Source organism: Coregonus clupeaformis, chromosome 31 (genome assembly GCF_020615455.1).
Source record: "Coregonus clupeaformis isolate EN_2021a chromosome 31, ASM2061545v1, whole genome shotgun sequence".
Classification (NCBI taxonomy): Eukaryota; Metazoa; Chordata; class Actinopteri; order Salmoniformes; family Salmonidae; genus Coregonus; species Coregonus clupeaformis.
In genome coordinates this window covers 20,125,919-20,198,007 of record NC_059222.1, presented here as the reverse complement: position 1 = coordinate 20,198,007, position 72,089 = coordinate 20,125,919, and the positions used below count along the sequence as shown (strand labels likewise).

The 72,089-nt window shown below is 43.4% G+C and overlaps 1 protein-coding gene across 1 annotated transcript; it reads left to right on the top strand.

Moving 5' to 3' along the window:
* The first annotated feature begins 19,002 nt into the window (after positions 1–19,002).
* LOC121547947 (ATP-sensitive inward rectifier potassium channel 12) lies at positions 19,003–67,820 on the top strand. The gene is made up of 2 exons (XM_041859349.1): positions 19,003–19,604; positions 65,193–67,820. Exon 2 carries the CDS (start codon positions 65,366–65,368, stop codon positions 66,698–66,700), a length of 1,335 nt encoding a protein of 444 aa, XP_041715283.1. The 5' UTR covers positions 19,003–19,604; positions 65,193–65,365; the 3' UTR covers positions 66,701–67,820.
* Positions 67,821–72,089: the final 4,269 nt, after the last annotated feature.

Below are 72,089 nucleotides of genomic sequence, written 5' to 3'. Positions count from 1 at the left end.
CAAAAGTGGAAGAGGAAAGTGGAAGGGGGAGAAAGTAAGGAACTTGTCTGTCGGCCTTGCATTAAAGAACAAAATTGGTTAAGGAAAACTGTGATAAATAAAAAAGTATATCAGTTTCACTTAAGGACCAAAGGATTGACAGCCGTCCCATATAGATTGCAAAATAGTTGGGAAGAGATTTTTGACGTACCGATCCCATGGCATAGTGTTTATGAACTGACACGCAAAACGACACCGGATTCAAAACTTAGAATCTTTCAATTTAAATTATTATATAAAATTCTTGCTACCAATATAATGTTATTTATATGGGGGATACAATCTTTCCAGCTCTGTAGATTTTGCTGTGAAGAGACAGAATCATTAGATCATTTGTTTTGGTTCTGTCCATTTGTAGCTTGTTTTTGGACACAGGTCCAGGAATGGCTAAAGGATTGCAATATTTACCTGGAGCTAACCTTGCAGATAGCATTACTGGGTGATCTGAAAAGTCATAGTCAATCAATCAATAATGTAATAATACTTTTAGCAAAAATGTTAATTTTTAATTCACAATCTGTAGAAGCAATGAGAATAGAAAGGTTCAGAACTTTTGTAAAACATCACAGTACGGTTGAAATATATATGGCAAATAAAAATCCTATATGGATGGAGTTAAGAGATAGATGGGAGGTATTGAATGGAGTTGAAGGATGGGACTAATAACAAATAACAACAAATAATAACAAGATAACTAATAATGTAAGCATACTGTGTCCATAATAAGTATATAGGTTGTATGTTGGGAGCTTTTGGGAAAGAGCACAGTTATAAAGATATGGCATATAGAAGCAAACTGGATGGACATCATGAAAATGATCGGAGATGTTGAGAGTAGAAGTTCAGGAGCAAAAACAAAAAAAAACAAATAAAATATAATTATTGTAAAATTGACTGTGTCCATAAGGTGTAGATAGTAAGTATAGGCTGGAAGTAGAGGCCTGGGCATTGTTGTTCACTAATTTACCCCAAGTAGGGAAAGGATGGCGGGGTTGAAAAGTAATAAAGGGGAGTATATATATAAAAAACATGGGGGATTGGAAGTGATGCAGACAATTACATTGATAGAAGTTACAATCTATCTGCAATATTAAGCTGTTCTACCCCCCAAAAAAAAATAATTATATATATGTGTGACAGGTTAAAGGACATATTCATAGCCTGTTATACACTAAAAAGTATTAGTAAGTTCATGGTATGTAAGGATCTTAAAATATCTAAGGTTAAAAAGATAATGCATCCAGTACTAGTTCATAGAGATTGATAAAATGCATAAATGTGTTTAAAATCCGTCAAGAGTCAAAGGGTTAATATTGTAAGAGGAATGTGTAAATGTTATATTGACTACTTTAGTTTGTGGTGCCTAATTTAAGGGTAAAAGTGTTCATCTGTGATCTACTTAATGCTCTTAATCTATGAGCCTGAGATCGATTGCTCTGGTCTCCACCCAACTTCCTGGGGAATCGCGGTCTTTTTCTCATTACACTAAATTTGTCAGTGAGGAAACATAACTGCGTCACGTTCGTGATTATTTCTCCCCTTTTTTCAGGTACGTTATTGATATGAAACGAGTTAATTTGAATGTAATAACTTGCTAACCTGTGAAGAGAGTTTAAGGTATGTGTTAGTAACATCTTGAGGAAGTTAGAGTTAAGTTGAAGAGAGTTATTAGGTGCGTGTGTGACTGTAATCTGCTTGGTTGCAGCGATAGCTTCCGTACTGAGAGTAGCTGCCATTTTATGCTAATTGTGAATGAATATGTGCGTTGTTAATATAATATTTGGGGTTATTTGTATAATGTGTTTCGAATACTTTGTTGACATGGTTGATAAATGTAGTTATGGGTTACTGAGCTAAAATTACTTTGTGTTTGACAGTTATATTGAAACATTTGTATATGTTTTAGTGAATTACAGTTTATGCTGTTGTGACTTGAATAAGCTTTGTACCCTACAAATCTCTGGTTCCTGTAGATCTGTTGTTCTGTAAAATGTGGTATTTTTGTAAAATAATTACACTAAATTTGTCAGTGAGGAAACATAACTGCGTCACGTTCGTGATTATTTCTCCCCTTTTTCAGGGGTGTAACATATGCTCTCTGGTGTAGTATTTTCAATGATTTCATTTATTTCTATAGAGACAGGAGTAATTAGATAAATGTATTTCAATTTATCTGCAGCACTTCCAGCACACCTTCCTGCGGCACTATGTTTTCTTGTGCTGTACTCTCCCCAAGGCCAAATAATCAACACTTCTTACATTTTAGTCATTTTAGCAGACGCTCTTATCCAGAGCGACTTACAGTTAGTGAGTGCATACATTATTTAATTTGTTTTCATACTGGCCCCCCGTGGGAATCGAACCCACAACCCTGGCGTTGCAAACACCATGCTCAACCAACTGAGCTACATCCCTGCCGGCCATTCCCTCCCCTACCCTGGACGACGCTGGGCCAATTGTGCGCAGCCCCATGGGTCTTATTCTTATTATTAATTCAATGGATGATGGTCTGTAACCCCATATGAGGTAATTGTGTATGAGGTAGGCCTACTGTTACAAGAAAATAAATTCAGTAAGTCACTGAAGCCAATAGGCTAGTGGTTTCAGCTATATTGTTATTGAAACGATGTAGGCCTTATGACCTTTGTAACCAATTAGAAAATATATCAAATGTCTTGAATAGCCTATGGGAAAAGTGTAAAAATGTGTATTTGCATCAGTAGGCTAAGTGACTGAAATGCATCAGAAAGGTATTGGAAAGTTCAAGAAAAGATCAGTGAAGCTCATCAGGTAGGCTATAGGCCTAATGTGTGTGTGTACAGAAGATCTGCTTTGCTTTTAATTGCTAGACAAATGATCATGACCACTCACCTCAACATAGCTAACATTTCCAAGCCTAATTGTAACCAAATATCCAAATGTCAAAACAAATATCTGACATTGATTGATTTATCAAGACGAGTTCCCAAGCTTGTCTCAAAGCGGCACAATGATGCTGTCCCAATCGTATGGTGCTGGAATTATCAGTAGACCACACATTTCAATTGCTTTACATTTATTATAACCAGTGGTGTAGTGCTATTTTTTAATTTATTATTACGTCATCATTTCTGAATGAAAGTTGCTACCGACATGTAGCCTATTGTATAAAGTCATTTTAGATTATAAACTGGGCGGTTCGAGCCCTGAATGCTGATTGTCTGAAAGCCATGGTACAGTGAGGGAAAAAAGTATTTGATCCCCTGCTGATTTTGTACGTTTGCCCACTGACAAAGAAATTATCAGTCTATAATTTTAATGGTAGGTTTATTTGAACAGTGAGAGACAGAATAACAACAAAGAAATCCAGAAAAACGCATGTCAAAAATGTTATAAATTGATTTGCATTTTAATGAGGGAAATAAGTATTTGACCTCTCTGCAAAATATGACTTAGTACTTGGTGGCAAAACCCTTGTTGGCAATCACAGAGGTCAGATACTTTCTTGTAGTTGGCCACCAGGTTTGCACACATCTCAGGAGGGATTTTGTCCCACTCCTCTTTGCAGATCTTCTCCAAGTCATTAAGGTTTCGAGGCTGACGTTTGGCAACTCGAACCTTCAGCTCCCTCCACAGATTTTCTATGGGATTAAGGTCTGGAGACTGGCTAGGCCACTCCAGGACCTTAATGTGCTTCTTCTTGAGCCACTCCTTTGTTGCCTTGGCCGTGTGTTTTGGTCATTGTCATGCTGGAATACCCATCCACGACCCATTTTCAATGCCCTGGCTGAAGGAAGGACGTTCTCACCCAAGATTTGACGGTACATGGCCCCGTCCATCGTCCCTTTGATGCAGTGAAGTTGTCCTGTCCCCTTAGCAGAAAAACACCCCCAAAGCATAATGTTTCCACCTCCATGTTTGACGGTGGAGATGGTGTTCTTGAGGTCATAGGCAGCATTCCTCCTCCTCCAAACACGGCGAGTTGAGTTGATGCAAAAGAGCTCAATTTTGGTCTCATCTGACCACAACACTTTCACCCAGTTCTCCTCTGAATCATTCAGATGTTCATTGGCAAACTTCAGACGGGCATGTATATGTGCTTTCTTGAGCAGGGGGACCTAGCGGGTGCTGCAGGATTTCAGTCCTTCATGGCGTAGTGTGTTACCAATTGTTTTCTTTGTGACTATGGTCCCAGCTGCCTTGAGATCATTGACAAGATCCTCATGTGTAGTTCTGGGCTGATTCCTCACCGTTCTCATGATCATTGCAACTCCACGAGGTGAGATCTTGCATGGAGCCCCAGGCCAAGGGAGATTGACAGGTCAACTGTTGTCACCTTCTCACCAAGCTGCTTGGCGATGGTCTTGTAGCCCATTCCAGCCTTGTGTAGGTCTACAATCTTGTCCCTGACATCCTTGGAGAGCTCTTTGGTCTTGGCCATGGTGGAGAGTTTGGAATCTGATTGATTGATTGCTTCTGTGGACAGGTGTCTTTTATACAGGTAACAAGCTGAGATTAGGAGCACTCCCTTTAAGAGTGTGCTCCTAATCTCAGCTCGTTACCTGTATAAAAGACACCTGGGAACCAGAAATCTTTCTGATTGAGAGGGGGTCAAATACTTATTTCCCTCATTCAAAATGCAAATCAATTTATAACATTTTTGACATGCGTTTTTCTGGATTTATTTGTTGTTATTCTGTCTCTCACTGTTCAAATAAACCTACCATTAAAATTATAGACTGATAATTTCTTTGTCAGTGGGCAAACGTACAAAATCAGCAGGGGATCAAATACTTTTTTCCCTCACTGTATATCAGACCGTATACCACGGGTATGAAAAAACACGTATTTTTACTGTTCTAATTACGTTGGTAACCAGTTTATAATAACAATAAGGCACCTTGGGGGTTTGTGGTATATGGCCAATGTACCACAGCTAAGGGCTGTATCCAGGCACTTCGCGTTGTGTCGTGCTTATGAACAGCCCTTAGCCTTGGTATATTGGCCATATTCATGGATTGCATGTTTCGTCACAATATTGTTTTGAACGTTCATACTCAATGGATCGTCAATGAGTGCTGATGAAGTTTAATCAAAAGTGCATTACAGTGGCTTGGAAATACAATGACATTCAAAAGGAGGCAAATAATTAGTAGGAAAACTTTTAGTCATCATTTTGATGTCGCCAGATTGATTTTAGATTTAGCAGTTTAAAGTTAGCTAGCTAGCTAAGATTAAGGGGAGGCTACCAGATTTTAGCTAGCTAATGTTAGAATTGCTAGCTTTTTTTCTTCTTCTAACTTTGCTAGCTAATGACAACATTGCCATCTGTCTAAAGTAAATTTGACGACATGATAATGCTAGCAAAGTTATTTTCTACTAAATATTTGACTACTTTAGCAACGTCATCGTATTTCCAGGCACTATAGTGTAATTTAGACGAAACAGTAGTTAGCCTCCGTCCAGAATGACTGGGCTTATCACCACTTTAGGACACCACTATGGCGCCGCCGGTAGAGGGCGGCTTGAGAACACTCATAAAAATGGCATGACGGGACCAAGTGATGGAGGTGCAACCTATGAATACTCCACTTTGTGCCTTATAGCTTAATTATACAATGGGTGGGTCTAATCCTGAATGCTGATTGGTTAAAACCGCATTCCAGCCGGTGTAAATTTGGCTGCCGTTTTATGGGCTCCTAACCAACTGTAGAACTGTGCTATTTTGTTTGTTTTTTTCACGTTGTTTGTAACTTATTTTAAAACGTATTTTGTACATAATGTTGCTGCTACCGTCTCTTATGACCGAAAAGAGCTTCTGGACATCAGAACAGCGATTACTCACCTCGAACTGGACAAATATGTTTTATTTAACAAGTCCGACGCAAACCATATACTGCTTTCTTGAGAACAGGCCCAAATCCCCGTCATTTGCGTGAAGAAAAGACAGAGAAAAAGTGGGTGGAAGTCGGGCTGCCTTCTGAAAATTCGTAGGCGAGTGAGTAAACCTCCACCACCATCCGTTCTACTGGCCAACATGTAATCATTGGAAAACAAAATGGATGATCTACGATTAAGACTATCCTACCACCGGGACATTAAAAACTGTAATATATTGGCTGAACAACGACACAGATAATATAGAGCTGGCTGGGTTTTCTGTGCTTCGGCAGGACAGAGAAGCTACTTCTGGTAAGACGAGGGGCAGGGGTGTGTGTCTAATTGTCAATAACAGCTGGTGCGCGATGTCAAATATTAATTAAGTCTCGAGGTATTGCTCGCCTGAGCTAGAGTACCTCATGATAAGCTGTAGACCACACTATCTACCAAGAGAATTCTCATCTATATTATTCGTAGCCATCTATTTACCACCACAAACCGATGCTCGCACTAAGAACGAACTCAACGAGCTGTATAAGGCCATAAGCAAACAAGAAAATGCTCCTCCAGAAGCGGCGATCCTAGTGGCCGGGGACTTTAATGCAGGCAAACTTAAATCCGTTTTACCTCATTTCTATCAGCATGTCACATGTGCAACCAGAGGGAAAAAACTCTAGACCACCTTTACTCCACACACAGAGACGCATACAAAGCTCTCCCTCACCCTCCATTTGGCAAATCTGACCATAATTCTATCCTCCTGATTCCTGCTTACAAGCAAAAACTAAAGCAGGAAGTACTAGTGACTCGCTCAATACGGAAGTGGTCAAATGACATGGATGCTACGCTAGAGGACTGTTTTGCTAGCACAGACTGGAATATGTTCTGGGATTCATCCAATGGCATTGAGGAGTATACCACCTCAGTCACCAGCTTCATCAATAAGTGCATCGATGACGTCGTCCCCACAGTGACCGTACGTACATATCCCAACCAGAAGCCATGGATTACAGGCAACATCCGCATCGAGCTAAAGGCTAGAGCTATCGCTTTCAAGGAGCGGGACACTAATCTGGACACTTATAAGAAATCCCGCTATGCCCTCAAACGAACCATCAAACAGGCATAGCGTCAATACAGGATTAAGATTGAATCCTACTACACCGGCTCTGATGCCCGTCGGATGTGGCAGGGCTTGAAAACTATTACGGACTACAAAGGGAAACCCAGCCGTGAGCTGCCCAGTGATGCGAGCCTACCAGATGAGCTAAATGCCTTTCATGCTCGCTTCGAGGCAAGCAACACTGAAACATGCATGAGAGCACCAGCTGTTCCGGACGACTGTGTGATCACGCTCTCGGTAGCCGATGTTAGCAAGAACTTTAAACAGGTCAACATTCACAAAGGACTGACGGTTTTGTTAGCTAAACTAGCAAGTCTGTTTGTTTGGTTACCAAGGCAACTACTGTCGCTATTTAGTAAACTTGCTAGCTACTTCAGTGGATGTTGAACACATTTCTAGCTGCAAATTAACACATTTCTAGTGGCAAATGTGTTAAATTATAGCCATGGTATAAAAGGGATAATCAACTCGTGGCTCTATGCGTTCTCTGGATGTCACGCCCTGACTCTGGGGACTCCTATTTGTGGAGTCAGGGTGTGTATATTCTATGTTGTGTAGTTCTATGTTTATATTCTAGTATGTGTATTTCTGTGTTGGCCGGTGTGGTTCCCAATCAGAGGCAGCTGTCGCTCGTTGTCTCTGATTGGGGACCATACTTAGGCAGCCTATTGGCACTAGTGGGTTGTGGGATCTTGTTCTGCTGAGGTATGTCGTTTGTTGTTTTGTAGTTGTTTATTCGGTTCAATAAACATGTATGCATATCACGCTGCGCCTTGGTTCGACCAGTCCTTAAACGAACGTGACACTGGAAAATAATGCGACTCCACTAGCGTGTTGTAACATAGCCTCTTGTTGATTATCCCTTACATACAATGCATCATCCAAATCGCACAATTGCCTATGCCTACACATAAGTGGCTTAATGAAAATGTTCTATTTTTAAAATCTTAAAACATCAAATTAGGCCTACCATATTATTAATTAGGCCATCATTACTGTCAATCGTGAATGATAATTCTTCAAGTTTTACAGGTGAAACGTCCATGCTGAATGCTTGCCAACCATTTGATCCCAATCAGTTTCATGGAAATATGCACTTTGATCTTCTTGGATGATGTAGGTTAAGTAGCCTAACTACTGTTTTAATCTAATTTTAGAGCAGATGGAGTTAAACATTATTTTGTTTCAATCAAAGCATATTTTAGCCAATAGCGGGTGTTGTTGACTTCTGTCCGCATGAGAAAAAAATTCAACATTTCAGCACAATTATCCAACATTTTCAAAAGAAATTACAGTGGGGAAAAAAAGTATTTAGTCAGCCACCAATTGTGCAAGTTCTCCCACTTAAAAAGATGAGAGAGGCCTGTAATTTTCATCATAGGTACACGTCAACTATGACAGACAAAATGAGAATTTCTTTTCCAGAAAATCACATTGTAGGATTTTTTATGAATTTATTTGCAAATTATGGTGGAAAATAAGTATTTGGTCAATAACAAAAGTTTCTCAATACTTTGTTATATACCTATATACTTTGTTGGCAATGACACAGGTCAAACGTTTTCTGTAAGTCTTCACAAGGTTTTCACACACTGTTGCTGGTATTTTGGCCCATTCCTCCATGCAGATATCCTCTAGAGCAGTGATGTTTTGGGGCTGTCGCTGGGCAACACGGACTTTCAACTCCCTCCAAAGATTTTCTATGGGGTTGAGATCTGGAGACTGGCTAGGCCACTCCAGGACCTTGAAATGCTTCTTACGAAGCCACTCCTTCGTTGCCCGGCCCGTGTGGCGCAGTGGTCTAAGGCACTGCATCGCAGTGCTAACTGTGCCACTAGAGATCCTGGTTCGAATCCAGGCTCTGTCGCAGCCGGCCGCGACAGGGAGACTCATGGGCGGCACACAATTGGCCCAGGGTAGGGGAGGGAATAGCCGGCAGGGATGTAGCTCAGTTGATAGAGCATGGCGTTTGCAACGCCAGGGTTGTGGGTTCGATTCCCACGGGGGGCCAGTAAAAAAAAATAATTATGTATTCACTAACTGTAAGTCGCTCTGGATAAGAGCGTCTGCTAAATGACTAAAATGTAAATGTAAAATGTGTGGTTCTGGGATGTGATCATTTTGACCCCACGGGGTGAGATCTTGCATGGAGCCCCAGATCGAGGGAGATTATCAGTGGTCTTGTATGTCTTCCATTTCCTAATAATTGCTCCCACTGTTGATTTCTTCAAACCAAGCTGCTTACCTATTGCAGATTCAGTCTTCCCAGCCTGGTGCAGGTCTACAATTTTGTTTCTGGTGTCCTTTGACAGCTCTTTGGTCTTGGCCATAGTGGAGTTTGGAGTGTGACTGTTTGAGGTTGTGGACAGGTGTCTTTTATACTGATAACAAATTCAAACAGGTGCCATTAATACAGGTAACGAGTGGAGGACAGAAGAGCCTCTTAAAGAAGAAGTTACAGGTCTGTGAGAGCCAGAAATCTTGCTTGTTTGTAGGTGACCAAATACTTATTTTCTACCATAATTTGCAAATAAATTCATAAAAAATCCTACAATGTGATTTTCTGGATTTTTTTCCCTCAATTTGTCTGTCATAGTTGACGTGTACCTATGATGAAAATTACAGGCCTCTCTCATCTTTTTAAGTCGGAGAACTTGCACAATTGGTGGCTGACTAAATACTTTTTTCCCCACTGTACGTGGTGTTTGTTATGTAGAATACTAATTAATCATTAAGTGATCTTGCGAGACATGGCAACATTTTGAGAAGTAGCCGAGCGTCGATCCGCTGTGCACCAGCAGCACTACACCCGATTATAACGGTTGGATGACTTCTGGAGTTTCACGTAACCACATCTCTATGAACTAAGTGGCGCATTTAATCAACACATTTTTTTTTACACAATCGCAGCAGTGCAAAAGATTCGGGGCTGACCCGAAATCATTCGCCAGTTCCTGGTAACGTCCCTGCTGTATGTGGGGCAAAATATTTTAACTGTGATTGATATAATCCTGTTCCATACATACAGCACAACTCATCTACTGTTGTTCAACTGAGACTTTTAAGGCATCAGTTCCATCAGGAGGATTTAAGAGCAGGAGGAGGAAAGTGCATCCTTCAGCCTGCCAGGGTCAGAGGTCAGGGTCAGGAGAGTAGGAAAGGCGCCAGGGTGGAAGGGTGCTAGAGGGGACACAGGATCCTGAGACGATTATTTTTCACACCCCTGGGGGTGGCTGGCTGTGGACAGACAGTATCGGGTCCCTGGGGGCCAGAGTGAACCCATAGACCCAGCCTATCATATCACAGCCCATTAGATAATTAGGAAGCTCTGAATACATGTGGAGGTAAAGGACACAGGGTTAGATGGAACATTGTCAGAATGCTGTTGTAATGTTACCTGTACATTATCACTATAAGGGATGATATTGGGGCGGCAGGTAGCGTAGTGGTTAAGAGTGTTGGGCTAGGAACCGAAAGGTCGCTGGTTTGAATCCCTGAGCCGGCAAGGTGGAAAAATCTGCCGTTCTGCCCTTGAGCAAGGCAGTTAACCCCCGACAACAACTGCTCCCCGGGCACCGTGGACGTCGATTAAGGCAGCCCCCCGCACCTCTCTGATTCAGAGGGGTTGGGCTAAATGTGGAAGAAACATTTCGGTTTGAATGCATTCAGTTGTGCAACTGACTAGCAAAGTTGGTAGAATCTTATTCAAAATGATTCACAGCTGTAATTGCTGACAAAGGTGCTTCCACCGAACTCTGGGGTGTGAAGATATACGCACTCAAGACATATTTTTGTGTGTGTATTTTTTATTTTATTTTATTGTTTATTAATTTGGAAAATGTTCTATAATGTTTATTTCACTTAGAAAATGTGGAGTAGGTTGTGTAGATTGATAGGAGAAAAAAAACGAAAGTATTCTCTTTTGAGATTTTATTTTAAGGCAAAATTGTGCAAGGGGTGTGTAGACTTTCACTAGCGACTGGAACTGCGTATTACAATAGGGTTGCCTTTCTGCCCCAACGGACAATACATTATTACAATTCCCCATCCCTGGTCCCTCATAGACTGGCCAGAACACAGGAACGCGTGGGAGTTGGGAGCCGCACCACGCTTCTCATCATGAGAGCACTCTAGGCTTTATCCCACCACAGCAACTTCCTAAATAACATCTCCCCCTCTCGCCTCGCTAGCTCAGTTGCCATATAATTAACATTAGCGTTAGCAATAGATACGTAGTGAATAGAAGTGACATTGTTTATATCACAGGCTCGTAGAGGTCAGAAAGAGCCAAGAACTATACCAATGCTAAAGTAACAAAACTTTCAGGATGTTTATGCTAGGAACTATGCTAATGCTAAATGCTACGATAACAACACTTTGAGTTGGTTGTTTACAGTATGCTAGGTAGACCTAATTGTGTGCAGAACAGGTGAACCTTAGGCTGTATCCTGTCTAATCGAGCATTTCAGTCACAATGTTCAGCTTGATGAGGCTAGTTTCTCTTGCGAAAAATGTCTTGAGGTCCTTTTATGAAAAGTGGCTAATCCATCACCAAGGGAGTGTTTCCTTCACCATCTTCCCACATTGATCTTCTGAAAATACCATCATTATAGGGCTCATAATGGTCCCATGCTGGTCTAATTCTCAATTGAAGCTCAATTCTACTAAGTCAATGATATGGCTTCCAATAAGTTTAATAATATGATATTTTGTTAACTAATTCTGTCCTTCAGACTTTAGTATTTTCATATCACTAAAGACAGCTTTAGTGTCTTTTCGTCTAATAAACCAATTTTTGTCCTTTTTTCATTAACAAGCTTTAGTCAATTCATCAAGTTTACACATTCACAGATGTGAGGAATTCACAATCTCAAAGCTAGGAAACTGCTTAGAAATAGTGCATAAATTGTTGACAGAGACTTTTTCAATGAACATTCAGAAACTGTGGTACATTAAGAGCTGTCATATAAATTCAAATGCCATACCAAAGAGACATAATTAGTTGGATGGAAGATTCTATCGTGGCTGCAGTATTAGTCCTGGGCAGGACTCAGATCAGTGTTTATGGAGTTGACGAAGCAAGATAATATCTTTTAGACATAATTTAGAGTTGAATGGGAAGAGGTTGCATAAGAGGTCAGTGAAAATCCAATGGCCGTGCCAGTGAAGGACGGGCGATGTGCGAGGGTTAGCTATAGCAGATAAATGACTATCGGATCAAACCTTGATCATTTTCCTCTTTTTAGAAACAAAGTAGAGCAAACAGAGAGAGAGAGGGAGGTGGGGAGGAGGAGGCTTGATGTCATTATGCAAAAGCTTTAACCGTCTCTTGCCTCACATGCATGGCTCATTTGACTTTAATAATGCAGAGTACAAACTACAAAGTTTGGTAAATAGATTCTCTCAGCAGTACGTCCCAGATGTATCCTGGCAGTACCATGAATGATAACAACGGTGATATCACATCACTAATCATGTTTAATTCACACAGCCATAATACAATAACGGCTGAAATGAAATGAAGGGAGCAGAAATGAAATACCCCCCCCAAGCCTGAAATAGCACTGTCAGATGGGAGGAACAGAGAGTAATGTAATTAAATGGGGTGCTTAGTGACATTCAGAGCATGCGAGGATTGAGAAGGAGGGGACAGTTCAGCACTCTCCTGGGCTTTTACACAATAGAGCTATACCCAGGTGTGGGAAAAGGAGATGATCAGTTTTTTTTACTTTCCTTTCGTCATTTGTAGCAGGCTACTCAGCTCAGATGAAAGGTAAAGGGGGCAGTGTTAGGTGTTGTAAGAGTTCAGCAGTGTAGCTGTCGAGGAGTGGAAGAGGAAGAGAAGGAGAGATAGAGAAAGGACGATACAGTATTAGTGTCTAGTCATCCACAATTCCAAACTGAGGATACCCCTTAGTGGTTAAAGAGTTCTGATGGCTACACACACCTCCACGGCTTCCACTGTGGTCACTTTTGTTCCTTTGTTTACTTAGAAATTTGAAATAATTTGTAACGCTTCCCACTGGACACAGATGTCATTTCAACGTCTATTTTTGAATTACATTTGTTTGAGTTGTCAGCTAACGTGAATTCAATTTGAAATCAACCATACAATGAATTTAGGTTAAAAGTTGGTTGGAATTTTTGTGAAATTCACTTACATTGAGGACTTTTTGCAAACCAATCCGTTTTGGACGTTGATTCAATTGATGAATGATGTGGAAACAACATTGATTCAACCAGGTTTTGTCCAGTGAGTTGTGTAAAAGATGTATAGTTTCATTTACAAGGAGGACTTCTGAATATTTGTTCTAGTTTTTATTTTAAGGAGGACTGACCTCTACTTCCCTGTAGGAGCTCCCTGTACTGCATAAAGCAGTTATCACAATTACACCTACACCTGGATGGACAAATACATCTTGATTACATTTTGAATTAAAGGGCTAACTTGTCCACCTTTCCGTGTCTGTGTCATAGGCCCTAAATGAGATTCCCTGACTATGATGGAGTGGAATAGATCCATCAGCCACAATAAATGAATAGCCCTTAGTAGAATGACAGACAGAGAATGCGTCCCAAATGGCATCCTATTATATAATGCACTACTTTGACAAGAGCCCTGTGGGCGCTGGTCAAAGGTACTATACTATAAATGGAATAGGGTTCCATTTGGGATGCAGACAGACTGTTGACTCTGGGTAAAAGGATGACATGACACAATCTCCATCATCATTATTATAATAAAATGTTTATTCATAGGAGCCTGGTGATTAATGCAAATTAGACCTTGCTGCTGAGTACAGCTGGCTGGCTAGGAGTGGGTATCTCTCTCTTTCCTTCCTTGTGTTCTCCCTCTCTCATAGTCTCTCATAGTCTCTCTCTTGTCTCTTGTGCCCTCTCTCTCCTCTTTTTCTCTATCTATCTCTCTCTTCTCCTGTCCTCTCTCTCTCTCTCTTCTCTCTCTGATGAAGAGTCATGGTCACAGTGGGTCTCTGTTTAGGTGAGTGCGGGGCTGCTGGAGCGCTCTCCTCGTTTTCACCGTGGTGATATTCTCCAGAATGGCACCAGGCAGAATAACAGGGCTTATATGTCTCCTTAGTACACCAAACCCTGTCATGCAAAGGATGTGTGAGGAGTGGATATATCACCTGTATTTTATTGGTGTTCTTCTTGTGTTCTTTACTCACACTGAATTGAAGCAACAATACAGTGAAGTCTAATGCAAACTAACGCAATGGCACATTGAAGAACACTATGTCCTCTAGACCTCTAGCTAATTGACAGCATCATCTCAATGCAATGAGGCTAGATGACCATTAAGAAGAAGCAGGCTTTTCCTGATCACATTGAAAGATACAATTAGAGGATAAGCTGAGTTTTGGGGGAAAGAAAGAACACCCCCCAAAAAGAGAAACATTAAAAAAAGAAAGAAAAGAGAGTGAACGAGCACCAAAAAAATTGTCACTGTGCTGATGATTCATAAGTGATAAAGGTGGGCCGGAGCCCAGTCAGGCTGTATTTAGAATCTTCTCACTCTCTTCCTCCCCCTGAGTAATTGTCATCTCTTTTAGCATTTGACTGATCAATGTGAGAAAAGGAGAGCGTGCTAGTCTCGCAGAGCATCATCAAAGATGATAATGTCACTGCTTGGAGTTGTCAAGGGTAACGCATCAATAGTCAGAAGAGCTACAGGTTGAAACCACTAGCCCCCAAAACTGTGTCCGGAGATTTGGTAAACTCTGTCAGATTAATCTAAAATCCTAAATTAATCAGGAATGAGCAGGGTCAGCTACAGTGGGGAAAAAAAGTATTTAGTCAGCCACCAATTGTGCAAGTTCTCCCACTTAAAAAGATGAGAGAGGCCTTTAACTTTCATCATAGGTACACGTCAACTATGACAGACAAAATAAGAAAAAAAAATCCAGAATATCACATTGTAGGATTTTGTATGAATTTATTTGCAAATTATGGTGGAAAATAAGTATTTGGTCAATAAGAAAAGTTTCTCAATACTTTGTTATATACCCTTTGTTGGCAATGACACAGGTCAGACGTTTTCTGTAAGTCTTCACAAGGTTTTCACACACTATTTTGGCCCATTCCTTCATGCAGATCTCCTCTAGAGCAGTGATGTTTTGGGGCTGTCGCTGGGCAACACGGACTTTCAACTCCCTCCAAAGATTTTCTATGGGGTTGAGATCTGGAGACTGGCTAGGCCACTCCAGGACCTTGAAATGCTTCTTACGAAGCCACTCCTTCGTTGCCCGGGCAGTGTGTTTGGGATCATTGTCATGCTGAAAGACCCAGCCACGTTTCATCTTCAATGCCCTTGCTGATGGAAGGAGGTTTTCACTCAAAATCTCACGATACATGGCCCCATTCATTCTTTCCTTTACATGGATCAGTCGTCCTGGTCCCTTTGCAGAAAAACAGCCCCAAAGCATGATGTTTACACCCCCATGCTTCACAGTAGGTATGGTGTTCTTTGGATGCAACTCAGCATTCTTTGTCCTCCAAACACGACGAGTTGAGTTTTTACCAAAAAAGTTCTATTTTGGTTTCATCTGACCATATGACATTCTCCCAATCCTCTTCTGGATCATCCAAATGCACTCTAGCAAACTTCAGACGGGCCTGGACATGTACTGGCTTAAGCAGGGGGACACGTCTGGAACTGCAGGATTTGAGTCCCTGGCGGCGTAGTGTGTTACTGATGGTAGGCTTTGTTACTTTGGTCCCAGCTCTCTGCAGGTCATTCACTAGGTCCCCCTGTGTGGTTCTGGGATTTTTGCTCACCATTCTTGTGATAATTTTGACCCCACAGGGTGAGATCTTGCGTGGAGCCCCAGATCGAGGGAGATTATCAGTGGCCTTGTATGTCTACCATTTCCTAATAATTGCTCCCACAGTTGATTTCTTCAAACCAAGCTGCTCACATATTGCAGATTCTGTCTTCCCAGCCTGGTGCAGGTCTACAATTTTGTTTCTGGTGTCCTTTGACAGCTCTTTGGTCTTGGCCATAGTGGAGTTTGGAGTGTGACTGTTTGAGGTTGTGGACAGGTGTCTTTTATACTGATAACAAGTTCAAACAGGTGCTATTAATACAGGTAACGAGTGGAGGACAGAGGAGCCTCTTAAAGAAGAAGTTACAGGTCTGTGAGAGCCAGAAATCTTGCTTCTTTGTAGGTGACCAAATACTTATTTTCCACCATAATTTGCAAATAAATTCATTAAAAATCCTACAGTGTGATTTTCTGGATTTTTTTTTCTTAATTTGTCTGTCATAGTTGACGTGTACCTATGATGAAAATTACAGGCCTCTCTCATCTTTTTAAGTGGGAGAACTTGCACAATTGGTGGCTGACTAAATACTTTTTTTCCCCACTGTATACCACAAGGACCCCTTATTCATTTCCTCATTACATGTAGTGCAACAACCAATGGTCTGTTAAGTTCTCTACTTTTAAACAAACAATATTGGAATCACCATGGTTACAACCATGAACTGTAAAATCCATCTGCCTGATAGATTACGATAGAATATACATTTTGGTTAAAATATGTTACATTTAATTAGGTTTTAGAGGCATAAAGGAAAAACTAAATTGCTACTGTGTATACCACTTGAATGAAAAAGAATAATGTCAATTCCGTCAGAGTGCTGAAAGATCTGATAGAATGGTTATGTTTTTATTGGGGATTTTCAAATGAATTATTTTCTATATTTGTATTGAACTTCTATTTTTAGAGGCACAAATATGTCTGTTTTGAGTATTTTTAGTCAACTCCGTCAGTGGCTTGTCAACTCCGTCACTGATGGAGTCAATATTTGTTTGTCAATATTCTGAACAAATATTTTTATCACTGTTCTGCAACATATGCTTAAACAACTGAAGTATTTGCTGTGCTAGACCTAAGGGATAATGTTTGCTTTATAAATGTTGTTTAATGTTCTAAATCTAGAAAAACTGGCCAAAATGCTAATGAAATTAGCCCTGGAGCATTTAATAATGCTATAAAACAAAACAAAAATAAGTTTACACATTTGAATAATCTAATGTTAGAATTAAAGACTTGTTGGACAATAATTGTAAAAATGAAATGCCTTTTATGGTGTCTGACGGAGTTGACAAATCCAGTTAATTGCACTTCATGAAAAGTTTTTTCCTTTACATGGTGTGATAGCTGATACTTTGGTCTATGAAAATATATATTTCAAATGTGTTAATATTAAAACAAATATTTGTGGGAAAAAAGTTGAGATTGTCCCGTCTTTCAAGAATCCCTGAGCTCTAAATCACCTGCAGGGAAGGTGGGGGCCTTACTCGGACCATGCGGGGGGGGCCCGCGAAACTGCGCTACGCCACTTGTTCAAATGGTTCTTAAACACCTTGAGACCAAACAAGGAGCTGCTTCATTCTTCTGCTTTTGAATAAGGATAGAAAATAAAATAATTTATGGTAATGTATGTAACCTCCAGACAGACCTCAGAAAGAGTGCTTTGATAGAGGCATTTGAAATTGAAAGGCTCTTACTGATGACTCACTGTTTTTCTTTGTTCCGGAGACAGAAGAGAAGCAAACAAGAAATTAGGCTGTTGATCTCCTTGTAAAACATTATAAATAGAGTTCAACACAGAAGGAAATGACTGCCATGTTTTTACTTAAATTCCACTTTCAGGAGAGTACTGGTACAGCTAGGATGTCATACCTGTTGCGAGGATGCCAAAACCTTCACCCTGTCCGCAGACAGACACACACACACACCCTGGGTCAATACTGATTACACACTGGACAAGTGTGAAGGGCGTCTCTCCACACCAAGTCACCCAGCTCAGCAGTGTGGTCTATCAATACACTGTATCCACTCCATCGGCACAGCGACACACTCCCACAGAGCACCAAACAATGCATGGGATATATTTAAGGCAGGCACGCATGTTGAAAACACTCAACATCCTCACCATCCTCACCCCTGACTGAAAGGGCCAGTGCAGTAACCTGGGAACACAGGTGTTGTTTTCACAACATATGAGGCCTTCACACACAAAAATATACAACTGTCATAAAGCATCAAAATAAACTCAACTGATATCGCCATGGTGAATGTAGACCTACAGGTAACTGCCAAAATAAAGGAAACACCAACATAAAGTGTCTTAATAGGGAGTTGGGCCACCACGAGCCCCAAGAACAGATTCAATGCACCTTGGCATGGATTCAACAAGTGTCTGGAACTCTATTGGCGGGATGCGACACCATTCTTCCATGGGAAATTCCATCATTTGGTGTTTTGTTGATGGTGGTAGAAAATGCTGTCTCAGATGTCGCTCCAGAATCTCCCATAAGTGTTCAATTGGGTTGAGATCTGATGACTGAGGCAAACACACACACACATCAGTGGAGGCTGCTGAGGGGAGGATGGCTCATAATAATGGCCAGAATGGAGTGTTTGATACCATTCTGGCCATTACACTTCATTCTAGCCATTATTATGAGCCATCCTCCCCTCAGCAGCCTCCACTGACACATACATACACACACCCCTGTAAACCCCCTATGCTCCTTTGAGACCCCTCTTTCAAAGTCACTGAGATATTTTAGCCATGGGAGCCAAAATAATGGATAACTGTGCATTTTTATGCATGACCCTAAGCATGATGGGATGTTAATTGCTTAATTAACTCAGGAACCACACGTGTGTGGAAGCATCTGCTTTCAATATAGTTTGTATCCCTCATTTACTCAAGTGTTATCAAGTTGCTGTCCACTGACTGTGCCATGCTTTGGGAGGAAGGGAGAGAGAGAGATAAAGAGAGAGGGAGGAGGGAGGAGAGCCGACCACACGGTGGCTGCAAATGGCAGCTTCTGTGACACAACGGAAGAGGGGGAGTGAGAGAAGAGAGGCAGGGAGCGAGTGAGTGAGAAAGAAACAGTGAGAGAGTGAGAGAAAAAGAGAGAGCACTGCAGCAAGGAGAACTAGATCAGATTGCAAAGATTGATAGAGGGACTGTTCAGCTAATAAGCAGAGGTAATTTTCTCTCTTTAATTCTCCAGTTTTATGGGAAATGTGGCGAGGGACTTCAATGTGTATAAAGATTGTGACTGAACAGAAGTGCCGAAGGAGTTCATAAGATGGGGAAACAAAGCCTTTTTTTCACATTGGGAAGTTCTTAGATACCTTTTCTACGCCCAACAGCGGAGGACAAACTGAGGACTGAGTGATTCAGTCAAAGAAAATAAAACACACCCATTTTTCATGGTTTAGGTCTAACCACAGGTCCATTTCATGTATTTGCAATGTATGTCGGGAAAACTCCCTGACTGACAACAACACAGGAAGGATAGAAAGCAGAGATAGAGATCAACAATGAAGAAATTCAAAGGGTTTCTGTGCCTGTGGCTTAAAAAGGATGGAGTGGTTCTACCCTTAGGAATCACAGACAGAGAGAGACCAGCTCTGGTGGCTTAAACTCAGAGGGAAGAATGATGCTTCAGTTTGGCTAGCTGGGATATGGGCCAGGAGGATACTGTGTTTCAGCTTTAACGTGGGGGGAGAAGAAAAAACAGGTGGATAATATAAGGTAAGAAAGGAACTATTCAAACTTCACATCAAGTTTGATGCTTCTCTTTTATCAAATGCTTTTTCCTCATCATTGGTTGGGACAGCAATAACGTTATTGGGTTTAGTGTAATTGTAAACACAATGTCCCTTATCTTGTCCAATTTAAATCCCTATAGTACAGGTATGCTGCTGTGTAAGAGAGAAGGCAACTCTTCGAGTCGATATAGCGAAGCTTTCCTCATTAACAGCACAGTATCTGAGGTGTATATGATCCTCCTGACACTTGCATGCAGTATCACGTCACGTCTACGGCTGTATGAGATATGACTGTATGATGCTTAGCTTATACCTGTTCCAGACAGTTCTACATAAAAGAAATATGTCGCAGTCTCACACATTCTACACATATTCTATCCTCATAATTATAAGCAAATGTCTGAGTACCAAAGTCCACTGACTATACATCATTCTCTGAGATAGATCCATTATCAGAACATAATGATTGAGGACCACTAGCTGTATTCGTGACAGGAGTTTTTGGCATGATTCGCACTTCAGATTTTCTGAACGGATAAAAAGTAGATATACTTGAATATTCAACTGAGCATAAAAGAGCAATTTTTTATAATCCCGAAAATGAAAGCAGTTCATTTTGGATAATGCATGCATTTTACCCTTGATAATATATGGAGCTTTGTCCAGCTGACAGCTGTCATTAATTAAATCCATAGGAAGGCTGTATTATCTGACTGTATCTCCCAAAAGTACTGTACTCAAGATACAACCAAAGAGTTTAAAATACCAAGAGCATTCAAGTTTTATTATTAATTATATTATTAATTATTATTATTATTATTATTATTATTATTATTATTATTATTAAGTTGATGTACAGCAGGGCTCTGTTTCCCAGATGGATAAATGACCACATCCTACCGGCCTGTCATCTCAATAGCACACCAGCACACCACAAACCTTAGCTTCATGTTACATTCATAAGTCACACCATTAGATTGTACTGAATAAATGAAGTCATTTTACATACTTGATTTTATATTTGAATATGTGTTCAAACTCATTTTAAATAGCACTTAAAATTCAGAGTACTTCAGGACATTTCAGAGTTGTATTATTACTCCTGGCCTGCACAGCAAGTTGCACTAAGTGAAATACAGATGTAAATCTATAATAAAGTTTATATTTTATATTTTAAAACGTACTCAGTGGTTCTCTCAGTGAATAGAACATCAAATCACATACTAAGTGCAAGTGCCCCCTAGTGGGATTGACCTGTAATCACTTAATTGATCAAGAGAATACAGATGGATAAAAAAACTGACCACAGGAGATATTCAGCCAGCTTGTCTTGTCCAGTATAACATAAATAGACGAGACGATGGATGATTATTAAACAAAATGAAACGGTGACAAATAGAACACAGATCTGCCCTAAAGCAATTAATGATTATGATACGCCTTGCATAAACACAAACACGCGCAAGCTTATCTCTTTGGTTCCAGCTGAACAATAACTTCAGATGGCATCTGAAACACAACATATTATCCCACTCAGTGACTCATCGGTTTGTCTGTTATCTTTAGAGACACATACTGATAAAGAAAATGACTGACTTTATCAAAGGTGACCTTTCCATTGCCATGGTCAAATCCTGTCAAACTGTTCATCTTGAATAAAGGTCACTGTGATAGAAATAGAATGAATAATAATATTTCTATTTTTATGTTCACTACATTATTATATTGTCCAATGCATACAATGTGGTAACTAACTTTCCATGGAATTGCCCATGGCAGATACTGTACAGTACTGTACCATGGTTAAGATGTGAGCTACTCTATAGGAAAGTACCTGTAGGTCACTTGAGACTACACTGGTGAAGGGGGTGTATAGGAAAATACACTGACATCTGATCCTGAGCTCTTCTTCGACAATAGATATTGGTGGTGGCCTCGATCGCAGTCGCCTGTTCAATTTCCTGCCTTCTTTGAGATGGAGTGCCCCCCTTTCCCCTAGGCCTAAACCTTGTAGGATCATTCAAAAGCAATACACTTTAACTGCACCCTCAATTCACCTCCATACTTGGTGTGTGTGTGCTCCTGGAAAGCAACTGTACTAGAGTTATATGTGAGTAATAACCACATCATACTTTCTATATAGACACCCTCTTGAGTTATATCATTTGGTTGTTGTTTCAGACACAACAAAGTCATCCTGAAGTCAAGTTATTTTAAAGTGAAAGGAATGACAATGAACAACTTACCATAAATAGAAACGTAGCAAAATTGTGTCACACGTGCCGTGGTATTGTCTCTGTCATTTCTCACTCACACACCATCATACATACACACACACACACACACACACACTGAAACATAAGGGAATCTACTGAATTTTAACTTTTTCCATATCTCAATAAAAGCTATAACACATAAATATTTGACAAATAGAGACACAGGCAGAACTATAGTTTGTCTACTCATGCATGAGTTGCATTTATAACATAAGACAAGTGGATTGGTGACACTCAATATTTTTTTAAATTTTTTTTTCACCTTTATTTAACCAGGTAAGCCAGTTGAGAACAAGTTCTCATTTACAACTGCGACCTGGCCAAGATAAGCAAAGCAGTGCGATAAAAACAACAACACAGAGTTACATATGGGGTAAACAAAACATAAAGTCAAAAATACAACAGAAAATATATATACAGTGTGTGCGAATGTAGTAAGTTATGGAGGTAAGGCAATAAATAGGCCATAGTGCAAAATAGTTACAATTTCGTATAACACTGGAATGATAGATGTGCAAAAGATGATGTGCAAATAGAGATACTGGGGTGCAAATTAGCAAATTAAATAACAATATGGGGATGAGGTAGTTGGGTGGGCTAATTTCAGAAAGGCTGTGTACAGGTGCAGTGATCGGTATGCTGCTCTGACAACTGACGCTTAAAGTTAGTGAGGGAGATAAGAGTCTCCAGCTTCAGAGATTTTTGCAGTTCGTTCCAGTCATTGGCAGCAGAGAACTGGAAGGAATTACGGCCAAAGGAGGTGTTGGCTTTGGGCATGACCAGTGAGACATACCTGTTGAAGCGCAGACTACGGGTGGGTGTTGCCATGGTGACCAGTGAGCTAAGATAAGACAGGGATTTGCCTAGCAGTGATTTATAGATGACCTGGAGCCAGTGGGTTTGGCGACGAATATGTAGTGAGGGCCAGCCAACAAGAGCGTACAGGTCACAATGGTGGGTAGTATATGGGGCTTTGGTGAAAAAACGGATGGCACTGTGATAGACTACATCCAATTTGCTGAGTAGGGTGTTGGAGGCTATTTTGTAAATGACATCGCCGAAGTCAAGGATCGGTAGGATAGTCCGTTTTACGAGGGCATGTTTGGCAGCATGAGTGAAGGAGGCTTTGTTGCGAAATAGGAAGCCGATTCTAGATCTAACTTTTGATTGGAGATGCTTAATGTGAGTCTGGAAGGAGAGTTTACAGTCTAACCAGACACCTAGGTATTTGTAGTTGTCCACATACTCTAGGTCAGACCCGCCGAGAGTAGTGATTCTAGTCAGGTGGGCGGGTGCAAGCAGCGTTCGGTTGAAGAGCATGCATTTAGTTTTACTAGTGTTTAAGACCAGTTGGAGGCTACGGAAGGAGTGTTGTATGGCGTTGAAGCTCGTTTGGAGGTTTGTTAACACAGTGTCCAATGAAGGGCCAGATGTATACAAAATAGTGTCGTCCGCATAGAGGTGGATCCGAGCTTCACCAGCAGCAAGAGCGACATCATTGATATACACAGAGAATAGAGTCGGCCCAAGAATTGAACCCTGTGGCACGCCCATAGAGACGGCCAGAGGTCCAGACAACAGGCCCTCCGATTTGACACATTGAACTCTATCTGAGAAGTAGTTGGTGAACCAGGCGAGGCAGTCATTAGAGAAACCAAGGCTATTTAGTCTGCCAATAAGAATGTGGTGGTTGACAGAGTCGATGAAGACGGCTGCGCAGTACTGTCTTTTATCGATCGCGTTTATAATATAGTTTAGGACCTTGAACGTGGCTGAGGTTCACCCATGACCAGCTCGGAAACCGGATTGCATAGCGGAGAAGGTACGGTGGGATTCTAAATGGTCGGTGATCTGTTTGTTAACTTGGCTTTCAAATACTTTCGAAAGGCAGGGCAGGATGGATATAGGTCTATAACAGTTTGGATCTAGAGTGTCACCCCCTTTGAAGAGGGTGATGACCACGGCAGCTTTCCAATCTCTGGGAATCTCAGACGTTACGAAAGAGAGTTTGAACAGGCTAGTAATAGGTGTTGTGACAATTTTGGCGGCTAATTTTAGAAAGAAAGGGTCCAGATTGTCTAGCCCAGCTGATTTGTAGGGGTCCAGATTTTTTAGCTCTTTCAGAACATCAGCTGTCTGAATTTGTGTGAAGGAGAAGCGGGGCGGGGGGCAACTTGCAGCGGAGGGTGCAGAGCTGGTGGCCGGGGTAGTGGTAGCCAGGTGGAAAGCATGGCCAGCCGTAGCAAAATGCTTAATGAAATTCTTGATTATTGTAGATTTATCGGTGGTGACAGTGTTTCCTAGCCTCAGTGCAGTGGGCAGTTGGGAGGAGGTGTTTTTGTGCTGGTCAAGGGCAGTCAAGTCTGAGGAGAACCAGGGGCTATATCTGTTCTTAGTTCTGAATTTTTTTAATGGGGCATGATTATTTAAGATTGAGAGGAAAGCACTTTTAAAGAACAACCAGGCATCCTCTACTGACGGAATGAGGTCAATATCCATCCAGGATACCCGGGCCAGGTCAATTAGAAAGGCCTGCTCGCTAAAGTGTTTTAGGGAGCGTTTGACAGTGATGAGGGGTGGTCGTTTGATCGCGGACCCATTACGGACGCAGGCAATAAGGCTGTGATCGCTGAGATCCTGGTTGAAGACAGCGGAGGTGTATTTAGAGGGTACATTTGTCAGGATGATATCTATGAAGGTGCCCATGTTTACAGATTTAGGGTTGTACCTGGTAGGTTCGTTGATAATTTGTGTGAGATTGAGGGCATCTAGTTTGGATTGTAGGACGGCCGGGGTGTTAAGCATATCCCAGTTTAGGTCACCAAGCAGTACGAACTCTGAGGATAGATGGGGGGCAATCAGTTCACATATGGAGTCCAGGGCACAGCTCGGGGCTGAGGGGGGTCTGTAGCAAGCGACAACAGTGAGAGACTTATTTCTGGAAAGGTGGATTTTTAGAAGTAGAAGCTCAAACTGTTTGGGCACAGACCTGGATAGTACGATAAAGCTCTGCAGGCTATCTCTACAGTAGATTGCAACCTCACCCCCTTTGGCAGTTCTATCGAGACGGAAAATGTTGTAGTTGGGGATGGACATTTCTGAATTTTTGGTGGCCTTCCTAAGCCAGGATTCAGACACTGCTAGAACATCAGGGTTGGCGGAGTGTGCTAACGCAGTGAATAACTCAAACTTAGGGAGGAGGCTTCGGATATTAACGTGCAAGAAACCAAGGCTTTTACGATTACAGAAGTCAACAAATGATAACGCCTGGGGAGTTGGAGTGATACTGGGGGCCACAGGGCCTGGGTTAACCTCTACATCACCAGAGGAACAGAGGAGGAGTAGAATAAGGATATGGCTAAAGGCTTTAAGTACTGGTCTTCTAGTGCGTTGGGTACAGAGAAAAAAAGGGGCAGGTTTCTGGGCATTGTAGAATAGATTCAGGGCATTATGTACAGAAAAGGATATGGAAGGATAGGAGTACAGTGGAGGTAAACCTAAGCGTTGGATAACGATGAAGGAGATAGCATCACTGGAGGCACTGATTGAGTCGGTCTCCGTGTGTATGGGGGGTGGGACAAAGGAGCTATCTAAGACAGGTTTAGCTGGGCTGGGGGATCTACAGTGAAATAGTACAATAAGAAATAAGCGAAACAGCAATAAGCAAGGCAATATTGACATGGGAGAAAGGCATAAAGCAATCACAGGTGTAATTCGAGAGAGCTAAGACAACAGCTGGTAATGGCGACAAAGTTTGGGCTGAGGCTAAACATAAACAGGATGCAGTACCGTAAAATGGAACAGTCCAGCAGGCATCAGCTGTATAGCTGAGTTATCATAAGGTCCGGTGAACAGCAATAGGATAGTTCGGAGGTAGTTCGGGGGCTGCTACAGCACTAGCTAGCAAGAGGCCACGGCTAGCGTGTGCTAGCGGGCCGGGGCTAGCAGATGGATCTTCATGGTCGACGTCGTAACGGGAAGCCTGTTGTAACCACATCAGACAATTTTGTCGGCAGACCAGTCGTGTTGGATCGGCGGGGCTCCGTGTCGACACCAGGAGGTCCCGTCCGGTTGACAGAGAGGTAGATAGCCGGGAGATGGGCCTGGCTCAAGGCTAACTCAGGGCTGATTAGCCAACCACAAAACGTCCACTTGGTTGCAGCTAGCTAGTAGCGATGAATCCGGTGTTAATGGTTCAGTGATTCCGGCAGAAAAACCGATGTGTTCAGGGTCGATAACGCGCTGCGCAGGCAGTGCAGACTGGCCGAATAATAGTCCAGGCTAGAGCTGGCTGGTATGTAGTGCAGGCCACGGCCACGGACAATGGTGAGGACCGCTAACGGTGGCTAATAGCAAGTAACTAGTTAGCTGGCTAGCGATGATCCGGTGTTAAGGTCCAGTGGTTCCGGCAGAAAATCTGATATGCTCTGGCTCGATAGTGCGATGTGCAGACTGGCCGACAATTGTCCAGGCTAGAGCTGGCTGGTAGGAAGTGCTGGCCACGGCCACGGACAATGGTGAAGACCGCTAACGGTGGCTAATAGCAAGTAGCTAGTTAGCTGGCTAGCTGGCTAGTTTCAGCCAGAGGTTCTGGATAAAAATGTATGAAGAAACAACAGAATCCGTTCCACATTGGGTGAGGCGGGTTGCAGGAAAGTATATTTAGTTAAAGGATGGAAAGTGAGATTGAGAAAAATATATGAAAAAGACAAAGAAAAACTAAAAACTGGCTATTTACATAAAGGACACTACAGAAAACACGACCGCACTGCTATGCCATCTTGGCCTAATCTACTGCCTAATCTAGGCCTAATCTACTGTATATTCAGCTGTGTTATAAAGATGTCACCAAAACTGTCAATTCTGAAAAACCTTGGCATTTTAGCAAGGCATACATTCTCTGATACTTCTGAGCGAGTTCCAAATCAAAGTCCATTGCCTGCAAACCTATTCATGCAGCACGTTGCTAAATGCTTTCTTTAGCAGAGACCAGGAGGCACTTATTATTATTATTTTTTTAATCTTTTTTTAATCATTTAGCAGACGCTCTTATCCAGAGCGACTTATAGGAGCAATTAGGGTTAAGTGCCTTGCTTAAGGGCACAGACAGATTTTTCACCTAGCCAGCTTGGGGATTAGAACCAGCAACCTTTCGGTTACTGGCACAACGCTCTTAACCACTAAACTACCTGCCGCCGCTTATCTAATGACGTGAAGCACACACAGGCGGTTTTACCTTCATTTGAACAATTCATGTGTTGCCTGATATACTACTACAGTATGATATGGGGGCTGTTGTTAGTCTTAATGGGATAAGAGGCCAGCCTGGTCATGCATGTACTGTAAAATATGATACAGGACGCAAACATAGTGAAATGCTGAAACCATCCGTATACTATGTGTTCAGTATAACTGTGTTTTTTGCGATATTGGTGATTGGTTCAAGTGATATACAGTGCATTCGGAAAGTATTCAGACCCCTTCCCTTATTCTAAAATTGATTAAATTGTTTTTCCCCCCTCATTAATCTACACACAAGACACAATAATGACAAAGCGAAAATAGGTATTTAGAAATGTAAGCAAATGTTTTAAAAATAAAAAACAGAAATACCTTATTTACATAAGTATTCAGACCCTTTGCTATGAGACTCAAAATTGAGCTCAGGTGCATCCTGTTTCCATTGATCATCCTTGAGATGTTTCTACAACTTGATTGGTATACACCTGTGGTAAATTCAATTGATTGGAAACTATTTGAAAAGGCAAACACCTGTCTATATAAGGTCCCACAGTTGACAGTGCATGTCAGAGCAAAAACCAAGCCATGAGGTCGAAGGAATTGTCTGTAGAGCTCCAAGACAGGATTGTGTCGAGGCACAGATCTGGGGAAGGGTACCTAAACATTTCTGCAGCATTGCAGGTCCCCAAGAACACAGTGGCTCCATCATTCTTTAAATGGAAGACGTTTGGAACCACCAAGACTTTGCTTTGTCATTTTAGAATAAGGCTGTAACGTAACAAAATGTGGAAAAAGTCAAGGGCTATGAATACTTTCCGAATGCACTGTATTGTATTTGTGCAGTAACACTAGTGGTGAAGTGTGAGACATTATCATGGGACAATCAAATCCTTTGGAAGAGGGCACAATTACAGACATGGCTGTCATAATATATTATAGCAACTGAGAAAGGGCTCTGTTGGACGTGGCTGTAGAGTACAACAGACTATTGTGTGTTCATAGTGAATGGAGTGAGACTAAGAGGCTGTGGTAGAGAGAGAGAAGGAGGGATTTGGTACGTCAGTGGGCGGTTGTACACCGTTGACCAGTGGGAGGGCATTTCCATCTAAAAGGACCCATGAGCACCAACATGTGAAGTTCATAGGAGCATGTCAAATTGAAGGCATACATACATTATTCAACCATTTTCCATCCAAAAAATGTGGAATACGCAAAGGCTTTGATTTCTGGTCAAACAGATGAAAAAGGGGTCTTAGACAACATCTACCAGAAAAAGTCTTAAAACGTATTAGAGTATACATCAAAACACAATGATGTTGAATTAAAGACATCTGCCAACTAATATCAACACTTATATTTTGTTTTGTAGAAATTATTTGCCTTCTGTAAGTTTAAGAAACATTGCCTTCCGTTACCAAAAACCCATATATCTTTAATATATTTTAAAATGTCTCTCCCTCATGAGGAAGGACGATAATGAAAGATCACAGAAGTAACAAGTAAAGGTAGACTTACCAATTAGTTCTAGTGTTTTTACTGATATCAAGTTTGTTTATGAATTATTACATGATTAAAACTTGGTAACGGAATTACAGAAAACTCTGTAACAGAATTACTGCAATTGAATTGGCTACAATGGAAAATCATAGTAGTCACAAACCACAGTTGGGTCACCTGCTACTGTCCTCCCTTCCACTTGCATACTGTTATGTTCAGCTCATAAGAGTTTTTTTTGTCTTTCTGTTGTCTGGTGGTCAACGCAAGCTGTGAAAACAGTCTGGACAACCCCTCCCTCTCACTCTCTCTCTCTCTCTCTCTCTCTTTCTCTCTGCCGCTCTCTCTCTCTCTCCAGTTAATGTCACCTTTCCCGGTTCTTACTGACACCTACCATGACATCTACCACCTACCCTCTTTCCATTTACTGTAACAAGCATCTTCAACCACTGCGCACCGACCAACATTGGACGTCCATGGATATTGAAAAGTAGTTGAAATTTGGTCATTCACGCCCTGGCCGGACCAGATTTTTATCAATCATAGACGTCTATGTTTCACAAGTTTGGACAGCACAGAACAGTACAGTATAGCACAGTAGAGTAAAGTACAGTATAATGTACTGTATTGTACTGTACTCTCCTGTACTGAACATATCTACTTTACTGTACTCTACTGTACTGTACTTAATTCTACTTTTACATTTCTATGCTGTTCTGTACTCTATCAATTAATAAAGACATTTTTACATCAGCAGTTGTCACAAAGTGCTTAAACAGATACTCAGCCTAAAACCACAAAGAGCAAACAATGCAGATGTTGAAGCACAGTGGCTAGGAAAAACTCCCTAGAAAGACAGGAATCTAGGAAGAAATCTAGAGAGGAACCAGGGAGAGTCCTCTTCTGGCTGTGCTGGGTGGAGTTTATAAGAGTACTTGGCCATTAAGGCCAGATCATTCTTCAAGATGTTCAAACGTTCATAGATGAGCAGCAGGGTCAAATAATAATCACAGTGTTTATAGAGGGTGCAACAGATCAGCACCCCAGGAGTAAATGAGAGAGAGTGAGAGAGAGAGAGTGTGTGTGAGAGAGAGACTCTCAAGAGAAGACAGGCTATGTGCACACTGCCCACAAAATGAGGTGGAAACTGAGCTGCACTTCCTAACCTCCTGCCAAATGTGTGACCATATTAGAGGCACATATTTCCCTCAGATTACAGAGATCCACAAAGATTTCAAAAACAAATCCAATTTTGATAAACTCCCTTATCTACTGGGTGAAAAACCACAGTGTGCCATCACAGCAGCAAGATTTGTGACCTGTTGCCACAAGAAAAGGGCAACCAGTGAAGAACAAACACCATTGTAAATACAACCCATATTTATGTTTATTTATTTTCCCATTTGTACTTTAACTATTTGCACATTGTTACAACACTGTATATATACATATTATGACATTTGAAATGTCTTTATTCTTTTGGAACTTCTGAGTGTAATGTTTACTGTTAATATTTATTGTTTATTTCACTTTTGTTTATTAGTTACTTCACTTGATTTGGCAATGTTAACATACGTTTCCCATGCCAATAAAGCCCTTAAATTGAAATTGAATTGAATTGAGAGATAGAAAGACAGAGAGAGAGAGAGAGAGAGAGAGAGAGAGAGAGAGAGAGAGAGAGAGAGAGAGAGAGAGAGAGAGAGAGAGAGAGAGAGAGAGAGAGAGAGAGAGAGAGAGAATAATTAGAGGGAGCATACCTAAGATCACATAGGACACCAGATAAGACAGGAAAATTACACCAGATGGGATAGACTGACCCTAGCCCACTGGCATATAGACTATTGCAGCATAGATACTGAGAATCCCAGTGGAGAGAGGGGAGCCGGCCAGGAAAAAGACATCAAGGGTGGTTCGTCACTCCAGTGCCTTGTCATTCACCATTGCACCCTTGGATCAGACTACACTCAATCATAGGACCTACTGAAGAGATGAGTCTTCAGTAAAAACATAAAGGTTGAGACCGAGTCTTCATCTCTCACATGGATAGGCAGACCATTCCATAAAAATGCAGCTCTATAGGAGAAAGCCCTGCCTCCAGCTGTTTGCTTAGAAATTCTAGGAACAATAAGGAGGCCTGCTTCTTGTGACCATAGCGTATGTGTAGGTATGTATGGCAGAACCATATCGGAGAGATAGGTAGGAGCAAGTCCACGTAATGCTTTGTAGGTTAACAGTAAAACCTTCAAATCAGGAAGCCAGTAGAGGCTGGAGTAATATGATACTTCTTTGGGGTTCTAGTCAAGGTTCTAGTGGCTGTATTTTTCACTAGCTGAAGTTTATTTAGTGCCTTATCCAGGTAGCCGGAGAGTAGACCATAGCAGTAGTCTAACCTTGAAGTGACAAAAGCATGGATTAGCTTTTCTGCATCAATTTGGGACAAAAAGTTTCAGATTTTTGCAATGTTACGAAGATGGGGAAAAAATAGTCTCTTGAAATATTTGTATATGTACGTCAAAAGAGAGATCAGGGTCCAGATTAACGCCAGGTTCTTCACAGTTTTATTTGAGACTACTGTACAACCATCGAGATTCATTGTCAGATCCGACAGCAGATCTCTTTATATTTTGGGACCTAGAACTAGCATCTCTGTTTTGTCCGAATTTAAAAGTAAAACATTTGCTGCCATCCACTTCCTTATGTCTGAAACACAGGCTTCCAGGGTAGGCAAGTTTGGGGCTTCACCATGTTTCATCGAAATGTACAGTTGTGTGTCGTCTGCATAGCAGTGAAAGTTGACAATGTGTTTCTGAATGACATCACCAAGAGGTAGCATATATAGAGAAAACAATAGTGGTCCTAGAACGGAACCTTGAGGAACACCCAAACGTACCTTTGATTTGTTGGAGGCTGTGGTAGAGAGAGGGAAGGAGGGATTTGGTACGTCAGTGGGCGGTTGTACACCGTTGACCAGTGGGAGGGCATTTCCATCTAAAAGGACCCATGAGCACCAACATGTGAAGTTCATAGGAGCTTGTCAAATTGGGTGTCAAATGAAAGCTAAGAGTCTATATTTATTTTAAATGAAGGCATACATACATTATTCAACCATTTTCCATCCAAAAAATGTGGAATACGCGAAGGCTTTGATTTCTGGTCAAACAGATGAAAAAGGGGTCTTAGACAACATCTACCAGAAAAAGTCTTAAAAGGTATTAGAGTATACATCAAAACACAATGATGTTGAATTAAAGACCTCTGCCAACTAATATCAACACTTATATTATAGAACGGAACCTTGAGGAACACCGAAACGTACCTTTGATTTGTTGGAGGACAAACCATCCACAGAGACAAACTGATATCTTTCCGACAGATAAGACCTAAACCAGGCAAGAACTTATCCGCGTAGACCAATAAAGGTTTCCAATCTCTCCAAAAGAATGCGGTGACCGATGGTGTCAAAAGTGGCACTAAGGTCTAGGAGCACGAGGACAGATGCAGAGCCTTGGTCTGACACCCTTAAAAGGAAATGTACCACCTTCACGAGTGCAGTCTCAGTGCTATGATGGGGTCTAAAACGCGACTGGAGCGTTTTGTATAAATGTTTTGTTTTCAGGAGGGGAGTGAGTGCTTTAAAAAATGTTTTGAGAGGAATGGGAGATTCCATATAGGCCGATAGTTTTAACATCTTCCGGGTCAAGGTTATGTTTTTTCAGGAGAGTCTTTATTACTGCCACTTTTAGTGAGTTTGGTACACATCCAGAGGATAGGGAACCATTTATTACGTTCAACATAGGAGGGCTAAGAACAGGAAATAGCTATTTCGGTAGTTTAGTTGGAATTGGGTCCAGTAGACAGCTGGAAGGTTTTGAGGCCATGACTATTTTAGTGAATTTGTCGAGAGATACAGGATAAAAAAACTTGAGTGTCTCCATTGATCCGAGGTCCTGGCAGTTCTGTGCAGACTCAGGACAACTGAGTTTTGGAAAAATACTCAAAGAGGAGTCCGTACTTTGTTTTCTAATGATCATGATCTTTTCGTCAAAGAAGTTAACTGCTGAAGTGAAGGCTATCTTACATTTACATTTACATCATTTAGCAGACGCTCTTATCCAGAGCGACTCACAAATTGGTGCATTCAACATGTGGAATGCTGGTTTTTAGTTAGCTTTGCGACAGTATCAAAAATACATGTTTGATTGTTTTTATTCTCCTCAATCAGGTTGGAAAGGTATGCTGATCGAGCAGCAGTGAGGGCTTTTCGATATTGCACGGGACTGTCTTTCCAAGCTAGACGGAAGACTACCAATTTGGTGGAGCACCATTTCCGTTCCAATTTTCGGGCAGCTTGCTTCAGGACTAGGGTATTTTCTGTATACCAGGGAGCTAGTTTCTTGTCTTTGTTTTTGTTTTTAGCAGTGCGACCACATCTAGGGTATTACGCAAGTTAAAGTTTAGGTCCTCGGTTAGGTGTTTAACTGCTTTTTGTACTCCATCATCCTTGTGTAGGTGGAGGGAGTCTGGAAGGGCATGTAGGAATCTATGGGTTTTCTGAGAATTTATAGCGCAGCGTTGGGTTCTAAGCAAATTATTTGTTGCGATTGCAAACGTAATAAGATGGTGGTCCGAAAGTCCAGAATTATGAGGAAAAACCTTTAGATCCACAATATCTATTCTACGGGACAAAACTAGATCCAGGGTATGATCGTGGTGATGCGTAGGTCCCGAGACATGTTGGACAAAACCCGATTATGGCTCGGAAAGCCTTTTGGAGTGGGTCTGTGGACTTATCCATGTGAATATTGAAGTCACCAAAAATTTGAAAATTACAAGGTCCGATAGGAATTCAGGGAACTCAGTGAGGAATGCTGTATATGTCCCAGGAGGCCTGTAAACAGTAGCTATAAAAAGTGATTGAGTAGGCTGCATAGTTCCCTTTCAGTCGGTCACTCGGTATAACATACTATGGGGAATCAACGACCAATCCTATTCACCTGAAGCAAACTGATATCACGCCCAATGGATGCCGAGCCCGCCCTCGGAAGCCCCGCCTTCCTGGCTATAATATCGGGGCTCGCATCCTTTTCCTCAATTCTTTGCTCTTAACTGCCCTATTAGAAACATGTCCTGTGAATCACAGTGTAACGTTTTTGTCACCCATGCCCTTTATGTATATAATTTTCAATACTTGTTAATAATTCCTGAAGGAAGAACGTGTCACGCAATTTACAAACTTTTCAAGCACACAAAGGCTACAAGATTCGGCTCCGACTTAGGTGTCTGTTAGTTGGGAGAGAGTACTCGTCCCCCTAGATGTTGCGAGGTTTGGGTCTTGGTATCAGTTTTTGTGTTTGCTAAAGGCTAACTACATTCTGCTCTGCTTGTGTAGCTCATGCTTCCTTGCTTGAGTAAGATTGCCAGTGGTAAGAGTAAGTTCAAAAAGGCTAACCAGCCGAGTTTGAACCTCCGACCGTGCCCTAGGGCATGTGCTTTCACAATGAAAATTAAAGATACTCACGAGTGCTGTCCTGTTGCCTAGGGTGGAAACACCCTCAGGAGGCCTTGGCATGGACCAGTTTGTGTGACTATTGTCTCCAACTGGTTCTGGACACCACCCTCTGCAACTGGATCCTGGACTTCCTGACGGGCAGACCACAGGCTGTGAGGATTGGCAACAACACCTCCTCCACACTGACTCTTAAATGTATTGGGCATATTATGTGTGTGTGAGCAAATTATGGAGTGAGTGTTTGTATGTGTGTTGGAGTGTCAGTGTGCGTATGTGTGTAGGGCCCTGTGAGTGTGCATAGAGACAGAGCAAAAATAAGAATAAAATAAAAAGGTCAACTGAGATAGTCCGTGTAGCCATTTTGTTAGCTATTTATTAAGCTATTTAGCAGTCTTATGGCATGGATAGAAGCTGTTCAGGAGCCTGTTGGTGTCAAACATTATGTACCGGTGTCACGATCATCATAATGAGTAGACCAAGGCGCAGCGTGATATGCGTACATCTCTTTAATAGTGTACTAGCAACACGATACAAAATACAAAACAACAAAACAAAACGTGAAGTCCTCGGTCATGAACACAAACCAACACGGAACAAGATCCCACAAAACACAAGTGCACAACAGGCTGCCTAAGTATGGTTCCCAATCAGAGACAACAAGCAACAGCTGATTCTCGTTGCCTCTGATTGAGAACCACCCCGGCCAACCTAGAAAACACATGAACTAGAAACTGAACATAGAACACAAAACATAGACCCTACACACCCTGGCTCAACATATAAGAGTCCCCAGAGCCAGGGCGTGACAACCGGTACCGCTTGCCGTGCGGAACCAGACAGAATAGTCTATGGCTTGGGTGGTTGGAGTCTTTAAAGATTTTCCTTCCTTTCACACCGCCTGATATAGAGGTCCTGGATGGCAGGGTGCTCGGTCCCAGTGATCTACTAGCCTGTCCGCACCACCCTCTGTAGCGCCATGCGATCAAGGTTGGTGCTATTGCCATACCAAGCAGTGATGCAGACAGTCAAAATGCTCTCAATGGTACAGCTGTAGAACTTTTTGAGGATTTGAGGGCCCATGCCAAACTTGATCTACCTCCTGAGGGGGAGTTCTTAGTGATTTGGACACCAAGGAACTTGAAGCTCTCGACCCGCTCCACTGCAGCCCCGTCGATCACGGCCTGGTACAGGAATTGCTACGTTCACGCCCCTAAGCCCATCCAGCAGACGGCCCAGTGCATCACTGGACTACTCAAAACGGTGCCTGAGGAAGGCACGTGGCATCATCAAGGATCCCACACACCCCAGTCACGAGCTGTTCTCTCCCTTACCGTTGGGCAGATGGTATTGGAGCATGAGGTCTGAAACAAACAGGCTCAGAGACAGTTTCTATCTACAAGCCTTCAGAGTGCTGAACACTTGAACTGGACTGATGACCTGCTCTGATTCTCCGCGCCTTAGCAAACATGCACTCACTCATGCACATACCCACACAGACATACACACACATATACAGTACCAGTCAAAAGTTTGGACACACCTACTCATTCAAGGGTTTTTCTTTATTAGAAAATGTTTTTACATTGTAGAATAATAGTGAAGACATCAAAACTATGAAATAACACATATGGAATCATGTAGTAAGCAAAAAGGTGTTAAACAAATAAAAATATATTTTATATTTGAGATTCTTCAAATAGCCACCCTTTGCCTTGATGACAACTTTGCACACTCTTGGAATTCTCTCAACCAGCTTCACCTGGAATGCTTTTCCAACAGTCTTGAAGGAGTTCATACATATGCTGAGCACGTGTTGGCTGCTTGTCCTTCATTCTGCCATCCGACTCATCCCAAACTATCTCAATTGGGTTGAGGTCGGGGGATTGTGGAGGCCAGGTCATCTGATGAAGCACTCCATCACTCTACTTCTTGGTCAAATAGCCCTTACACAGCCTGGAGGTGTGTTGGGTCATTGTCCTGTTGAAAAACAAATGATAGTCCCACTAAGCGCAAACCAGATGGGATGGCGTGTCGCTGCAGAATGCTGTGGTAGCCATGCTGGTTAAGTGTGCCTTGAATTCTAAATAAATCACAGACAGTGTCACCAGCAAAGCACCCCTACACCATAACACCTCGTCCTCCATGCTTTACGGTGGGAACTACACATCCGTTCACCCACGCCGCGTCTCACAAAGACACGGCGGTTTGAACCAAAAATCTCCAAGTTGGACTCCAGACGAAAGGACACATTTCCACCGGTCTAATGTCCATTGCTCGTGTTTCTTGGCCCAAGCAGGTCTCTTCTTCTTATTGGTGTCCTTAAGTAGTGGTTTCTTTGCAGCAAATCGACCATGAAGGCCTGATTCACACAGTCCCCCTCTGAACAGTTGATGTTGAGATGTGTCTGTTACTTGAACTCTGTGAAGCATTTATTTGGGCTGCAATTTCTAAGGCTGGTAACTCTAATGAACTTATCCTCTGCAGCAGAGGTAACTCTGGGTCTTCCATTCCTGTGGCGGTCCTCATGAGAGCCAGTTTCATCATAGCGCTTGATGTTTTTTGCGACTGCACTTGAAGAAACGTTCAAAGTTCTTGAAATGTTCCATATTGACTGACCTTCATATCTTAAAGTAATGATCAAACGCATTAAGAAGGAAATAAATTCCACAAATTAACTTTTAAGAAGGCACACCTGTTAATTGAAATGCATTCCAGGTGACTACCTCATGAAGCTGGTTGAGAGAATGCCAAGAGTGTGCAAAGCTGTCATCAAGGCAAAGGTGGCTATTTGAAGAATCTCAAATATAAAATATATTTTGATTTGTTTAACACTTTTTTGGTTACTACATGATTCCATATGTGTTATTTCATAGTTTTGATGTCTTCACTATTATTCTACAATGTAAAAAAAATTATGAGTAGGTGTGTCCAAACTTTTGACTGGAAGTGTACAGTCATGCTACACAGACACCACAACTGCTGCTACTCTTATTATACTGCGCAGTTTATACACTGCCCCCCATTCCCCCTTCCCCAATACACGTGTAAATATTGGACCATAAATTGTGCCTTCCTGTTTTATACTTATGCAAAAAATATATACACTACCGTTCAAAAGTTTGAGGTCACTTAGAAATGTCCTTGTTTTCAAAAGAAAAGCAAATTTTTTGTCCATTAAAATAACATCAAATTGATCAGAAATACAGTGTAGACATAGCTATTAACGGCTGATTTCTACTGTAATATCTACATAGGCGTACAGAGGCCCATTATCAGCAACCATCAGTCCTGTGTTCCAATGGCACGTTGTGTTTACTAATCCAAGTTTATCGTTTTAAAAGGCTAATTGATCATTAGAAAACCCTTTTGCAATTATGTTATAGCACAGCTAAAAACTGTTGTGCTGATTAAAGAAGCAATAAAACTGGCCTTCTTGAGACTAGTTGAGTATCTGGAGCATCAGCAAGGGTTCGATTACAGGCTCAAAATGGCCAGAAACAAAGAACTTTCTTCTATTAAAATCAGATCCAACAATAATATCAGGGGATTAGAAATCCAGGGCTTAAAAACAAAGGTGTCATTGTACGCTGATGATTCATGTTTTCTTTTAAATCCACAACTAGAATCCCTCCACAGCCTCATAGAGGATCTAGATACATTTTCTAACCTCTCTGGATTACAACCAAATTATGACAAATGTATCATATTACGTATTGGATCACCAAAAAATACAATTTTTACATTACCATGTAGTTTACCAATAAAATGGTCTAATGGTGATGTGGATATACTCGGAATTCATATCCCAAAGGAAATAAATGATCTCACTTCAATAAATTTTAATAGAAAGTTAGCAAAAATAGATAAGATCTTGCTACCATGGAAATGTAAATACCTGTCAATTTGTGGAAAAATCACCCTGATTAACTCTTTAGTATTATCCCAGTTTACCTATTAGCTTATGGTCTTACCTACGCCTAGCGAACAGTTTTTTAAATTATATGAGGAAAAAATATTCCATGCAGCTAACAAAAACATATGGAAATGTCTGCTCTACCCAAAATTACAACCAAATAATTGCAGCCTTACCGCAAAAAAGGAAGAGGAAAGTGGAAGGGGGAGAAAGTAAGGAACTTGTCTGTCGGCCTTGCATTAAAGAACATAATTGGTTAAGGAAAACTGTGATAAATAAAAAAGTATACCAGTTTCATTTAAGGACCAAAGGATTTTCAGCCGTCCCATATAGATTGCAAAATAGTTGGGAAGAGATTTTTGACGTACCGATCCCATGGCATAGTGTTTATGAACTGATACGCAAAACGACACTTAGATACGCAAAACGATACGCAAAACGGCAGCTTCGTTAAATAGTACCCGCAAAACACCAGTCTCAACGTCAACAGTGAAGAGGCGACTCCGGGATGCTAACCTTCTAGGCAAAGTTGCAAAGAAAAAGCCATATCTCAGACTGCCCACCTGTGAGGCGCCTCTTTCTCAAACTAGACACTCTAATGTATTTGTCCTCTTGCTCAGTTGTGCACTAGGGTCTCCCACTCCTCTTTCTATTCTGGTTAGAGCCAGTTTGCGCTGTTCTGTGAAGGGAGTAGTACACAGCGTTGAACGAGATCTTCAGTTTCTTGGCAATTTCTCGTATGGAATAGCTTTCATTTCTCCGAACAAGAATAGACTGATGAGTTTCAGAAGAAAGTTATTTGTTTCTGCCCATTTTGATCCTGTAATCGAACCCACAATTGCTGATTCAATCAAATCAAATCAAATCAAATTTTATTGGCCACATGCGCCGAATACAACAGGTGTAGACATTACAGTGAAATGCTTACTTACAGACCTTAACCAACAATGCATTTATTTTTTTATAAAAAAAGTAAAATAAAACAACAACGAAAAAGTGTTGAGAAAAAAAGAGCAGAAGTAAAATAAAATAACAGTAGGGAGGCTATATATACAGGGGGGTACCGGTGCAGAGTCAATGTGCGGGGGCACCGGCTAGTTGTGGTAGTTGAGGTAATATGTACATGTGGGTAGAGTTAAAGTGACAATGCATAAATAATTATCAAAGTAGCAGCAGCGTGAAAATAATTTGGTGGGGATGGGGGTAGGGGTGATTTTTGGGTAGCCATGATTAGCTGTTCAGGAGTCTTATGGCTTGGGGGTAGAAGCTGTTGAGAAGTCTTTTGGACCTAGACTTGGCACTCCGGTACCGCTTGCCGTGCGGTAGCAGAGAGAACAGTCTATGACTAGGGTGGCTGGAGTCATTGACAATTTTGAGGGCCTTCCTCTGACATCGCCTGGTATAGAGGTCCTGGATGGCAGGAAGCTTGGCGCCAGTGATGTACTGGGCCGTACGCACTACCCTCTGTAGTGCCTTGCGGTCGGAGGCCGAGCAGTTGCCATACCAGGCGGTGATGCAACCAGTCAGGATGCTCTCGATGGTGCAGCTGTAGAAGTTTTTGAGGATCTGAGGACCCATGCCAAATCTTTTCAGTCTCCTGAGGGGGAATAGGCTTTGTCGTGCCCTCTTCACGACTGTCTTGGTGTGTTTGGACCATGATAGTTTGTTGGTGATGTGGACACCAAGGAATTTGAAGCTCTCAACCTGTTCCACTACAGCCCCGTCGATGAGAATGGGGGCGTGCTCAGTCCTCTTTTTTTCCTGTAGTCCACAATCATCTCCTTTGTCTTGGTCACGTTGAGGGAGAGCTTGTTATCCTGGCACCACACGGCCAGGTCTCTGACCTCCTCCCTATAGGCTGTCTCATCGTTGTCGGTGATCAGGCCTACCACTGTTGTGTCGTCGGCAAACTTAATGATGGTGTTGGAATCGTGCCTGGCCATGCAGTCATGGGTGAACAGGGAGTACAGGAGGGGACTGAGCACGCACCCCTGAAGGGCCCCCGTGTTGAAGATCAGTGTGGCAGATGTGTTGTTACCTACCCTTACCACCTGGGGGCGGCCCGTCAGGAAGTCCAGGATCCAGTTGCAGAGGGAGGTGTTTAGTCCCAGGATCATTAGCTTAGTGATGAGCTTTGAGGGCACTATGGTGTTGAATGCTGAGCTGTAGTCAATGAATAGCATTCTCACGTAGGTGTTCCTCTTGTCCAGGTGGGAAAGGGCAGTGTGGAGTGCAATAGAGATTGCATCATCTGTGGATCTTTTGGGGCGGTATGCAAATTGGAGTGGGTCTAGGGTTTTTGGGATAATGGTGTTGATGTGAGCCATGACCAGCCTTTCAAAGCACTTCATGGCTACAGACGTCAGTGCTACGGGTCGGTAGTCATTTAGGCATGTTATCTTAGTGTCCTTGGGCACGGGGACTATGGTGGTCTGCTTGAAACATGTTGGTATTACAGACTCAGTCAGGGACACGTTGAAAATGTCAGTGAAGACACTTGCCAGTTGGTCGGTCAGCTCATCTGGAAGTCTTGTGTCACTGGGCAGCTCGCGGCTGTGCTTCCCTTTGTAGTCTGTAATAGTTTTCAAGCACTGCCACATCCGACGAGCGTCAGAGCCGGTGTAGTACGATTCAATCTTAGTCCTGTACTGACTCTTTGCCTGTTTGATGGTTCGTCGGAGGGCATAGCGGGATTTCTTATAAGCATCCGGGTTAGAGTCCCGCTCCTTGAAAGCGGCAGCTCTACCCTTTAGCTCAGTGCGGATGTTGCCTGTAATCCATGGCTTCTGGTTGGGGTATGTACGTACGGTCACTGTGGGTACGACGTCATCAATGCACTTATTGATGAAGCCAGTGACTGATATGGTGTACTCCTCAATGCTATCTGAAGAATCCCGGAACATGTTCCAGTCTGTGCTAGCAAAACAGTCCTGTAGCTTAGCATCTGCGTCATCTGACCACTTTTGTATTAACCGAGTCACTGGTGCTTCCTGCTTTAGTTTTGCTTATAAGCAGGAATCAGGAGGATATAGTTATGGTCAGATTTGCCAAATGGAGGGCGAGGGAGAGCTTTGTATGCGTCTCTGTGTGTGGAGTAAACATGGTCTAGAGTTTTTTTTCCTCTGGTTGCACATTTAACATGCTGGTAGAAATTAGGTAGAACTGATTTAAGTTTCCCTGCATTAAAGTCCCCGGCCACTAGGAGCGCTGCTTCTGGATGAGCGTTTTCCTGTTCACTTATGGCCTTATACAGCTCATTCAGTGCAATCTTAATGCCAGCATTGGTTTGTGGTGGTAAATAGACAGCTATTAAAAATATAGATGAAAACTCTCTTGGTAAATAGTGTGGTCTACAGCTTATCATGAGATACTCTACCTCAGGCGAGCAAAACCTTGAGACTTCCTTAGTATTTGATTTTGTGCACCAGCTGTTGTTTACAAATATACACAGACCGCCACCCCTTGTCTTACTGGAGTCAGCCGTTCTATCCTGCCGATGTAGCATATAGCCCGCTAGCTGTATGTTGTCCATGTCGTCGTTCAGCCACGACTCGGTGAAACATAATATATTACAGTTTTTAATGTTCCGTTGGTAGGATAACCGTAATTTATTTTCAAATGATTGAACATTGGCTAATAGGATTGATGGAAGAGGCAGTTTACTCGCTCGCCGTCTGATCCTTACAAGATGCTCCAGATACTCAACTAGTCTCAAGAAGGCCAGTTTTATGGCTTCTTTAATCAGCACAACAGTTTTCAGCTGTGCTAACATAATTGCAAAAGGGTTTTGTAATGATCAATTAGCCTTTTAAAATGATAAACTTGGATTAGCAAACACAACGTGCCATTGGAACACAGGACTGATGGTTGCTGATAATGGGCCTCTGTACGCCTATGTAGATATTCCATTAAAAATCAGCCGTTTCCAGCTACAATTGCCATTTACAACATTAACAATGTCTTCACTGTATTTCTGATCAATTTGATGTTATTATAATTGACAAAAAAATTGCTTTTCTTTGGAAAACAAGGACATTACTAAGTGACCCCAAACTTTTGAACGGTAGTGTATATTCTACTGAGCCATTTACTTTATGTTCGTATTCTTATCTTTTATTTTTTCTTATTGCTGTTGCATTGTCTAGAAGGAATCTGCAAGTAGGCATTTCGTTGGATGATGTATACCATGCGTATCCCGTACATACGACTAATAAAATGTGAAACTTGAACTTCCATTGAAGTCGGGCTGACTTTGTGAGAAAGATTGGTGGTCGGAGTTTATAGGGCTGTCATCCCAGCCGAGTGAGGCCATTCCGGTTTCTCTGGCAGTGTTCAGAGTCCAGATTCCGGGGATGACATACTATCCCTGATTGGCTCTGGAGGGTATTCAGAGTGTCAATTGGATGACATCCGTCGGCGGGGGAGAGTGAACCATTGGTGGTGAATGTGCCTTTGATGGCATTTTCTCCCCGAGGCGGAGTTCCTCCAGGTTTGGGAAGGTATTTACCTCCTATCCCTGAAGCGCTGATGAGAGGCGAGTTACTTACAGTGGGGGAAAAAAGTATTTAGTCAGCCACCAATTGTGCAAGTTCTCCCACTAATTTTCATCATAGGTACACGTCAACTATGACAGACAAAATGAGGGAAAAAAATCCAGAAAATCACATTGTAGGATTTTTTATGAATTTATTTGCAAATTATGGTGGAAAATAAGTATTTGGTCAATAACAAAAGTTTCTCAATACTTTGTTATATACCCTTTGTTGGCAATGACACAGGTCAAACGTTTTCTGTAAGTCTTCACAAGGTTTTCACACACTGTTGCTGGTATTTTGGCCCATTCCTCCATGCAGATCTCCTCTAGAGCAGTGATGTTTTGGGGCTGTCGCTGGGCAACACAGACTTTCAACTCCCTCCAAAGATTTTCTATTGGGTTGAGATCTGAAGACTGGCTAGGCCACTCCAGGACCTTGAAATGCTTCTTACAAAGCCACTCCTTCCCGGGCGGTGTGTTTGGGATCATTGTCATGCTGAAAGACCAGGCCACGTTTCATCTTCAATACCCTTGCTGAGGTTTTCACTCAAAATCTCTCGATACATGGCCCCATTCATTCTTTCCTTTACACGGATCAGTCGCCCGGGCGGTGTGTTTGGGATCATTGTCATGCTGAAAGACCCAGCCACGTTTTATCTTCAATACCCTTGCTGAGGTTTTCACTCAAAATCTCACGATACATGGCCCCATTCATTCTTTCCTTTACACGGATCAGTCGTCCTGGTCCCTTTGCAGAAAAACAGCCCCAAAGCATGATGTTTCCACCCCCATGCTTCACAGTAGGTATGGTGTTCTTTGGATGCAACTCAGCATTCTTTGTCCTCCAAACACGACGAGTTGAGTTTTTACCAAAAAGTTCTATTTTGGTTTCATCTGACCATATGACATTCTCCCAATCCTCTTCTGGATCATCCAAATGCACTCTAGCAAACTTCAGACGGGCCTGGACATGTACTGGCTTAAGCAGGGGGACACGTCTGGCACTGCAGGATTTGAGTCCCTGGCGGCGTAGTGTGTCACTCTGCAGGTCTTTCACTAGGTCCCCCCGTGTGGTTCTGGGATTTTTGCTCACCGTTCTTGTGATCATTTTGACCCCACGGGGTGAGATCTTGCGTGGAGCCCCAGATCGAGGGAGATTATCAGTGTTCTTGTATGTCTTCCATTTCCTAATAATTGCTCCCACAGTTGATTTCTTCAAACCAAGCTGCTTACCTACTGCAGATTCAGTCTTCCCAGCCTGGTGCGGGTCTACAATTTTGTTTCTGGTGTCCTTTGACAGCTCTTTGGTCTTGGCCATAGTGGAGTTTGGAGTGTGACTGTTTGAGGTTGTGGACAGGTGTCTTTTATACTGATAACAAGTTCAAACAGGTGCCATTAATACAGGTAACGAGTGGAGGACAGAGGAGCCTCTTAAAGAAGAAGTTACAGGTCTATGAGAGCCAGAAATCTTGCTTGTTTGTAGGTGACCAAATACTTATTTTCCACCATAATTTGCAAATAAATTCATTAAAAATCCTACAATGTGATTTTCTGGAGAAAAAAATTCTCATTTTGTCTGTCATAGTTGACGTGTACCTATGATGAAAATTACAGGCCTCTCTCATCTTTTTAAGTCGGAGAACTTGCACAATTGGTGGCTGACTAAATACTTTTTTTCCGCCACTGTAGCTCCAGAGGCTAACAAGGGGGCTAATCCTAGCACGGTGCTTCAGAATAAACAGCGCCGGTTCTCGCGATTCCTGAGTGGGATAGGTGGATGTATTTGGATGAGCCAGTTTCCCCAACAAGGTTGTGTGGCTCGGGGCCCTCCTCCCCAATCATTTACTGTGGCAACAGTGCTCCCAAGTGGCTCGGTCAATGGGGGCAAGTTACTGTTTGACGAGGTCCCCGAACCCGGTGTGGACCGGACATCAGAACACACAGTTCCTTCCCCACATTCAGACACAAGGTTGTCAAGAGTGGTGGATATGAAAACAAACATGACAAAAAAAACTAATTATCCCAGTCCTCAGGGTGGCACTCTGCCCCTTCAGGAGATAATTTATGGGAAACTGGCAGTTTCACCATGGATGATGAGGACGGTGACGAGAGGGTACAGTCTACAGATCGCTGTGCGTCCTCCTCCTTTTGTGGCTTCATTACGTCAATGGTCCCGAGGTCCTAGCACCTGTCTTTAGAGAGGAGATTTCCTCTCTCCTTTAAACGCTTTGCGCACGTACAGTGAGGGAAAAAAATATTTTATCCCCTGCTGATTGTGTACGTTTGCCCACTGACAAAGAAATTATCAGTTTATAATTTTAATGGTAGGTTTATTTGAACAGTGAGAGACAGAAAAACAACAAATAAATCCAGAAAAACGCATGTCAAAAATGTTATAAATTTATTTGCAATTTAATGAGGGAAATAAGTATTTGACCTCTCTGCAAAATATGACTTAGTACTTGGTGGCAAAACCCTTGTTGGCAATCACAGAGGTCAGACGTTTCTTGTAGTTGTCCACCAGGTTTGCACACATCTCAGGAGGGATTTTGTCCCACTCCTCTTTGCAGATCTTCTCCAAGTCATTAAGGTTTCGAGGCTGACGTTTGGCAACTCGAACCTTCAGCTCCCTCCACAGATTTTCTATGGGATTAAGGTCTGGAGACTGGCTAGGCCACTCCAGGACCTTAATGTGCTTCTTCTTGAGCCACTCCTTTGTTGCCTTGGCCGTGTGTTTTGGGTCATTGTCATGCTGGAATACCCATCCACGACCCATTTTCAATGCCCTGGCTGAGGGAAGGAGGTTCTCACCCAAGATTTGACGGTACATGGCCCCGTCCATCGTCCCTTTGATGCGGTGAAGTTGTCCTGTCCCCTTAGCAGAAAAACACCCCCAAAGCATAATGTTTCCACCTCCATGTTTGACGGTGGGGATGGTGTTCTTGGGGTCATAGGCAGCATTCCTCCTCCTCCAAACACGGCGAGTTGAGTTGATGCCAAAGGGCTCCATTTTGGTCTCATCTGACCACAACACTTTCACCCAGTTGTCCTCTGAATCATTCAGATGTTCATTGGCAAACTTCAGACGGGCATGTATATGTGCTTTCTTGAGCAGGGGGACCTTGCGGGCGCTGCAGGATTTCAGTCCTTCACGGCGTAGTCTGTTACCAATTGTTTTCTTGGTGCCTATGGTCCCAGCTGCCTTGAGATCATTGACAAGATCCTCCTGTGTAGTTCTTGGCTGATTCCTCACCGTTCTCATGATCATTGCAACTCCACGAGGTGAGATCCTGCATGGAGCCCCAGGCCGAGGGAGATTGACAGTTATTTTGTGTTTCTTCCATTTGTGAATAATCGCACCAACTGTTGTCACCTTCTCACCAAGCTGCTTGGCGATGGTCTTGTAGCCCATTCCAGCCTTGTAGGTCTATAATCTTGTCCCTGACATTCTTGGAGAGCTCTTTGGTCTTGGCCATGGTGGAGAGTTTGGAATCTGATTGATTGTTTGCTTCTGTGGACAGGTGTCTTTTATACAGGTAACAAGCTGAGATTAGGAGCACTCCCTTTAAGAGTGTACTCCTAATCTCAGCTCGTTACCTGTATAAAAGACACCTGGGAGCCAGAAATCTTTCTGATTGAGAGGGGGTCAAATACTTATTTCCCTCATTAAAATGCAATTCAATTTATAAAATTTTTGACATGCGTTTTTCTGGATTTTTTTGTTGTTATTCTGTCTCGCACTGTTCAAATAAACCTACCATTAAAATTATAGACTGATCATTTATTTGTCAGTGGGCAAACGTACAAAATCAGCAGGGGATCAAATACTTTTTACCCTCACTGTATATGGATAGGCCCAAGGATATCTTCGTTTGTGACCAGCTTTTTGCTGTTTCGCTAATCCGGCTTGGGGTAGGGCGCTTCTAAGCAGCGTCTTTCTCATTGGATTATGGAGGCTATCTCCCTGGCATATGACAGCAAAGGACAAGGGTTGCCTAGTGGTGTGCGTGCTCACTCCACTAGGGGTGTGGCGGCTTCTTGGGCAGTGTTCAGGGGCATTACAATTGGTCATATCTGTGCTTTAGCGAGTTGTGGTACCCCACATATCTTTGTGAAGTTTTATCGCTTGAATTTAAGTGCTTCAAGTGTGGCTAATAGTATTCTTATGGCTGGTTCCGGGAGTGGGTGTCAGGCAGCATGCAGTTTGCATATTTATTCAGGTTTGTGTTTCCCTGTGGGTTTGAGCCTTGGGCTGCCGTGGTTTGTCGATGAGGCAGCGCGCGAATGCACATTATCAAGTCACAGCAGGTGCCCTGTTGTTTTGAACTTACGGTTCCAGACTCAGGTCTCGGTGTGAGCCTTTTTGGAACCGGTAGGATCTATGGACTAGGCCTGCCGTGGTCGATGTTACACAGTTTCCCTGTGTGCTTGAGCCTTGGGCTGCCTTGATGTGTGGCAGCGCGCGAGTACACAGTTTCCATGTTATTGCAGGTTTCCTGTGGGTTTGAGCCTCAGGCTGCCATGGTTCATCAACTCTGGTCGGTGCCATGCAGCGCGTGTGCGCTTTACCAAGTCACGACAGGTGTTCTGTTGTTTTGGACTTGCGGTCCCTTGTACGAGTTCTGACATTTCAGGCTCGCAAGGTAAGTATTGTTCATGGAACCGTTGGGTCTAGGGACTTGGGCTGCAGTGGCAGCATGTCAATGTGCATAGCCAAGTTGCAGCAGGTTCTGGTTTCCTATTTGAGGCTCTGACAGTTCAGGGTTCTCAGGTAAGTATTAGGGGAAAAGGTGGCTTCTGTAACCCCTTTTTGGAGCCAGTGGAACCTATGTGTGCTTGGGCTACAATAGGCCTCCTAGTTTGGTACCCCCCTGAGCCAGCTTGGGGCGTGATTGTATGTCCCCATAGTATGTTCTACAGAGTGACCCACTGAAAGGGAACGTACAGTTATGAATAGCACAGTATTATAGCCAGCTAGGCAGGGTTTCCGAGGGCGGGCTCAGCATCCATTGGCCCATTGGGCAGGATTTCAGTTTGCTTCAGGTGAAAAGGTCACTAATGTAACCAGGAGGAGAGGCCTCATTTAGTGCAGTACATTTTTCAGGCTTAAGCCAGGTTTCAGTCAGGCCAATCACATCAAGTTTATGATCAGTGATTAGTTCATTGACTATGACTGCCTTGGAAGTGAGGGATCTAACATTAAGTAGTCCCATTTCGAGATGTGAGGTATTATCACAATCTCTTTCATTTATGACAGGAATGGAGGAGGTTTTTATTCCAGTGAGATTGCTAAGGTGAACACTGCCATGTTTGGTTTTGTCCGACCTATTATAGATCAAGGCAAGATCTGATGTCCAAACTTGTTAAACACAGACATCTATGATTATTTCAGATTAGGTCTGGTCCGGACCAACCAAATGTGGTCTTGTTTGGGGCTGGAGCTCATCACAATAATAGCCAGTGTGTAGAATAATACCCAAATATACAAAAGAAGGATATTGCATATTTCTACCTTTGTATACCTATTCAGAATACATCACCATGAAGAGAATGATATTCATATCCATAATTATGCATTTCTGCATAGTACAGATCAGGGACCCATGATGTAATTCCATTACCGGATATAAATCCACTTCACCTACTGCAGTTCAACAACACCATTTTTATTTTTTAACAAACTCAAGGTGTCATGTCATAGCTAACACCCCATTTTTTCTGCAGACATCCTTGAATCTTAATTCGGAGCAGATATTTAACAGAGTTTTTGGAAAACATAGTCACATAAAAAACTGAGGGAGATTTTAACGTAATTCTGTTACCAAACTTTTGTCACGAACAGAAGAGGACCCAAGAGCGCAAGTTCAAATTCAGAGTTCTTTATTCAAGGTTACAGGCGGGAAGAGGAGTCCCAGGGGTGTCAGGGGTCTTTCAGGGTCCTCCTGTGGGTACCTGTGCTCCGGGGGTCACCAAATGTCCGGGGGTGTCCAGTCCAAGTGCTTAGTGTGTGTGTTCCCCAGTGATGGAGCGGCGTATCGGGCTGAGGGTGGTGAAACGTCTGGGCACGCTCATCTGGTGGTCGGAGACCTGGGGGAACACACACACACAACAGCAATATGAATGGCAGGCAGAAGTACAGATCAGGGCTGGGCAAATATCGTGGTGAGAGACAGAAGGCAGAAACGAGTTACCGGAGGGGCTGAAGATCGGAGAGTAGTCGAGGTCCAGAAGGCAGGTTGGGATAGACGGGGCAGTAGAACAAGGAGGCAGTCAAGAAAGGATCGGTATCACAAACAGGAGTCAGAGCGCAGACAGGCAGGTTACTGGTCCGGGTTTGAAGACGATCTGACAGGGCTTGGCTGAAAACCAGGGCTTGATATACTGGGAGAGGTAGTGGGGAAATGCAGTTCAGCTGGCAGAGTAATTAGAACAGAGTGAGGCAAGGTGAGGATGGTGAGTGGGAAATGCAGTGCAGCTGGCCAGGTAACAAGAGCAGAGCAGGGCAGGTGGAGCTAGTTAGGCTGAGTAGAGAGAGGGAGGTGAGCAGAGTGGAAGATAATTGAATGCAATTAATGTTGCTACCAGGGAGAGAGAGTGCTCATGACAGGACCCCCCTCCAAGGGACGGCCCCAGAAGTCCCAAGAACAACATCATGCCGGGAGGGTGGAGGGGAGCAGGCGGCGGGTCAGAACTCCTCCGAGCGGTCCGAGTGAATCTCCTCATCCTCAGAAGGAGCTGGAGGGTCACGGTCGGGAGACAGGACAGGCACTGAGACAGGAGCAGGGCGGGCCGGACGGCTAGGAACCCCTCTTGGGACGGCCCCCTACGGATTGCAGGCTGATCAGGATGTAGTCGGTGGAAGTCAGTGATAAGGGTCCGGTCCACTATCCTCCTGGCCGGGATCCAGGTCCTCTCCTCTGGACCATATCCCTCCCAATCAACGAGGTACTGGAGACCCCTACCCCTTCGCCTAGAGCGGAGCAGCCGCCGGACGGTGAAGACAGGACCGCCATCTACGAGGCGCGGAGGAGGTGGCGCCGGAGCTGCAGGGACCAGGGGACTTTCATGGACCGGCTTGACCTTGGAGACGTGGAAGGTGGGGTGGACCCGCATGGAAGCGGGCAACTGAAGTCGGACCGCCGTTGGACTGATGACTTTCTGCACAGGAAAAGGACCAATGAAGCGAGGGGCCAGCTTTCGTGATACAACCCCGCAGCGGCAGATCCCGGGCAGACAGCCAGACCTTCTGACCAACCCGGTAAGTAGGTGCTGGGGTCCTCCGTCGGTTGGCACCGACGGCGTAGCTGGTTCCAGACTTCAGGAGCACAGTGCGAGCCTGGGCCCAAGTGCGGCGGCAGCGGCGGGCATACGCAAGAGCAGACGGACAGGTGGCATCCGCCTCCTGGCTGGCAAACAGTGGAGGTTGATACCCGTAGACACACTGAAAGGGGGAGAGCCCGGTGGAGGAACTGGTGAGTGAATTATGGGCATATTCCACCCAGAGCAGGTGTTGAGCCCAGGCCCGGGGATTTTGGGAAGCCACACACCTCAGTGCCTTCTCCAGCTCCTGGTTCATGCGTTCAGTCTGGCCGTTTGACTGCGGGTGGAATCCAGACGATAGGCTGGCGGTGGCCCCAAGGAGATGACAGAACTCCTTCCAAAAGGTTGCTGAGAATTGCGGGCCCCGGTCTGACACTATATCCTGGGGTAGGCCATGGATACGAAACACATGTTCCAGGACCACCTGGGAGGTCTCTTTAGCAGAGGGTAGTTTGGGAAGGGGCACGAAGTGGGTCATCTTACTAAAGCGGTCAACAATGGTAAGGATGACTGTGTGTCCGTCAGAGGGCGGAAGGCCCGTAACAAAGTCCAGTGAAACGTGGGACCAGGGCCTCTTGGGTATGAGTAGGGGTTGCAGCAACCCAGCAGGAGGCTGGTTGGGAGTCTTGTTTCGGTTACAAGTGGGACAAGCTCGGATGAATTCTCGGACATCCCGTCTCATCCCCCGCCACCAGAACCGCTGGCGGACCAGATGAAGGGTGCGAGTGATGCCGGGATGACAGGCCAGACGGGATTCGTGCCCCCACTGAATCACAGGTGACCTGAGATTTGCTGGAACAAACAGACGGTTGGGGGCGCTGGTGCTTGGACCTGGCTGGTCCCGAAGAGCCTCCATGACCTGCTTCTCGATCTCCCAGGTGAGGGCCGCTACGACCAAGTGGCTGGGAAGAATGGGAGCTGTCATGGCGGTGGTCTCGTCCTTCTGAAACATCCGGGAAAGAGCATCAGGTTTGATGTTGCGAGATCCCGGGCGGTAGGAGAGCGTGAAATTGAAGCGCCAGTAAAGAACAGAGACCACCGCTGTTGACGGGAGTTCAGCCTCCTGGCTGTTTGGATATACTCCAGGTTCTTGTGGTCTGTCCACACTACGAATGGTTCCTTTGACCCCTCTAACCAGTGCCGCCATTCTTCAAGGGCGAGCTTGACAGCCAACAGCTCGCGGTTCCCAATGTCGTAGTTGCATTCGGCAGGGGTTAGCCGACGGGAGTAGAAGGCACAGGGGTGCATCTTGCCATCCTCAGCTGCTCTTTGAGAAAGCACTGCACCCACTCCCACGTCCGAAGCATCTACCTCCACCACAAACTGCCTTGCTGCATCTGGCATCTGGAGGATGGGAGCAGAAGTGAAACATGTCTTGAGGATATTGAAGGCCTTATCAGCAGCTGATGTCCATTGGTACGGTTGTTTAGTGCTGGTTAGCGCCCGTGAGGGGTGCAGCCACTGTGCTATAGTTTCTGATGAATCTCCTATAAAAGTTGGCAAAGCCCAGGAACTGTTGCAACTTCTTCCGAGACTCAGGAACTGGCCAGGAAGTGACAGCCGACACCTTCGTGAGATCCATCTGAATGCTGCCCTCGGTCACCACATACCCCAGGAATGAAACGGTCTTGGCATGGAACTCGCACTTCTCTGCCTTCACGAAAAGAGAGTTCTCCAGCAGGCGGCGCAGGACCAACCGGACGTGGTAGCGTGTGTTCTGACAGAGTCTTTGAGAATATTAAAATATCGTCAAGGTACACAAATACGAACGTATTTAGCATGTCCCTGAGGATATCATTCACTAGGGCTTGAAAAACTGCTGGGGCATTGGTGAGGCCGAAGGGCATGACGAGATATTCATAGTGGCCGGTTGGTGTGTTGAACGCTGTCTTCCATTCGTCTCCCTCCCTCATCCGCACCAGATGGTAGGCATTGCGAAGGTCCAGCTTAGTGAATACAGTGGCTCCCTGCAGCAGTTCGAAGGCAGACGAAAGTAAGGGCAGTGGGTAGCGATTCTTAACCGTGATGTCGTTCAGACCCCGGTAATCTATGCATGGACGAAGAGAACCGTCCTTCTTGCCGACAAAGAAGAATCCCGCTCCTGCGGGGGAAGACGACGGTCTAATTATCCCGGAGGCAAGAGAGTCATTAATGTAGTCCTCCATGGCCTTTCTTTCCGGGGCTGACAGTGAATACAGACGACCCTTGGGAGGTGCTGTGCCAGGCAGGAGATCAATCGCGCAGTCATAGGGTCTGTGTGGGGGGTAGAGATGTCGCCTTGGATTTGTTGAACACCTCTTTCAGGCTGTGGTAACAGGCCGGAACATTGGATATGTCGGAGGTAGCGCTAGATCCTTCCCGGTGAACGGGCAGGGTGGCCCCCCTTAAACAGGTCTGGTGACAACTCCTTCCCCACTCACGGACTGTTCCTGTCTCCCAGTCGATGTGGGGGTTGTGCTGACGGAGCCACGGGTATCCAAGAATGAGTGGTTGGCCAGGTGAGTGTAGGAGGTGAAACTGGATGGACTCCTGGTGGTTTCCTGACAGCAGGATTGTCACAGGGGCGGAGATATGAGTGACAGTGCCAAGATGATGCCCATCCAGGGCTCGTGCAGGAATGGGTTGTGTCAGTTGATGATGGTTCACGCCCAGTTGCTGTGCAAGCTCAGGGTCCATGATGTTTGCTTCGGCTCCGGAATCCACAAGGGCGGCCAATGTATGAGTCTTGTCAGAAAGCTGAAGGCGGAGATGAAGCAGGGTCTTTCGGATGGAGGGAGACTGAAGGCTTGTTGAGCTCACCCGGATCTCCCCTACACCTGGTGAGCTGCGGCTTTTGCCGGACAAGTAGCGACACGGTGATTCTCGCCACCACAGTAGAGGCAAAGGTTGGAGCTTAGACGGCGCCCGACGCTCCTCGGGAGTCAGAGAGGCACGGCCAATCTCCATGGGCTCAGGCTGATTGAGTTGGCTATGGGACTTGACAGGCAGGGGCTGGACAGAAGCGGTATCGACCCGAGTACGGATGGCAGGTTGACTGAGACGGCCCCTTCTCCCTCCTCCGGGTCTGTATACGGCGGTCAATGCGAACGGCAAGGTCAATGGCGGCATCAAGCGTTGAGGGCGGGTCATGGGAAACAAGCTCGTCCTTGATATAGTCCGCCAGGCTATGGAGGAAGGCTTGCACCAGTGCCTCTGGGTTAAACGAGCTTTGACTGGCCAGGGTACGAAAGTCAATGGAGAAGTCTGCCGCTGTCCGATTGCCCTGACGGATGGTGAGCAGAGCTTGTGACGCTTCGGCTGTTGGCGAGCCTAGGTCAAAGACCTTTAACATCTCCTCCTCAAAGGCACTGAAGGAGGCACAGGCTGGGGTTTGCCGGTCGAATTCCGCCGTTCCCCACAACCGAGCTCGACCGGTGAGATGTGTGATGACATACCCCACCTTGGCTCCCTCTGTTGAGAAAGTCCTGGGCTGTAGTGCAAACTGGATTCGGCAGCTGCTCAAGAATGGTCTTACTTGCTTCTGGTTGCCATCAAAACGTTCCGGGTTCCCAATCCTTGGTTCAGGAGCGTGGGGATCTGGTGGCAGCACTGCCGGGCCTGCAGCATTGGGACCTCCAGCGGAGGGATGAAGGAGTATCGGTGGTACAGGAACAAAAGGACCAGGGGGGGGGTGCAGGTGGAGTAGCCGGGCTTGAGAGTAGTTGCAGGGCTTGGGCTAGCTGTTGTTGCTGCAGTTGGAACTGTTGTTGCTGCTGGTTGAATAGCTGGAGAAGGGAAGCGATGTCGCCAGCCATCCGATTTATGTCTCCCTCAGAGCGTTCCAGTCGCTGTAGGGCAGTCCTCTCTGGCTCTTCCTCCATCGTGGTCAGGGAGTGCGCTGGGTCCATGATGGTCAGATCGTTCTGTCACGAACAGAAGAGGACCCAAGAGCGCAAGTTCAAATTCAGAGTTCTTTATTCAAGGTTACAGGCGGGAAGAGGAGTCCCAGGGGTGTCAGGGGTCTTTCAGGGTCCTCCTGTGGGTACCTGTGCTCCGGGGGTCACCAAATGTCCGGGGGTGTCCAGTCCAAGTGCTTAGTGTGTGTGTTCCCCAGTGATGGAGCGGCGTATCGGGCTGAGGGTGGTGAAACGTCTGGGCACGCTCATCTGGTGGTCGGAGACCTGGGGGAACACACACACACAACAGCAATATGAATGGCAGGCAGAAGTACAGATCAGGGCTGGGCAAATATCGTGGTGAGAGACAGAAGGCAGAAACGAGTTACCGGAGGGGCTGAAGATCGGAGAGTAGTCGAGGTCCAGAAGGCAGGTTGGGATAGACGGGGCAGTAGAACAAGGAGGCAGTCAAGAAAGGATCGGTATCACAAACAGGAGTCAGAGCGCAGACAGGCAGGTTACTGGTCCGGGTTTGAAGACGATCTGACAGGGCTTGGCTGAAAACCAGGGCTTGATATACTGGGAGAGGTAGTGGGGAAATGCAGTTCAGCTGGCAGAGTAATTAGAACAGAGTGAGGCAAGGTGAGGATGGTGAGTGGGAAATGCAGTGCAGCTGGCCAGGTAACAAGAGCAGAGCAGGGCAGGTGGAGCTAGTTAGGCTGAGTAGAGAGAGGGAGGTGAGCAGAGTGGAAGATAATTGAATGCAATTAATGTTGCTACCAGGGAGAGAGAGTGCTCATGACAACTTTGCACAGTTTTTCAATTAACTGTGTTTTTGTGAAATGTTCTGTGTAAATTGTTGAAATAATCCTTGTGCATTAGTGCTGAGCGACTAGTGCTTTTTGAGGTCGGTTCGGTTTCGGTTTGATTTCGGTTTTGATTATTTGGGTTGAATGCTGCAACAACACAGAATAAAACAATTAATAAAAGTCCCATGATGGTAGTGACTGCTCATTACTGCTTATCACTTATTAACCATACTTTATTCACATTACTTTACTTTAATAAAATATTTCAGGTGTGGTATATATTAGATTTGTTTTATTTGTCATCAACTCATCTCTATAGAGCTGCTGCATATGCTGCTGACAAACCACTATTTTGTAGTTCTTCATTGTAAATAAGGCATACTTTTATGACTGCTGAATACCAACTATCAATCACTTACAGTGGGGGAAAAAAGTATTTAGTCAGCCACCAATTGTGCAAGTTCTCCCACTTAAAAATATGAGAGAGGCCTGTAATTTTCATCATAGGTACACGTCAACTATGACAGACAAAATGAGAAAAAAAAATCTAGAAAATCACATTGTAGGATTTGTATTTTGGCCCATTCCTCCATGCAGATCTCCTCTAGAGCAGTGATGTTTTGGGTCTGTCGCTGGGCAACACGGACTTTCAACTCCCTCCAAAGATTTTCTATGGGGTTGAGATCTGGAGACTGGCTAGGCCACTCCAGGACCTTGAAATGCTTCTTACGAAGCCACTCCTTCGTTGCCCGGGCGGTGTGTTTGGGATCATTGTCATGCTGAAAGACCCAGCCACGTTTTATCTTCAATGCCCTTGCTGATGGAAGGAGGTTTTCACTCAAAATCTCACGATACATGGCCCCATTCATTATTTCCTTTACACGGATCAGTCGTCCTGGTCCTTTTGCAGAAAAACAGCTCCAAAGCATGATGTTTCCACCCCCATGCTTCACAGTAGGTATGGTGTTCTTTGGATGCAACTCAGCATTCTTTGTCCTCCAAACACGACGAGTTGAGTTTTTACCAAAAAGTTCTATTTTGGTTTCATCTGACCATATGACATTCTCCCAATCCTCTTCTGGATCATCCAAATGCACTCTAGCAAACTTCAGACGGGCCTGGACATGTACTGGCTTAAGCAGGGGGACACGTCTGGCACTGCAGGATTTGAGTCCCTGGAGGCGTAGTGTGTTACTGATGATAGGCTTTGTTACTTTAGTCCCAGCTCTCTGCAGGTCATTCACTAGGTCCCCCCGTGTGGTTCTGGGATTTTTGCTCACCGTTCTTGTGATCATTTTGACCCCACGGGGTGAGATCTTGCGTGGAGCCCCAGATCGAGGGAGATTATCAGTGGTCTTGTATGACTTCCATTTCCTAATAATTGCTCCCACAGTTGACTTCTTCAAACCAAGCTGCTTACCTATTGCAGATTCAGTCTTCCCAGTCTGGTGCAGGTCTACCATTTTGTTTCTGGTGTCCTTTGACAGCTCTTTGGTCTTGGCCATAGTGGAGTTTGGAGTGTGACTGTTTGAGGTTGTGGACAGGTGTCTTTTATACTGATAACAAGTTCAAACAGGTGCCATTAATACAGGTAACGAGTGGAGGACAGAGGAGCCTCTTAAAGAAGAAGTTACAGGTCTGTGAGAGCCAGAAATCTTGCTTGTGACCAAATACTTATTTTCCACCATAATTTGCAAATTCATTAAAAATCCTACAATGTGATTTTCTGGATTAATTTTTCTCAATTTGTCTGTCATAGTTGACGTGTACCTATGATGAAAATTACAGGCCTCTCTCATCTTTTTAAGTGGGAGAACTTCCACAATTGGTGGCTGACTAAATACTTTTTTTCCCCACTGTAGATCATGTATTTTCAGGTAGAGATACCTTGCGAAGCAACAGCTGCTCGCTATATCCCCTCACGATCGTGCATTCTTCTGCCTCTTCTGCAGCAGGCATAAAAGAAACACGGACCTACAAGTAGATGCACAGTGGATTATGGTCATTGTAGTTCATTACCACGTTATATGCGCTAAACTATGTAAAATATTGGCCTGTTGGAAACTACAACTCCCTACTACGTCGCACAGTTCATGCTGGATCTGATTTATCTCTAGAGAAACTGTGCAATGTGCACATTGAGCTCATAGAAAAAAAATGTATAATGGAATTCCAATAATTGAACCGACTTGGGTCAATTAGCTGTTTAAAAAACGAAAAATAACCAAAATGTCGGTTAATCGCTCAGCACTATTGTGCATAGAGTTGTATGGTTTGTTAAACTTTGAAATCAATGATATTTGTTTGGCATACATTTTAAAGTGAAATATCGGGTCAAAGTGTAATTCCGTTACCTTGGAATTGCCTGGGACAGGGATGAGACAGGGATGTAGCCAGTCGATAAAGCCAGGTGATAAAAGCTGAGGATCCAGAGCCTCCAGAGCGACCCGTGCCTGGCTACTGGGGGCTATAGATGCTCTGCTGGTTACCCAGGACTGGACATGATGTGGACCAGGTCACGTCTTTGGTCCCTTGTAGCTGAGGTCTAGTAGACAATATAGTCCTACACAGAGATGGATACATTATTACAGATTGACAAAAGTGTTTGTAAACCTAAGGCTAGTGTGTAGTACTATATGTGTGTGGCACAAAAGGCATGCACAAACTCTTATGTACAGTGTGTGTTTATGTATGTGTTGTGCATGCGTAAATGTGTTATTCTTTAGTATGTCCATGTTTAATTTCGTTCTATACAAATTAAATGTGAATGATTGATCCCTTAACCATGAGAAAGGTTTGACTCTAGTATTGGACATGCACACAAGCAGAGGGTGGACAAATGCAGTACACCTATTTGGGTGCAGTGGGAAAATGCTAAAAATCTTACACCATCCTTATTGAATGATTAATAATATAGCAAATTATACAGAATGAGGTCAAGTAAATAGAGCTTGAAACCTGGCTAAGTAGTGACAGAACATTTGAATTGTTAGACCAAGTGCATCTCTCCCTCTGTCCCTGTCCCTGTGCGTAGCATCTGGATTGGCGCACCCATGGAAACTGTGGCATACACAGGAGTCCCCTGGGAGTCCCGGATTAAACACACACACATACACATACACATACACAAACACACCCACACACAGGCAAAAAAATAACAGACACATGCTCAAATTGAATTCAATGCTGACACAACAGCCAGAAGAGCTCAATACCCCAATTAACATATCACTGAGATAGGAAGCTTTACCATGTTGGACTTTCCACTATGTCCTACTGTTGATGTAACTGAGATCTGCTGACGTCTGCTGATCGTGTGTACCGTAGTGTACGGAAGGCTACAACATTTTTCCAAAATCCATAAACAACTAGTAAATGATGTTTGGTGGAGATTGTGGACTACAGGGGAAAAAAAGAGGACTGAGCATTCTCATCGACGGGGCTGTAGTGGAACAGGTTGAGAGCTTCAAGTTCCTTGGTGTCCACATCACCAACGAACTATCATGGTCCAAACACACCAAGACAGTCGTGAAGAGGGCACGACAAAGCCTATTCCCCCTCAGGAGACTGAAAAGATTTGGCATGGGTCCTCAGATCCTCAAAAAGTTCTACAGCTGCACCATCGAGAGCATCCTGACTGGTTGCATCACCGCCTGGTATGGCAACAGCTCGGCCTCCGACTGCAAGGCACTACAGAGGGTAGTGCATACGGCCCAGTACATCACTGGGGCCAAGCTTCCTGCCATCCAGGACCTCTATACTAGGTGGTGTCAGAGGAAGGCCCTCAAAATTGTCAAAGACTCCAGCCATCCCAGTCATAGACTGTTCTCTCTGCTACCGCACGGCAAGCGGTACCGGAGCGCCAAGTCTAGGTCCAAAAGGCTTCTCAACAGCTTCTACCCCCAAGCCATAAGACTCCTGAACAGCTAATCTTGGCTACCCGGACTATTTGCACCCCCATCCCATCTTTTTACGCTGCTGCTACTCTGTTAATTATTTATGCATAGTCACTTTAACTCTACCCACATGTACATATTACCTCAACTACCTCAACTAGCCGGTGCCCCCGCAACATTGACTCTGCACCGGTACCCCCTATATATATAGCCTCCCTACTGTTATTTTATTTTACTTCTGCTCTTTTTTTCTCAACACTTTTTTGTTGTTGTTTTATTTTACTTTTTTATTAAGAAATAAATGCATTGTTGGTTAAGGGCTGTAAGTAAGCATTTCACAGTAATGTCTACACCTGTTGTATTTGGCGCATGACGGGTAAAAGCACAGGTAATGTCATGCAATGAAGTGTCTGCATCTAGCTAGTCCTCTCCACTTTGCCCAGCAATCAACAAAAATACTACTGAAAGTGCCATTTGGAATGAATGTTTGAGTAGTGATCAGACTTCAGAAGCAGGATGTAAAGGAAAGGGCTGTGGGAGTGAGTCTGATGCCATTCATGTTGAAAACGATTCATGATAAGAATCTAGCATCTCGTCAAGAGTCAAGGTAATAAGACTAAGGCCATAACACCGTTTTTTTTTTTCAGTCGCTATTTTCACAAGTAGCCTATGTGGGGAATTTTCAAACTCTTAATGGGCCATTCCAGCGTTATGGATGTGACATTGGCATGCATAATTACAACTTTAATGTCTCACAGAATGGACAAACAAAATATAAATGAAACGTTGTATGTGTGTGTCTATAGTACCCCTTGTGGGGGAGTGTATACCCAAAAAAGCAGACTTCTAAATATTGCCATGTTGGAGAAATGAAGCAAATAAAATGCTTTTTGGGGAGACTGAACATATTAGCAAAACATTTTGAGTTTGTAAGTCTTAAGTCAAAACATGGATTGTCACACCCTGATCTGTTTCACCTGCCTTTGTGATTGTCTTCACCCCCTCCAGGTGTCGCCCATCTTCCCCATTATCCGCAGTGTATTTATACCTGTGTTCTCTGTTTGTCTGTTGCCAGTTTGTTTTGTTTCGTCAAGCCTACCAGCGTTTTTCCCCTTGCTCCTATCTTTCTCAAGTTCCTGTTTTCTAGTTTTCCCGGTTTTGACCATTCTGCCTGCCCTGACCCTAAGTCTGCCTGCCGTTCTGTACCTTGTCACACCATCCTGGATTATTGACCTCTGCCTGCCCTGACCCTGAGACTGCCTGCCGTTCTGTACCTTTTGGACTGATCTGGATTACTGACCTCTGCCTGCCCTTGACCTGTTGTTTGCCTGCCCCCTGTTTTTGTAATAAACTTCTGTTACTTCGACACTGTCTGCATCTGGGTCTTCTCCTGAAACGTGATATGGATAGCTAATTCGAGGGAAGGGATGAAAACAAAAAACAATAATTTTGAAAATATTCTCATTTCCATTTTTACTTTAGAGAGGAAAAACGACCGTTATGGATATTATACCCTCCGTTAAGGGATGTTACAGAGTCTGAAATAGACAGTCAAATCTTAAAGGTTTCTTGATCCAAATCTATTAAAATCAATTTAAAAAATGTTTAAATGTCAGCAGAAGGCATAGTACCTTAGGATTGCATATTTACAGGTAGCCTGAATAGTATACAAGGCCAAGCACCTCACCCTAATAGGGTATTTTTTAAAATCTTTATAAATATCATTACCAGTTGAATGTAGACACAAATATTATATTTTTTTGTTTTACAACTTTTCTGAAATATTGTAACAACGTGTAACAAAATGTGAAAATGAGACTATATACACATGTGCCTATACCCCCAATCCACTTTTCTAGACACTGCATGAAGTCAGTATATTTTGGGGGGCTTTCATTTGAAAAAGACACTCCAGGACAATTCATAAATTGTTGATAAACACTCTTCTCATCATTCTTTCTAAACAACCGTACTGCCATGTACTGTATGAGAAATGCATTTAATCTTATATTTTCTAAGAGAATCTTAGCTAGATATTACATATTATATACATAACATATACATATTTTTCAAGATATCAACAATTGTGTCATTAAAAGTCTGAAGAGTACATCTCAGAACAAGCACGGAAAATGTGGTGAATGAACAAGCTTCTGAAGCTAAGATATCATGCATCAATATCCAAATCTAGGTTTATTTGTCGCGTACATAGATTTGCAGATGTTATCGCAGGAGCAGTGAACTGCTTGTGTTTCTAGCTCCAACAGTGCAGTAATACCTAGCAATACAAAAACATACCACATAATCCAAATAGTAAAATACAAAAATTAAGAAATGTCGGAACGAATCCAGTTAACAACCAAATGCAATCTATATGTATCTACACCGAATGAATATACACAAGATATACTAGGAATTATGTGTACAGCAGTAGAAATATTAGAATAAGCTATGTCGAGAATATAGTATATACAGTTCATTCGGAAAGTATTCAGACCTCTTGACTTTTCCCACATTTTGTTATGTTACAGCCTTATTCTAAAATGGATTAAATAAAACATTTTCCTCATCAATCTACACACAATACCCCATAATGACAAAGTGAAAACAGGTTTTTAGAAGTGTTTGCAAATGTATAAAAAATAAAATACATTATTTACACAAGTATTCAGACCCTTTGCTATGAGACATGAAATTGAGCTCAGGTGCATCCTGTTTCCATTTATCATCCTTGAGATGTTTCTACAACTTGATTGGAGTCCACCTGTGGTATATTCAATTGATTGGACATGATTTGGAAAAGCACACACCTGTCTATATAAGGTCCCACAGATGACAGTATATGTCAGAGCAAAAACCAAGCCATGAGGTCGAAGGAATTGTCCGTAGAGCTCCGAGACAGGATTGTGTCGATGTAGAGATCTGAGGAAGGATACCAAAAATATTCTGCAGCATTGAAGGTGCCAAAGAACACAGTGGCCTCCATCATTCTTAAATGGAAGAAGTTTAGAACCACCAAGACTCTTCCTAGAGCTGACCGCCCGGCCAAACTGAGTAATCGGGGGAGAAGGACCTTGGTCAGGGAGGTGACCAAGAACCAGATGGTCACTCTGACAGAGCTCCTGAGTTCCACTGTGGAGCTGGGGGAACCTTCCAGAAGGACAACCATCTCTGCAGCACTCCACCAATCACGCCTTTATGGTAGAGTGGCCAGATGGAAGCCAGTCCTCAGTAAAAGGCACATGACAGCCCGCTTGGAGTTTGCCAAAAGGCACCTAAAGGACTCTCAGACCATGAGAAACAAGATTCTCTGGTCTGATGAAACCAACATTGAAGTATTTAGCCTGAATGCCAAGCGTCACGTCTGGAGGAAACCAGGCACCGCTCATCACCTGGCCAATACCATCCCTAAGGTGAAGCATGGTGGTGGCAGCATCATGCTGTGGGGATGTTTTTCAGCGGCAGGGACTGGGAGACTAGTCAGGATCGAGGGAAAGTTGAACGGAGCAAAGTACAGAGAGATCCTTGATGAAAACCTGCTCCAGAGCGCTCAGGACCTCAGACTGGGGCGAAGGTTCACCTTCCAACAGGACAACGTCCCTAAGTCTCTGAATGTCCTTGATTGGCCCAGCCAGAGCCCGGACTTGAACCCGATCTAACATCTCTGGAGAGACCTGAATATAGCTGTGCAGCGACGCTCCCCATCCAACCTGACAGAGCTTGAGAGGATCTGCAGAGAAGAATGAGAGAAGCTCCCAAAATACAGGTGTGCCAAGCTTGCAGCGTCATACCCAAGAAGACTCGAGGCTGTAATTGCTGCCAAAGGTGCTTCAACAAAGTACTGAGTAAAGGGTCTGAATACTTATGTAAATGTGATATTTCAGATTTTTTAAATATAAATTTGCAAATATGTCTAAAGACCTGTTTTTGCTTTTTTCATTATAAGGTATTGGGTATAGATTGATGAGGGGAAAAATGCTAATTGGCTGACAGCTGTGGTATATTTGACCATATACCACGGGTATGACAAAACATATATTTTTACTACTCTAATTACGTTAGTAACCAGTTAATAATAGCAATAAGGCACCTCAGGGTTTGTGGTATATGGCCAATATACCACGGCTAAGGGCTGTATCCAGGCACTCCGCGTTGCGTTGTGCATAAGAACAGCCCTTAGCCGTGGTATACTGGCCATATACCACACCCTCTCGTGCCTTATTGCTTAAGTAACCCACCAACAAAAAATAACAAAATACAAATAGGGGTATTGTAAAGCAGTTGGCCATTGTAAAAACGTAGCACGTAGCACGAATGCAATTTCTGCCCCATGCAATATTGTACAAGATCACCTTTTCTACGTGACTTGTCAAGCGATACAGTATCGCCTGTCTCTCTACTTCGAAATTCATCAGCTTACAGTGTATCAATGAAATTCAGATAATGAGTGGAATATGTTGTTATATACAATCCAGGTATTTCAGCAGTGCATTGTACACTACACTATAATTCTAAATGGTAGCACATATAGAGTGACTCTTTCCACGTTGTCCTATTGAAGCACACTGGCTGATAGAGAATGATGATGTAGTATTTACAGCCACATATATATGATTTGGTTTTATTCTCCAATATAAATTGATGTCAAATAAATACATTTATGAGGTAATAATATAGTATTTTACAGTGTTCAGCAGTTATCAAACTACAGTGCCTTGCAAAAGTATTCATCCCCCTTGGCGTTTTTCCTATTTTGTTGCATTACTACCTGTAATTTAAATGGATTTTTATTTACATTTCATGTAATGGACATACACAAAATAGTCCAAATTGGTGAAGTGAAATGAAAAAAAGTACTTGTTTCAAAATATTCAAAAACATAAATAACGGAAAAGTGGTGCGTGCATATGTATTCACCCCCTTTGCTATGAAGCCCCTAAATAAGATCTGGTGCAACCAATTACCATCAGAAGTCACATATTTAGTTAAATAAATCCACATGTGTGAAATCTAAGTGTCACATGATCTCAGTAAATATACTCCTGTTCTGAAAGGCCGCAGAGTCTGCAACAGCACTAAGCAAGGGGCACCACCAAGCAAGCGGCACCATGAAGACCAAGGAGCCCTCCAAACAGGTCAGGGACAAAGTTGTGGAGAAGTACAGATCAGGGTTGGGTTATAAAAAAAATATCCGAAACTTTGAACATCCCACGGAGCACCATTAAATGCATTCTTAAAAAATTGAAAGAATATGGCACCACAACAAACCTGCCAAGAGAGGGACACCCATCAAAACTCACGGACCAGGCAAGGAAGGCATTAATCAGAGAGGCAACAAAGACACCAAATATAACCCTGAAGGAGCTGCAAAGCTCCACAGTGGAGATTGGAGTATCTGTCCATTGGACCACTTTAAGCCATACACTCCACAGAGCTGGGCTTTACGGAAGAGTTGCCAGAAAAAACCCATGGCTTTTTGGCCATCAAGGAAAACACTATGTCTGGCGCAAACCCAACACATCTCATCACCCCGAGAACACCATCCCCACAGTGAAGCATGGTGGTGGCAGCATCATGCTGTGGGGATGTTTTTCATCGGCAGGGACTGGGAAACTGGTCAGAATTGAAGGAATGATGGATGGCGCTAAATACAGGGAAATGCTTGAGGGAAACCTGTTTCAGTCTTCCAGAGATTTGAGACTGGGACAGAGGTTCACCTTCCAGCAGGACAATGACACTAAGCATACTGCTAAAGCAACACTCAAGTGGTTTAAGGGGAAACATTTAAATGTCTTGGAATGGCCTAGTCAAAGCCCAGACCTCAATCCAATTGAGAATCTGTGGTATGACTTAAAGATTGCTGTACACCAGCGGAACCCATCCAACTTGAAGGAGCTGGAGCAGTTTTGCCTTGAAGAATGGGCAAAAATCCCAGTGGCTAGATGTGCCAAGCTTATAGAGACATACACCAATAGGGGGTGAATAGTTACGCATGCTCAAGTTTTCTGTTTTCTTGTTTGTTTCACCCCAAAAAATATTTGGCATCTTCAAAGTAGTAGGCATGTTGTGTAAATCAAATGATACAAACCCCCAAAAAATCAATTTTAATTCCAGGTTGTAAGGCAACAAAATAGGGAAAATGCCAAAGGGGGTGAATACTTTCGCAAGCCACTGTATATATGTTAACTAGGCACTACACAATTTTGGTTCAGTACTTTTCAGTTTTGAGCAGTTTGATTTAGTGATAGTTAAATTGTATTGTTAACAAATGACAAGAAAATCTAATCAAAAGTAAGGTGAGTATTGCATTTTTAAAAGCAGATACTTAGATTGAACATGTATCCAAATTGAAAGAGTGATTTGGTGCAGTGGACAAGTGACTGTGAATTTGTTTGTTGTACTTAGAGTTTTGAAAAAATAGCGATTTTGATGATCCGTTTTGATTTTTGTGCAAATGTACCACATACTTGTGAAAAGTTTTCACTAATTGGTCTTTTGACCAATCAGATTAGCTCTGAAAAGATCTGATGTGAAAAGATCTGATGTGATTGGTCAAAAGACCAATTAGCGGAAAAAATATCAGAATTGGGCTGCCTGTCTTAACGCAGCCTTTGTAGTGCAGCTTCCCAGTCTTCATGGTGGAGTATGTTGATACTGACATGCTGTGATATACTGACGTCCGTATCCCTTTCCTCTTTCCTCAGGGAGTGGTCTGCCCAGAGTACAACACCCAAAAGCCCACCTTCTCCCTGGCTATGACCGGCTGAGATGGGGCTCTGGCAGTGATACCGCTGGGAAGGGCCTCTGAGTGATCACACATTGGGACTCCGGAACCGCCAACCTACTCCGACCCTGCAGCCCGGCCTATGTGGCCAGCATGAGCGTGGGGCGGATCAACCGTTACAGCATTGTGTCGTCCGAGGAGGAGGCGCTGCGCCTCACCAATATGCACAGCAGCAGCGGTGGCGGCATGAACGGCTTCGGCAACGGCAAGATCCACACGTGCCGCAAGGTCCGCAACCGCTTTGTCAAGAAGAATGGCCAGTGCAACGTGCAGTTCGCCAACATGGAGGACAAGTCGTCGCGCTACATGGCCGACATGTTCACCACGTGCGTGGACATCCGTTGGCGCTACATGCTGGTGCTGTTCACGCTGGTGTTCGTGCTGTCCTGGCTGGCCTTTGGCCTGGCCTTCTGGGTTATAGCGTTGCTCCACGGCGACCTGGACAACCCAGCCGGAGATGACAACTTCACACCCTGCGTCCTGCAGGTCAACGGCTTCGTGGCCGCCTTCCTGTTCTCCATCGAGACACAGTCGACCATTGGCTATGGCTACCGCTGCGTGACGGAGGAGTGTCCAGTCGCCGTATTCATGGTGGTTTTCCAGTCCATCGTTGGCTGCATCATCGACTGCTTCATGGTCGGCGCCATCATGGCCAAGATGGCAAGGCCCAAGAAACGGGCGCAGACGCTGCTGTTCAGCCACAACGCAGTGATCACTATGCGCGACAGCAAGCTGTGTCTCATGTGGAGGGTGGGGAACCTGAGGAAGAGTCACATCGTAGAGGCCCACGTCAGAGCTCAGCTCATCAAACCCCGGATCACTGACGAAGGGGAGTACATCCCCCTGGACCAAATAGACATCAATGTGGGCTTTGACAAAGGCCTGGACAGGATTTTCTTGGTTTCACCCATTACGATTATCCATGAGATCGATGAGAATAGTCCGCTCTATGGGATCGGAAAAAATGACCTGGAGACGGCGGACTTTGAGATCGTGGTCATACTAGAAGGGATGGTCGAGGCAACCGCCATGACCACGCAGGCCCGCAGCTCCTACCTGCCCACGGAAGTGCTGTGGGGTTACCGGTTCGAGCCAGTGCTCTTCGAGGAGAAGAACCTGTACAAGGTGGATTACTCTCACTTTCACAAGACCTACGAGGTACCGTCCACCCCGCGCTGCAGTGCCAAGGACATGATGGCGAACAAGTTCCTGGTGCCCACCTCCAACTCCTTCTGTTACGAGAACGAGCTGGCCTTTCTCAGCCGGGATGAGGACGAGGAAGAGAAGGTGGTGGGCGTGGGCAGTGGTACGTTCAGAGCGCTGGCCAACCTGAACAGTCCGGAACGGACCAGTAGACACGAGTTCGAGAGGCTACAGACCACCAGGGGACTGGACCAAAGGTCGTACCGCAGGGAGTCGGAGATATGACCTCTGCCCTACCTGGGGTCAACTTCAATACGTGTTCTTTCCTTCCAAGGGTAAAAATGCAGAACAATGCACAGTGCCATAGGAAAAGCTGACTACAGTAATAGGATGTAAAGTAAATGAGGGTAGAGTGAAAGGGAAAGCGGGACACTGGAAAAAGTCGGTGCAAGAAAACGTATGCAGCATGCAAAACTGTGGTAAAGAATGTCCACAGGACCACAACAAAAGGAAGAGGCCAGGGAAGGACATTATTCCTTCATGGAAACTTGAATCTTCATTTTTCATTTGAGTTGAGAGTGTTTAATGATGCATTGAACAGGTATAATGACAAGACCTAATAATCAGATCCTAGGTGTAAATATTATTGCTTAGATAAGTTATGTTTCATGTGGAGTATCATAAAAAAAAACATATTTAAAAAAATATTTTAGCTATTTCAACTAGCTATTGGGCACAAATGGTAGTATTACAGTTTAAAGCTACATATAAGCTTCCCACATTGCTGGAATTTACAATAGCTGGAACTGAGTTTGATGACACATTGAAGATTCCTGTAAAAGTGCACTGCAGCATTCAGAATCAATGAGCCATGCTAAATAATCTAACCATCCATGAGCCATTGAAGCACAACTTAGTTTCACAACTTGGACTTAATTTTAACCAGTTGTGATGGATACATGTCATTTGCACTATCAGCAGAACTTAAGAGTAGGCCCTATAGTAAATTAGGCCCCCATAGAAAATTATCTAAACTGAAAATAAATTGAATTGGTCATTTTGATACCCCTTGCTTAAAACATTAAAATAACACAGGATTATTCTGACCTCAATGAAGTTTGAAACAACTAAGTTGTTGATATGGAAAATATCATTACATTTCATATTTCTTTGGATTATTCTCTTTACAACAAATCTATGCATATCATTAATGTTATCAGGAGACAGAAACTCAATGGAGTTCTGTAGAAGACGTGATGATGCAATCCAATCATCATTGCATAATTCTACAAAGAGAACGGGTTTGATGACAGTGTGTCTGAACTCAATGAGAATTGAGGGCCTTCACATGTAAAAAGTGTTCATCCTCTATTACACTACATTACCAAAAGTATGTGGACACCTGCTCGTCGAACATCTCATTCCAAAATCATGGCCATTAATATGGAGTTGGTCTCTCCTTTGCTGCTATAACAGCCTCCACTCTTCTGGGAAGGCTTTCCACTAGGTGTTGGAACATTGCTGCAGGGACTTGCTTCCATTCAGCCACAAGACCATTAGTGAGTTCGGGCACTGATGTTGGGCGATTAGGCTTGGCTCATTCCAATTCATCCCAAAGGTGTTTGATGGGGTTTTATAATAATAATATAATATAATAATAATATAATAATAATATAATAATATAATAATAATATAATAATATGCCATTTAGCCACTTACAGTCATGCGTGCATACATTTTTGTGTATGGGTGGTCCCATACACAAAAATGGGTGGTCCCGGGGATCGAACCCACTACCTTGGCGTTACAAGCGCCGTGCTTTACCAGCTGAGCTACAGAGGTTGAGGTCAGGGCTCTGTGCAGGCCAGTCAAGTTCTTCCACACCGATCTTGACAAACCATTTCTGTATGGACCTCGCTTTGTCATGCTGAAACAGGAAAGGGCCTACCCCAAACTGTTGCCACAAAGTTGGAAGCACAGAATCGTCTAGAATGTCATTGCATGCTGTAGCATTAAGATTTCCATTCACTGGAACTAAGGGGCCTTGCCAGAACCATGAAAAACAGCCCCAGACCATTATTCCTCCTCCACCAAACTTTACAGTTGCCACTCTGCATTCGGGCAGGTAGCGTTCTCCTGGCATCCGCCAAACCCAGATTCGTCCGTCAAACTGCCAGATGGTGAAGTGTGATTCATCACTCCAGAGAATGTGTTTCCACTGCTCCAGAGTCCAATGGCGGCGAGCTATACACCCCTCCAGCCTACGCTTCGCATTGCGCATGGTGATCTTAGGCTTATGTGCGGCTGCCCAGCCATGGACTTGTGCTGATGTTGCTTCCAGAGGCAGTTTGGAACTCAGTAGTGAGTGTTGCAACCGAGGACAGACGATTGTTACGTGCTACGCACTTCAGCACTCGCCGGTCCCGTACTGTGAGCTTTTGTGGCCTACCACTTCGCGGCTGAGCCGTTGTTGCTCCTAGACGTTTCCACTACACAATAATTGCACTTACAGTTGACCGGGGCAGCTCAAGCAGGGAAGAAATTTGATAAACTGACTTATTGGAAAGGTGGCATCTTATGACGGTGCCATGTTGAAAGTCACTGAGCTCTTCAGTAAGGCCATTCTACTGCCAATGATTGTCTATGGAGATTGCATGGCTGTGTGCTCGATTTGAAACACTTTCAGCTACAGGTGCTGAAATAGCCGAATCCACTAATTTGAAGGGGTGTCCACATACTTTTGTATATAAAGTGTATCTTTAAAGTAAAGAGCAGTTATTGTATTTTATCAAATCCCTTTTGATAGCAAAGTTCAAATAGTATGAGGTGCATGCAGAAAGAATGGGACTTTACCAGGTAAATGGATGTGAGTTAAGTTTTGCTTTGCACAAAAACTGTCAGCAATATGTTCATAATGACCTACACAGGATATGCAGGTTGGACAGGACATTCACTTATATGTTACAATTATTCATCCAATTCTTTTAGACACATACATATGGGCAAGCTTTTTAAAAAACACTATAAACACAAGAAACTATCTGTGATATGTTGAAAGAAGTCATTCATTGATTTGATTCCATCACACCTAAAAAGCAATAGGTTTACATGATCAGGTGGACAGCCAATACGAAAAGCAATAATACTGAAATGCACCTTCCTGTTATTTATTCAACATAATTGACGATTGGCACAAAGCTCAGTTTAATTTGTGGAAACCACTTCTCGAGTCTAATGACTCTCCATTATTTTGTGGTGCACCTGTTAGATAACGGCACCACACTCATCTCTCTGACAGTGATGTTTTGAGTTTGAGTTGCATAGACATCTTTCATCCTTCATTTAGTGGAGTGCTCTCCAAAGTTAGATAACTCAAGAGGTAGCTGAGCAGCTGAGTTAAGTTTGGTTTGGTACAACATTATATTAAGAATGATATGGACAAAATTATTTGTAAGGAGTGTTGTTCATATGGAAGCCTATACCCACTGTGCACAGACGTCAATTCAACGTCTATTCCACGTTGGTTCAATGTAATTTCATTGAAATGACTTGGAACAACGTTGATTCAACCAGTGTGTGCCAAGTGGGTAGCTACCGAAACTCAATTTGAAATGCTGATTGAATAATGATGCTTTGGATTGGAAGTAACAAAAGTAGTCATAATTGGGAAAGGTAAAAAGTGTCTTGAATGTAAATAATCTAGGTTCAACTTCAAACACAATAAATTCAAACCAAATAAATGTCATCTTTTAGTATGTACAGATTTGTTTTTGTCTTAGTTACAATAGATTGAGTAGTCATTTATCAGTATCTAGGTAAAGCAAGAAAACTAAGAAAACTAAGGTGCATGACATACAAATTGTAATCTTTGGCATGAATCGTAGCATTTGAAATGTGTACCTTGAATTTATTCCTACCCATAATGCACTGCTCTACGAAACAGCACACAATCTATTATGCTGTGTCATAAAATGTATCCTCATTGAAATGTGGAGTTCATGTCCCCTAAGATACTATTTTTCTCTATTTCCTCTTATACCAAAATCACTGCTCTTGAAATAGGAGGTAGGAGGTATATTACTGTAAGACTAGCACAATTCAAAGCAAGAAGAAAACTATGAGATGGTCATTCAGCTGGCTACAATGACTGATATTTTCCTAGTGGTCCTGTTATCCCTGGGGTATGCTTTGCTCTAAATAATTCTACATAATGTGTTGCTTTTTTGATTTTTTAAGACGAGAGATTTTTGGGGAGATGAATGAAAACTTTTCGTCCCAATCCTAGACTTTATGTTCATTGCCTTCTGGGAAGGCTCTGGTATCCCATTTGTGACACCTTTGTACCTACTTACAATGTTTCAGTGGTATCCATGGTAAAGCATAATCAGCTTCTATGCTGCATCACCAGAATGCAAAGTTCCATCATGCCTTTTTCTTTTTTTTTCCGGAAGGATTTTGTAAAGTTTTAATGTTACCCAATCTGACCCCATTAAAACAGAGAATGCACTAGCTGTACACATGTATCAAAGGTACAAACCTTCACCAAACTATATTAGGTAACAGCTAAATATACACACAAATCAACACATCTATTTTTATATTAAGTTCTTTTTAATATGACAGTACTTCCTTGAGATACAGTAGAACAAAGTCCTCCATATTTATTAATTTCTGTACCAGAAAAAAGTAAGAAGATTAGATTTTTTTTTCATTTCAGCTTTTGATTAAACAGGTATTTCTCTTAAAGGGATGATTGGAAAACCTTTGACCTCTGTAGAAGTCTTTCTATGGCCCAGGTGAAGAAATGTGTCCTGGGCTTTTTATTTTAATGGATAATGCAAAGCCAATTAAATTATTCAATTAAAACCTAATTGTAAAAGAAAACTGGTTGGAGTGCATATTTTTTCCTATTTTCTTACTTAATGTACCTATCATTGTAAAACACTGAGAACATTGGTATTATACTGAGCAAAAATATAAACACAACATGCAACAATTTCAACGATTTTACTGAGTTACAGTTCATATAAGGAAATCAGTCAATTGAAATAAATTCATTAGGCCCTAATCTATGGATTTCACATAACTGGGCAGGATAGGCTTCGGAGGGCATAGGCCCACCCACTTGGGAGCCAGGCACACCCACTGGGGAGCCAGGCCCAGCCAATTAGAATGAGTTTTTCCCCACAAAGGGGCTTTATTACAGACAGAAATACTCCTCAGTTCCATCAGCTGTCTGGGTGGCTGGTCTCAGACGAACCCGCAGGTGAAGAAGCCGGATGTGGAGGTACTGGGCTGGCGTGGTTACACGTGGTCTGCAGTTGTGAGGCCAGTTGGATATACTGCCAAATTCTCTAAAGCTTATAGTAGAGAAATGAACATTCAATTCTCTGGCAACAGCTCTGGTGGACATTCCTGCAGTCAGCATGTCAATTACACGCGCCCTCAAAACTTAAAACATCTGTGGCATTGTGTTGTGTGACAAAACTGCACATTTTAGAGTGGCCTTTTATTGTCCCCAGCACAAGGTGCACCTGTGTTATGGTAATGCTGTTTAATCAGCTTCTTGATATGCCTCACCTGTCAGGTGGATGGATTATCTTGGCAAAGGAGAAATGCTTACTAACAGGGATGTAAACAAATTTGTGCACAATATTTGAGAGAAATAAGCTTT

Excerpts from the sequence above, each read along its gene's own strand:
- LOC121547947 (XM_041859349.1), top strand. The coding sequence starts at position 65,366 with ATGAGCGTGGGGCGGATCAACCGTTACAGCATTGTGTCGTCCGAGGAG.